Source organism: Cynocephalus volans, chromosome 16, assembly GCF_027409185.1.
Source record: "Cynocephalus volans isolate mCynVol1 chromosome 16, mCynVol1.pri, whole genome shotgun sequence".
Classification (NCBI taxonomy): Eukaryota; Metazoa; Chordata; class Mammalia; order Dermoptera; family Cynocephalidae; genus Cynocephalus; species Cynocephalus volans.
Genome location: NC_084475.1, coordinates 49576517 through 49648605, shown reverse-complemented (window position 1 = coordinate 49648605; position 72089 = coordinate 49576517).

Sequence of the window (72089 nt, the reverse complement as noted above, 5' to 3'; positions counted from 1 at the left end):
ACCTAAAGCAGTCATTTTCAAGCTAAAACCATCTACTTCATGTCCACAGCCCCTGATGATCTCTCACTCCCGGAGTACTTACTGTCTCTTCTCCTTATCCACATGTAATAAATGGTCACTTATTTGAAAGGAAGTATGAGACAGTAGAAAAAAATGTGTGATTTTGAATCAAATAGGTTTGGATACTGCTTCTACTGCTATGAGTTCTATGACCTTGAGAAAATTCCTTACCCTCTCCAAGTCTTAGTTTCTTCTGTAAAATGTATATATAAAATCACATAAAATGCCTAGCACAGTGCTCAGCACATAGTTAGTGGACATGGCTGACCCCATCCAGACAGGTAATCGAGGAGGCTTGAGGAATACCAACATGCATTCACTGATACAAGACACCCCTTATTGTCTGTTCATCATGTGCAGGGTTGTATATACACAAAGATAAAGAAAGCCCAGAACCTGACCTGTGGGAGCTTTAGATGATTAAACCATTGGCTAGAGTTTATAACAAATGGCAGTAGACAGGAGTAAAAACTTGAGGGCAGACACTTATTTCGTATGTATGTAGGACCAGCCTTGTTGTAGAAATACTGCTGTTGAAAATGACATTTCAGTGTCTGCAAATACACGCAGGGTTTGAAAAACTTGTGATATTTTGAAATCCATAGCATTTAACCTAAGCTAAGGCAAAATGACCATTCACTGAATTCACCTACCTACCCTAAAACCCACACGCCCAGGAAATCATCAATTCAACTTACTCCCTTTTTGAAAGGCTTGGTATCTACCAACCACATAGGGGCCTTGAAACTCTTATTCTAATCATCTCATCCTAAAAACAAAATTGTTCTCAATGATGTTTCATTTCATATAAAAGCTGTGTCTCTGACAAATGGTATAAAAATCAAATTAATGCTAAGAGAGACTGTTTTTAAAGGAAGATTGGTAATACTAACAATGAAGATGACTAACATTCTGATCGCCATATGCCAGTCATTAAGCAAACTGCTTTTTGTTGATTCACTCCTTTATGACCTTCTATAGAGCAAAGAAACCATTAATGATGTAAACAATTGTTACTTAAGTTTCTCTATAACTCTGAGGGTTTTTTAATTTTATTTTGGACTTTCCTAAAGCTATACTGTCATTGGCTCTGGCACATGTAGATTGACAGCATACAAGCCTTTGTGTATTTATGGCAGATACACTTGCACATTCCACTCTTCAACTAGCAAGAGCCAGGCCAAGTCCTAGGAAGCATTAATTTAAGGCATGACATGAAATAATACCCACATGAATGGATTATCTCATATTCAATCACATTTGTTTCAGTATTTATTTAATTAAAAACACAACTATATTTATAATGGCAGCTTGTGCCTTCCAAGATCCATAGCCTTATTTCCTTCTGGAAGCACTCATTGAAGAGGAACTTTAAGTACTTTTATTCATAGCCAAATATATCCTATTTTCATTAGAGGTGCCGGAGCACACAGACACTCACCATAGCTTTATTGATAATTGCATCTGATTAACCACAAACTCCAATAGAAGGAGGATTGAATGCTTTTTATTAATTAACATAGTCAAGTCAAGGAAAACAGCCTACATGAGGGATAGCGTGTGTAAAAATAATTGACTCATTAATCTTAACCATATGAACATGTTCACATTAGCAAGGTCAGTCGCTGGAAAGGATTCCAACCGGAATAGCACATTCACGCAAGTATGATTTTGTAGTTATTTCATCTGGACTAGTGTGGAATTCCTTAGGACAGTGAAGGTTTTTGGAAGGACATAGTCACAGGAAAGGCTAAAGTTTTATAATGGTAATCTTTGCTTTACTTTTTCAAGCTCTCAGGGTATTTGGAGGAAAAGCCAAACTCCAATTTTTATTCCAGCACATAGGGAGCATTTACACTGTAAAAGCAATCCCATGCTTCCTCATGCTGAGATATTGTCCATATGACCATCAAGTGCACCTCGCAGCAGCAGAGGTATGCGGGCCAGGGACGGTGAGCCCGACAGACATGGCATCCTGGGGACTATAACCGGTGGGGAAGGGGATCCGGGTAGGGGAGCACTTAGTCCTGGAAAGCAGTCATTTAAAATAATAACCAAAGGAAGTACTCCTTCACACAGCAGGTGGTATACATGTGGAACTTGTTACTCCCTGAGAGTTGAACAAGCCGAGAAGTGTAAATAGGTTCAAGAAGGGTTTGAAAAAATTGCAGATGCCCAATCTCTTACCAGTTACCAAAGGGAAGTTCGGGAACTTGGATGCATTCCCAACTTTTGATGTTAACAGAGGCAGCTGCCACCCTCCTTTATAAAACATCTCTGGCTCTGAACAGTTAGAATGAAATATTTGGTGGGATGAACCATTAGATTGACCCACTATGCCATATCTTTTGTTCTATTATTCTTAAAGGTAGACTTCAAAGGAGCCCATGGACAAAGGTATCAGAGAATCTGGGCTCTTGTGCTGGTGTGGCTTCCTAAATGCTGTGTGGTTGCACAAAAGTCTCTAAACCTCCGTGAATGTGTCTGTGAAATGAGATTGATTATATCTCTCCTCCCCATATCGTGGCATTATTGTGAGAATTAAGTGACATGAAGCTTTCTAAACTATTAAATGCTGTGCACATGTGAGCGTAGCCTTTTTTTTTTTTTTTTTGTCCTTTTTGTGACCGGTAAGGGGATCGCAACCCTTGGCTTGGTGTCACCCGCACCGCGCTCAGCCAGTGAGCGCACCGGCCATCCCTATGTAGGATCCAAACCTGCGCGATGGGAGCGCCACTGCGCTCCCAGCACTGCACTCTCCCGAGTGCGCCATGAAGTCAGCCCTGAGTGTAGCCTTTTTTAATAATCCAAATAATTCTGGATGCCTCATGGGCATATCCCAGGAATGCCACGTCCTAAAAAAAAATTCAGTTCTGAAAAATCTTAGATAATTATGACACAACTAATGTCTAAAAGAGTCTGTTTTTCTCTCCACATCTCCAGACTCGTCATTGCAGCTGCTCCAAATCTGCACTTTGTCCCCACCAAGCCCCAGGCTGCCTTTCCCTGTCCCTCTCCAAACTCCCTTCTCAGCTTTATTTGGGAAGCTGGTTTTGCTTCTCCTCATATTATCCATATCCCCTCTGGCAAAACAAAGTGAAGAATCTGACTGAATAAATTAGCAGAAGAGTGTCATACCTGGGAATGTTCATACGTTAATATTTTTGTTCCCTCACATTGTTTTCAGCCTTAGAATGCTGTGATATGTTACATCGTATATTTCCACAGTTTCATGTGAGAGGCCTGCAGTACTAGGAGAAGGTTTAGAAATCAAACATCTTGAATCAACAAGGACTCTCTCAATACCTGCTGTTCTGTAGACACTGTGACTGTGGCACAGGTCAGGGAAATCCATGTCACCTTACAAAGGCTGCAATCCCTGGGGGTCACCAAAGCTGACACTATTCCATCTCACTGTCATGTTGGTGTCCCCACAACCACTTGCTCATAAGAAGTTTCTTGTCCAGCAACTTATGACCTTCCTAGTATAATGAGTGCTCTAACTCAATGGCTTTGGAATAAAAAGAATCAGTGTTTGAGTATTAGTTCCATTATTTAAAAGCTGTGTAATCTTGGACATGTCACTTATCCTCTCTGGGATACTATTTCCTTATCTATAAAGTGGAGATTAAAAGTAATCATGCCTCCTGCTCTGGCTCGAATGTGTCCCCCAGAGTTCATCTGTTGGAAACTTAATCCCCATTGCAACGGTGTTGAGAGAAGGGACTTTTGAGAAGTGATTAGGTGGTGAGGGCTCTGCCCTCATGAATGGGCTAACGCTGTTATCACGAGAGTGGGATAGTTATTGCAGGAATGAGTTCCTGATAAAAGGATGAGTTCAGCCTCCTTCCTCTCTGTCTCTCATGCTCTCCTGCCCTTCCACCTTCTGCCATGGGATAACGCAGCAAGAAGGCACTCACCACATTCCAGCCCCTCCATCCTGGACTTTCCAGCCTCCAGAAATGTAAGAAATAAATCTCTTTTTTTATAAATTATCCACTTTTTGGTATTCTGTTATAGCAGCATGAAACAGACTAAGACACATCCCATTTGGATTATATGACATAGTGTCACTTAAAGTGACATAAAGCACTTGAGTACTGGGCCTGGCACAGAGTAAGTACACAATAAGTGACAAATATGACTCTCCCTGATCCCTCTGAGGTCCCACAGAGATCTATAAGGTGGCACAGAAACTGGGAGTAAACTTGGTGGCATGAAAACACCAGCTGCTGTAACTCGCACAATGTCATCCCCAGTGACATGGGAGATGACTACCCAGGGAACAACCAAATAGTTGACTCATTTTCCCAGTGTTCCACCTCAGCTGGCTGTTCAAGATACTGGAAAACTGTTTTTGCTCCAGAGGAGACCAGAGCCTGGATCTTCCCCTTGTGTCACTGTGGCAGGTGGCATTTGTCTTGGCTTCCACCAGCTGTTGTTCTCTTCAAGGACCATTGCTTGTCTAAGCCATGTATTAATTTCTTAATATTCTGGATGGTCTCCCACTAATTATTATAGGCTCACATGTAAGCAGATCGCTCTGAGCCTATTAAATACTGTATTTGCTTAACAGCCAAATAGTCACTGTATAAACATGCTGTGAAAGGAATATTCTCAACGAGCTGTATTAGAGGTCTGTGCACAGAGAGTCTCATCACTTCATGAGGAGCCCATGACTCTCTCACTCACATTCCTCACATTCGGAGAGGGTGAAAAGATGTCACAACAAATACCCACCATGGGATCTTTTTACCCAAACCACACAACCCTTATGTCTTCCAAAAACTAAGTTTTTGGCTTCATTATCTAAATAGCTCAGGAATTATTTACTTCTTGCCAACAATAACTTCCACTGTAGCTAGTATTATAAAACATTCCATGAAGCCAGACAGCCCCTGAAATATGTCAGGTATTTCACGAACAATCAGATGGCATGTAAGGAAACAGAAGGGGTGAGTGGAGATTAATTTCAGTATCTCACAGCCATTTATATTGATTTTTCCCAAGTTTGTACAGAAGAAGATTTCCCAGCTGAGCTGAGATCAAAAGTGGCACATTTAATGGAATCTTGAGCATCCAGAAGGCCATCTTGTTTAAATACCTTTAACAATCCACAGTACGATTCTTTAAACCTTGTGTCAAAAAGGTTAGCAAGGGAGGTGGCATCTAAGGGAAACTGTTTCCTAAAAGGCAAAACTAGCAAGCCCTGCAAAGCATTTCAGGGAATCAATGCACGATTGCTACAGCTTACCAGTCATACACTTTCTGCCTCACTTCTCAGCTTGCTATCAGCTTCACAACCATCAAGAAAGAAGTGAGAGACCTGTGTGATAGGTAGAAGCATGAACATGGCATCATGAGCAAAACCCCATAACCTGCACTCCACGGAAAGCAGTCCCAGTCTGAGAGTTTGGGTTAACAAAGAAGACGGCTTGAACGTGCTGCCAAGATAACAATGAGAACAACCTAAATTATTTTATCTTTTTTAATTTAATATTTTTATTGAGAAATAATAAGTATTTGTATTTATGAGGTACAATGTGGTGTTTTGATATATGTATAAATTGTAGAAAGATTAAATCAAGCTAATGAGCATTTATCACCTCACCAGTTATCATTTTTTTTGAGGTGAGAACATTAAAATTTTATTCTTTTAACAATTTTGGAATATGAAGTACATTATTATTTAATTGTAGTCACCATGCAGTGCAAAATTTTATTTATTGTAACACCTGCTTCTAGAATATCACAAGACCTGTAACCCCTTAATCAATAAATAGCATCAACATCAAAGGACATCAGAGGAAATGGAGACTAGGATATGAGAGATATAAGTTGTTGATTTTGTGAATCCATACTATATATAGCCACTGCATTAGGTAGTTGGAGGGCAAATGACTACAAAGGTGAAGAAGGCATTAAGACTTGCCCCAAAGGAGCTCAAATGGAGAAAGGCAGTGATTAGGGAGGGAGAAATTGAGACCTACATAGCAGACTTGTTAACAAATTTGTTAACAGTGGTATAAAAAAGCCTTGGTGCACTAGTGTAAAAGTTCATGGAAGGAGTTGTGAAATTAAAGCTGGATTTTGAAGGAAGTACTGAAAGAAAAGAGAAATGCGAGAGGTAATTCTGTAATTTCTATATTGGCTGCCTGGGTAGATAGTGATGTCATTAACTAGGATAAAAAAACATGAAAGTCTTAGTCCCATCAGGCTACTATAACAAAATACCATTAACTGGGTACCTTATAAATGACAGAAATTTATTTCCCACTGTTCTGGAGGCTGGGAAATACAAGATCAAGGTGTTGGCAGACTAGGTGTCTGGTGAGGTCACATTTCCTCATTGACGGTCATCTTCTCACTGTAACCTCATGTGATGGAATCATCAGGAAGCTCTCCAGGGCCTCCTTAATAAAGGCACTAATCCCATTCATGAGAGCTCCACCCTCATGACCTAATCATCTCCCCAAAATCTCACCTTCAAATACCTTCACAATCGGGATTAGGTTTCAACATTTGAATTTTGGAAGACTCAACATTCCTACCATAGGAATACAGGAGCAAGTTTGGGAGGAAAATAAGTTCAATTCAAGATGGATATGAGGTCCCTTACTTTATCCATATGACAATATCCAAAGGACATTTGGAAATTCAGGTCTAAATCTTAAGAAACCTGGTTTGCACTCTGTCTGCAGTGCTTTGTGTGTGTGAAGACCAATCTAGCATGCAGAATTGTCTGGGCCCCCCAAGTGCAGGTGCCTTGAATATTTTCACTTCTTGTAGCCCAGGTCTTGTAGAACCATAGCATGTGGTCATCATCCTCTGAAGTTACGGTTTAACTCAAGGGAATTTCACATTAATGACCACGTGTCCCTTTTCAGGGTTGTGGCAGGAAAGACTCTTGAGATCATCTTCATCTTGTATTGGCTTCTCTAAAACGCCTGAAAAAAAACTGAGAAGGGAATCCCTCCCTCTTTTCCTAAATGGTTAACCTGCTCTGAGTCTGTGTTCTGAGTCCTGGGAGGGCAGGGAGCTTTTGCCATGGTTTTAGTGGAAATGGTTGTGGTGAGGGTTTCTTAGAAGCCCATTCGGCAAAGAGAAATACCCAACAGAAGGGCAACGCTCAAGTTTTACAGCAGCTTTGTGGAACAAAAACAATGAAGTTCTCTTCCAGGGACTGAGGGACTTCCAGGAACCACAACAGCTCCTGGAGTGCTTCTATGAATCCGGCAACAGATAAGAGGAGCCTCCAAAGAGACCCAGTCTCAGCAGATAAGTAAGAAATGTGTACATAGTCTGTCAATTATAAAGTGTTGTTAAAATGGTAGGCATTGTCACTACTCAAATGCCCATCACCATCTCCCCAGTAGAAACTGCTCTCGGGAAAACTTCTTATTTCACACACTCACACGAGGTGGGCAGAAGTTCATGCATAGCTCCCTCTGACTTTGTGCCTTATTAAAGGAATTTCTGGCATGAATAAGCAGGTGGAAATGTAAGCCTGTGTGTGCACACATATGTGGGAATGTGTAAAGGATTGTTGGTAACTCCACCTCGACGAAGAGAGCAAATGGCTATTGGTGACGCCAATCATGGAGGCGCCCACAAGCAGAAAAACAGGCAGGACATGCAATGTTCAAGTTCAAGTCATTGTGCAGTCACCACTTTTTATTTCGCAATAATGCAACACATATAAATAGACCCTAACTTTAACAACAGCAACAACTATATATAATATACATGTGTGTTTGTATGTAAATATGTGTATGTATGTATACACATATATGCATACACATGCACACATGTCAAAGGTAAGCCTATAACTAGCCAAAGACCATCTTTTCCAGCTTCCCTCTGAAAGCATGACTAGCCGGAAATGAAGGACTTGAAAATGGAAGTACCAGTTACAAAGGACGTTGGAGAAGTACCCTAAAGGCAAAATGAAGAAGGTGAAACATAGCCACTAGGGAAGTACAGAACACAAATCTCTCTCTCTTTTACACACACGCACACACTCCTTCTCCACCCTCTCCCATGTACAATCAAATGGCAAGTGGGTTTAGGACAAGAACTTCAGGACCCTTATCAGAAGCCTAAAACAGAGAGGAAAAAATAGGTCACTTTGTCGCTTCCAGCATTCCCCAAAGAACTCTGTGCAAAGAACTCCGAGCCTTCCACCAGCGAGTGTGTCTGCTACTATTTCTGATTCTTCCTTTAGGAGGCCCCTCAGGGCTTGGCTGCTCTGTTCCAAGAGTACACAACCCAGAGCTCTCTGGAAACTTGCTCCACTTTCTATATGAGACTCAGCATTTGTGTATTGATATTCTTTTTCCCAAATCCATTTCCCATCATTAAGAGGCCTGTTACCGCAGCCAGAGAAATCTGCTGCCCTGGTTCCCCCTTCCTGCCAAGGTCCATCCATTCAGTATTTGCACCAAAAATATAGAACTAATTACAAAGTTTACAAACTTTAGAGTGAATTATATATCCTTATAAGAAAAAAAGCATTAACCTTTCACACTCACCTTGTCTTGAGCTAGAGAAGGCTCTCTCAGAGTTCAGGGGCTTACAATATAGCCAAACAGCTGTTCCCATCCATCTCAAGAAGGATGGACATTCCACTTTAAGAACAAAATAGGAGTGCTCAGCTGGCTGAAGAGGGATCATTTCCCTTCACACAAGGAAACACCTGATTTCATACATTAATCTGTTTTTCAGGCTTGGTTCAAGTCTAAATTGATACCAATCTCTCGGCCCGTGCATCAGCAAAAAGTGGGAGGGAGGGGGGATTGCTAAGCTTGGCTCAGAGTTGCTAGGCTGGTCAGGCTCAGGAAAAGGGTGACAGAAGAAGAGTTGATGGACAGAAGGGCTGGCTGAAGGAGAGGGGGTGGGGCAGAAGGAAAAGGCAAATGCTATGAATGAGACCCAAAGGCCATCTTCCAACAAACCGTCCAAGGAAATTTCCACACATGGAGTCAAAGGAAGCTTTCAAGGGGCCCATCTGCTGATTTCAAGCTTAAACATTCACTGAACAAACGTTGATGGAGAAAGGCTTCAGAAGCACACGGAGCCCAAAAGAATCAATCAATCAATCAATCAACGTACCTACCTGACTTCCTTCCTTCATTCCTTCCTTCCTTTCTTCCTTCTCTACTTTCCTACTTTTCCTTCCTTTCGTTCTTCATTTCCTTTGTTTCTTTCTTCTCTTTTTTCTTCTTTTTTTTTAATACAAGGGTACTTCAAAAATTCATGGGAAAATAGAATCAAAAGATAATAAGAATCTTTCCATGAATTTTTTTGAAGTACCCTCGTACTTGCATATCCTTGGCTCCAGAAAGGTCTGCATTAACTCCTAAGGAAAAAAACTAACCCACTTGGCATACACAAAGGATAAAAAGAACAAGAGATGTGGAATGAAATGAGAGTGTGAGGAAAAGAAATCACTGTAGCAGAAAATCTAGGCTAAGTGGATTTATGGCAACTAACTTATAATCTAGCTTTGAAGTACTCTGCAAACAAAATGATCTGCAAAACACTGATTAACTGATGAAAATCTAGCATAACCTGCATCAAGGAAAAGAAAAATTTAATACTGAGAAAAAAATTACGTGGAGATTTATCATGTTCAAATTGAAACTAGCAGTTATTGAACGTAACAACATGCCAGACATCTCATTTAATGCTCACAGTGAGCCTGTCTCACGGTCATTATCCTGCCCATTTTGCAGATGCAGAATCAGGCTCTGAGAGGTAGAGTGACCTGGACATTAAGCAACTTCATGGACAATTTATTCTATGACAAATTGACACAAGCCACAGAAATGTTCTTCATTTGACCAAAGGCCTAAAAGAGCAAAGTAAACAGTAGAACCACGTTTTTTGAGAGGCAGCTGATATCACAATAAGTAGAATCTCTTCCACTTGTGCAAGGAAGAAAGTCCAGGCAGTGCCAAGGGACGATTTTGGTTCTACTGGTGAGCACAATACATCATAAACAACTTTAGATCAGTGCCTTACTGTTTCCACTGCTGCTTAATCTTATATCCAGGAACAGAATCTATGAGGCTAGAGAAGGAAAAAAGACTGTAAACTCTCTGAGATCGTTCCTATATTTTGCCTTTCATAGGGTGGGGAGTAGCAGTCCAGTTTCAGTCTATCAGACGATGTGCCAGGCTCCCTGGGACTTCCAGCAATCATGGAACAGTAGCTGCCAAGCTGGCAATATTGTTGTCCTGTGTCTCTTTCATATGAGACTTTATTTGACCCTCATGGCAATCCTGGATGATATATAATGTGATGGTTTTCATCCCCATCTTGTGGATCAGAAAACTGAGGCCATGAGAAACTAAGATTTTGCCCAAGAAGAGTCATAATTACAACAAAACCTGGATCTCCTGGTACCGAGCCTGTGCTTTTTGCCCTCCACCCCATTCCTATTCCCATTAGGAAACACCCTGTCGGAAGATGAAAGCACTATATATTGTGCAGAAAATCCAATTTAGATTGATAACATGTCTGAAGAGCTATACACCTGCCTGATAATAATTTGCCTTCTCCTCTTCCATATTCTCCGTGCAATAATTTATGAGCTTCAAAAAGCTTACTTACAGAACTAAGCGACTAAAACTCCTGCAATTAATTTTACACTTTTGCCATGCCTCCTGCATTTCCACTATTGTCTGGTTCTGATTTTCTATATCCTGTTCCAAAATGGGGACTCATTCAAAACAGGCACCTTCTCCATTGATTCCACCCAGCTCCCCACTCGCAACCGCCTCCACCGGCCTGAGAAATCACTGTTCCATTATTGCTGGGAAGTCCCAGGGAGTCTGGCAAGTAGTCTGACAGATTGAAACTTGACAGCTGCCCCCCAACCCTCTGAAAGGCAAAATTTAGGATAGGATCCCAGAGAGTTTACAGACTTTGCTTCCTGCTCTAGCCTCATAGATTCTACTCCCGGATATAAGATTAAGCAATGTTAGAAATTCCAGAGTTCTGAAAATATACTGTCAGCTGGGATGACAGAAAACAGATGCTTAGAGCTGAGTTTCTTATGGTGTCTGGTGGAAGAGTTAAAGATTTTAGCAAGGGCTGGGACCGGGGAGGAGGAGTGGGAGAAATAGAGGTAAAAGCCATGAACTAGCCCCCCCACCCCCACCGCCGCCTTGATATCTTGGTTTGGAAGCAACGGTTAGAGAATCATGGTGATATGGTGACATCACGTTACTCTTTCCATATTAAAAAGCAGTAAAATTTCAAAGTCTAAGAAAAAGGGTACACAGAATGTCATTTTTTATCAGCATCAGGCAGACTGCCCTGTTGCACTGATGACTGACTTGGAATTGAGGAAAACTGAGGACCCTATTGTGACTATTCTAAACAGATATGAGGGAATCTGCATTCAAGTGCTGAAGTCTTCTGTCTAATAGGATAGCAGAAGTGTAATACGTACTTTTAAAACACAAACTCACATAGGCCTTATACACCTGAGAGTGTTATAACAGTTAAAGTGACAAGGACAACTCAATATCATAGACTCCAGCCTTCCCTTGCTAATAAAGGGCCACAGTCCCCCATGAAATAATCCCCTCTTATCTCATACATTCCTGGAGTCCCTATGGAAGTCTTACATATACTCACAAACCAGTCCACCCCTACCAGGCACCACAACCACCACAGTGGAGCCCTCAAGGTGCCAAACCTTGGTCCATGGTGACTGCAGAAGAAATGATACTCACCCCTCTGCTGTGTGAGACTCTCTCAGAGGAGCCAGGAAGCAGTATGGCTTTGCCCTTCTGCTTTCCAGAGTTTTTGGTGGGATAGCTCTATCATATTTTACCCACATCCCTTTATCTCCATAGAACCAGGAACAAATTCCTGAGACTGGGCTGGAAAGAGAGAGATTTGAGTGGCAGCCTTCAGCCTGTACTCAGAATGCCCCTTCCCTCTGACAACCAAGGCTTGATTACCGAAAAACCAAACTCATCATACCAGCACCTTTTCTCCAAGAGGTTTCTCAGTACCTCATAAAAACACACTTCTAGCAAATCCACTTCAAACTTAACAGATATTCATTTATTCAACAAATGCTGAGTGCCTATTATGCACCAAAAATAACTGAATCTTGACTTTCTAAGGCATTTGTTCTCTTTAGACCCCATACAAGTCTTAACTAGTTTTATTCCTTCCAAAATGTAAGCACCTGCCAGCAGTCACTAGTAACCACAGGGATGTATTTCCAACTATATCACCATCTGAATGCATGTAATATTAATCGTTCTGCACTCAAGTATCTCTTTTCTAAAGAAGTACGCAGAAGCCCATAGGCACGGCTATAGGTAGGAAGCTGCTATAGGCAGTTGGGGAAATAAAACATTCTGCCAACAGAAGACTCCTTCACACCAATTTGGAAGAGAGAATAGGCATTGTTATTAAACAGTAAGCATTATCAGATTTACATACATGTGAGATAGTACAAAGTGACTACAAATTCTGAATAGAATTTTACAAAATTTTTTATGGTAAAGTGAAAGAAAGAACAATGAAAATTTCTCATTTCCTTGAGAAATAAATAGATGCGCCTGGTAATTGTCCCCTGTGTACCTGGGAAGGGAGTAATTTAGGAGGTATGTTCTACAGTTTCAAGGATCAGAAGGCCCATGATCTTGCATTATAAAATCAGAAGTTCACAATGCTTTTTGAGCCTTCTGGGTTTTCAAGGAGACACCCTAAGAAGGGGAGGGTGGAGAGAGAGCTACCTCTCTCCTCAAAGAACATTTCATCATTTTACCCTTACAAGGCTTGAGGGCACAGACTGTAAAAAGGATCCATATTACCAAGTTGGAAATCACTAGATTGATATGGGCATCAGTGTGGTTCTGGGCAGGATGTTACACATGGGATATTCATAGACGTACTCACAGATTTGAAGTTTCCAAAGAAGAACACATTTTCAATCAACACTCATTTTATCTGGAGGTTGATCCCTGTTATCAAACAAAAAGCAAGCCTAAATGGGAAATGCCTGGAGAAGGAAACAAGAGAGATGGGGGCTTACCAAGCCTAGAAAGAAAAGGAATAACAAAAAACAAAACGGCTTAGAAGAATACCAAATACAAATTTTGCTGGTTTCGTACGTTTATCAAGAATCCACACTACACTGGGGTGGGGGCGGGCGGGCGCGCATGCACACACACACCCACACACTCAGACACATGCCACAGGCATATATCTCAAAGGAATAAATATTTATACTCTTTAAACTAACAATTTATGGTAGTATAATTTAGTGAATTGTAGTTAATGTTTTGGTTTTTCATTTTGTTTTAATTTTTCTGTTATGCAAGAATGAGAAAGAATGTGTTATATGTAATTTAGTCTCAGTATTCTCCTCTGGTCACCTTCTTCCCCACTTTAGTGCATTTGTAGGGCTCATGGCAGAATTTGCTTAAAGACAACTTCTTTTTCAGGCTGTCTGTATACCCAGAAAGGACCTCTACTTCCAAAGCTGCTTGAGTCAGGCAGGAAGTTCTCTGTACAATCATGAAGGTGGTGGGAAATAGCTTCTTAACTCCAAGCAACAGCTTGGATGCCGTCCTTTGAGGAAGAAGCTAAGCCCCTGCTAAAATTGGATTTTCTAGGATGCACCCTGAATTAGCACTGGAGTCAGAAGGCAATGCCAAGTTCATAACATTTGCAAAAATGCGTCAGTGGAGGTATTCAGTTTTGTTTTGATTTTTGTTTTGGGCTATTACTAGAAATAACACTTTGGTAGATTTTAACCCTCATTTTGACTCTTCTCTTACAATTTAGTTTAACAGAGTTCACTCTGGTCCTCACAGAAGTGAATAGGCACCTCAGCCCAAACACCCCACAAATTAGTCCATCTCGGCACCTTCTGACTCGTGCTTTCTTTGTTTTCAAAAAGCAAGGCTTTCAGCCCCAGCTGCAAGGATTATCAACTAAAGCCAAGCTGTGCTGGCTGATGAAGCTGTCTCTGCTGGGTCTCCTCTCACCCAGGTAACACTGGCTGAGCCGAGAAGAGTCACCTGGGGACATTCTCCCCCCTGCATTGAAAGGGAAGCCAGAGGGAGGGATTCTGCAATAAGAACATTTGTCAAAATCTTTTTTAAAAGCAAAACTTCTAGACATTGAATTATTGTTGATAAATAAATTATAATATTTAGCAAAGCATTCTCTTCACTTTTCTGTTAGCACAATTCTTTTACAGAAATCAGAGCAGAAGGGTTCGCAACAAGCAGGCCATACCAGGGTCATTTCTAAACATTAACTTTTGTCTACTGAGGCATACTATGTGTGGGAGCTCAAAATAGAGAACAAATTCTCTAACTAAAGAAAATTACGCAAACCCAATCTCATCCCTAAAAATAAAATAACTCTCTAAACAAATCATCTAAATCAGCCAATGATCATTTTAGTTTTTCTAGCATTTAATATTCTTTTCAAAGAGGACATGATTACCTGTGATTATAACTGGGTATTGGGATTACGGAAGGCAATATTTTTCACACTTTTCCATATTTGAATCAAAACAAAACAATACATGCATTTTTGTGGGGAGTGATTTATTTTGGATTTTTGGATATATTTTTTTATTTATTTTTATTTTTAGTAGGGCTAGCTTTCCCAAAGCTCACTGCCTGGAGCTGTCTTTCAGTCTGAGAGGGGGCTCTGGAGTCACCTGAGCCAGCTAGATTTTCAGGGCAACCAGTTGTGGTGCAAGACTAGCTTTATTGACTCATCTGGCTGTAATTTAAGAGAGACCTCAAATCTGTTGAATCAGAAACCCAGGGGAAACTCGGAAAGGAAGAGGCTCACTGGGTTTATTGCATTCACTGGAAAGAGAGCAGAATGACTGAGCACAGCCAGGATGCACCAAAGGCGACACTTTTATATTGGGTTCAGCAATTTAATTTGTCTTTGCATTTTATGAATTGCAGGCAGAGATGTATTTGTAGAGAAATACATGGGCATTTTTGAAAGTGATTAATTAAGCATGGAATTTATATGAAAACAATTTACTGCAGGACATTATCAGGGCACCCAAAATGCACATGCAATTTCCTTGCCTTCTAATTTGTGAACATAATTTATTTTGATTGTACAATTAGAAAGAAGACATTTGTTAATTTTGGTGCAAGTCTAAAGAACCAAGACCAATTTAGCAGTGAAAGAATCTGCCTTAATGTAAAAAAGAAAGGTGTGGCCTTGGGTCCTTGCCTAGTGGATTAGCCTTCTGAATCCAAGGCTATAGAATTATATCTATTTCTGTTTCTGACTTTATTCAACAGGCCTTTTAACCACTCTGAGTTTCAGCTTTTTCTTTCATAAAGTGGAGCTGGGAAAAAAAAAAAAAAACCTCCTCCTGGACTGGCATTTCATGGCAGGTTTAGAAGGTCTATCTTGGTTCAGTTTGCCCCTTAGTAATGGCGGGTTGACTTGTGACTGGCCTCTCTACACAGCCACATCCCTCCCCAGGCCTCCCTCTCAAGGCAAATTCAATGTCATCGCCTGCCGCTGGTGAGCCATAGTGCCCTTGCCAGCCAACTGCTTTACCCTAGGTTCACAGTTGCCCAGATGAAGAAGGTGGACAACAGCCTGGAACAGATTTTCATTTTATGAGAAGTAAATTGGTAGCGTGGAAATGGAGCTCATGACCTATTAGCCCAATCCTATAACAAAGCAAAAAAAAAAAAAAAAAAAATCAGTCCAATTAATCAAAATTCCACCAGTTATTTTCAAATCATGAAGCCCCAGAAAGGATAGCTGTTTTTTTCAAGAGTTGGGGAAAACTACCAAAGAAAAGACTTTTGGAGGCCAGCCAGCAGCACAAAGAAAGAGCTCACTGGCCTCTGGTCCTGCCCTTTCTCCCCACATCCATAGAACAAGAAAAGAGGGGAGGCAAATAAGGAAATCAGCATGAGCTTCTTGCAACTGACTACAGAGCCCAGCCTCTTTCCACCAGACAACTCGAGCCATGGGCTCCCCTTGCGGAGATGCCGTGTGGTCCTTTCCCTCTTGTGAGCCTTCCTTTCGGGTGGGTGGACCTTAAAAAGACATTTTAGCCACTTTCTGAATTCTAAGTGGCACTTAGCCTATGTCTGTTGAAAATCACCATTTTCACTGTTTCATATGTTAGTCTTTGATCCTTCCACCAAATTTGATAAATCACCAAATTGATAAACTACCAAATTTCCATATCAATATCATGTGATTTTTTTCCATAGTAGATACACAGTAATTATTTACATATGTAATCCAGACTTTACCAGTGTTGGCTCACAACATAAGGTTACATTCTTCTTTCATATTCAACTTACAATGCCACCAATTCAGAACCACTTACCCAGATTAGCAGAAACTCTGAGCATTCCACCTTCATATGAAGGAGTTCCCTCCTTGGTATGATCAAAACTCCCAAGTATGCTTACTCAGCCCTCAGACTCAGTCTGGATTCTCTTGCATTAAGGGTGAAGGTGGATGGTCCAACCAAGCTAAGGAACTGCCTCATTCACTGCTGATGTTGACACTATTACCAAATCAGGAAGGTGCCACCGGCAAACAAAAGTTTTTTTCTTTGGAACAGTCATTAGAAAAACCCAGGAATCAGAAGCAATGTCTATTTGCTGTCAGTATTGCTGTTGCTGTTGTTGCTGGGGCCACTATGTCACCCTCAAAACAAGAAGATCTCAAAGATGACACCACCAACACCATCTGCTATAGTGGCCCCCTTGCACCCCACTGCCAGGTTCAGCCAAGGATGTCCTTGCACAAACCCAACCTAGGTTACAAATGTTGCATTCTTAGCTCTTTCACCTCATCCGTTTTTTCCCCCAAGACAGATGACACCCTGAATCAGAGTTTCTAGCACCAGCCAGGGACTGTGCCCAGAAGCAGTTCAAGCACCAGCAGTCTTGGCCCTGGTGCAGTCTTGGGCTTACTCATCCACACTCCTCCCACCCTTTTCTTCTCAGAACTTCTGCTGACCTTCCCTGTGCTCTGACCTAGGTGGGCTTTATGCCAGCCCATCAGAACAACAAAAGGCTCCTTGTGCACCTTGTAAATGTGTTGAAACACACAAAAGTAAAGTGGGGTTTTGCCAGATATCTAAATACCTTAAAGGGGTCACTTGATAGTTCCTTCCCAGAACAAAGTGAGTCTGCCCAAAAGTAAATACATTTTGTCCTCTAAAGAAAGAAAATTGCTTATAACTTTAAAAAGATAGTTGACCTAGTAGTTATTAAGAAGTCTGTAATAGAGCTAAAGTCCCATCTGCCTGGGCACCCTGTAAATAAGCCTTTGTCTGTGTAGGGCTATTTAGAGCACATATTCATGAGAATATGAGATATGTGTTCCCAGCTCTCTTGAGGTGGTGTGGCTCGATGCAAATAGTGATTATCCAGAAAGCAGTGGTGGTGTCACACGTGATGCATTGACTGCCTACCGTGCTGGATGCTGCGTTTCTGTTGTCCTATTTAATCATCACAGTAACATACAAGGTAGGATACTACCGTCATTCTTGCAGTACAGGTAAGATAAGCCGAGCTCAAGGAGGTTAGTGGCAAACTGATAAATGGCAGAGCTAGACTCTGAACCCACATCTGTTGGACTCAAAAGTCTGTTTTCTTAACCATTTGTGGGTTTTGAGTTACAAACAACCACTTTGGATAAAACCTATATTGCATTCTTAGATCTGGTAAAATACATTTGACCTTTGGCAAAATACATTTTCTTTGATCATCAATTTTCTTTAAATAGAATTAATAATGACCACCTTCCAGTGCTTTGTGAGGAAAAACTAGTGCATTAGTGTGGAAAGACCTTTGTAAATCATAAAACGCACAGAACATGAGTTATATTTTCAATTTGTCTCTTGGTAACCAGGGCAGCCACATGATGAAAATAGACCCTAGAAATCTTGACAACAGTGGTCATCACTTTGATTACAAAGATTGCCTTCATATCTTGACAACTTGGTAAGATGGCAGTAAGATGCTTCTAACACACCTAAGACATTATAGTGGATATCTGTCATTTGCAGCTGCCAAAACCTTTTGATAATTCTCCACATTGTGAATCCTACCTTCTCAACACAGAACAAAAAAAAAAAAAAAAAAATTTTTTTAAACAATCTCCTAACCCCCTTTGCTATGTGGAGAACAGAGTTATGTTTTAGGTACCACCACTGAAACCCACCTGCATGAGACTGATTCTGAAGAGATATATGACAGGAAGGATGGAAAATGGAATGTCTACTTTGCTGGTGCTGGTGGTGAATTTCTAGAATTTTTGGTGGTGCTGGCAGCTTCTTGGTTATAACAGAAACAGCATGGTTTGGGAGGGCAGGGGTGACAAAGGCATCCTGATGGCAGCAGACAAGCCTGGTTCTGGCCCTCTCCGGGCCAGTTCTGCAGTGTAGTTCTGAAATGCAAGCTCAACCAACATACTGTCCTTTCAGCTTCCAAAGCTCCCCTGTGCTTTCTAATATTCCTGACTAAATTCATTTCTGCTTGAACTTGCTAAAGAGGACTGTGTTATCTGCAACTAAGAACTGAAGCAGCACTTAGACCTTCTCCTCTGTCAGTTATACAAGTGAAGAGAAATTGTCTGGAGAAGACTGGCATGTGTACTTCACGTGAGATGTCCAAGACAGCTGCTGTCCAAGGGAGTTCTCTGGCAGGTGATAAAGTTGCCAACAATGACAGTGAAGATGACAGAAGTTACCTACTGAGTGCCAGCCAATGCACAGATCAGCAACCTGGGCTGGTTTTTGTACACGCTTTCTCTAATCTAACATGATCATTTGGAAAGATAAGTGGTATTAGTAGCATTCCCCCACAGAGAAATCTGAAGTTCAGAAAGCATAAAGGAATTGTGTAAGAACATAGGGCCTGTTAGTACAGAAGCCGGTCCACAAAAAGCCCCTCTGTTTCCAGAGTCCGTCATTTTCTCCTTAAACACTGCAATAGAGTATGGACTTAGGCTCAAGAATTTCCAGGCTCCTGACGATCAGCTTTCCCATAAAAAGAAAGACAAAAATTACCTACTTTCAAAGATTTATCTGCTGTTGTCTAACAATCTCCCCCCAAATCAGCTCTAGACACATTTTAGTATCCATGTAAGATATGTTTTGTGAGCAGGTTTATTTAATCTGAAAGAATAAAGATTGATTTTCCTATTACTCATTCTAGTGGTTTTATGTATTTAAATTGCAAACTATCCAAAGAGGCAATTCTACGTAATGAAAGGTAAGTGGCATCTATTTAAGGACCAAAGTATTCAGATTTCGAAGAATGGTTCTTCTTGTTGTTAAACAATATTGCATTTGAGGTTTTCCTTTTTCTTTTTTTTTTTTTTTTTTTTTTTTTTAGTTTTGAGGAAAATGACACTGTGAAAAATTCAAAAATTTTTCTTGTTTCACCATCCAATGCCAGGCAAAAAATGAAAATACAGGTCTCTTATGTGAGAAGGGACTTGCTAAGTGGAAGACCCCAAAGGAGGTCTGGAAAACTCCATCCCAATGGCAATGGCTCCAGGACGGGTGCAGCTGTCCAAGCCTGGTGTCTCCATTTTTATTGCCTGTACTTTGAGAGAAGAAAATAATACAACAAGAAAACTTTGCCCAAGTCAAATAAGATGTCTTAGGGAAATAAAACCAGCCATTCCACAAGCACAGTCACTTTGACAGGAGTCCTCAAAGCAGGTCAGCCATTTCTTCCCAGTCTAAAAATCTGGAAAGCAGGAATATTAGTATAAAAGAGAGGGACATGAAGTGTGTTACATTAATATGCTGCATTTCCCTGATTCTGAGATGTCATAGATCATAAGATGCTCCATTATATTACTAACAGCTTCTCAGGGGAAAAAAATGGAAACATTATTTCAAATGAACATATTTCTTTTAAATTATGCCCCCATTTCCTGAAGATAAAACTTTTTTTTTAAGTCTCTCTTAGATTCAAGGAAATATAATCAGTATATAACCACATTAATCCTTCAATTTGGGGATTTATTTATTTGAAACTCTTATTGGGAATTTTAGTTATTCTCATGAGTTTTTAATAACACTGTGAAGATCTGTGGGTTGAACAACAAAAATGTAATGAATTCCTTAGAACCATCCACACAGACTAGAAATGATATTTACTGAGAAAGGCTAAAACATTGATAGTCTGTCATTTCCTGCTTATTTCTATCTATTAATTAAAAATCTTTGGGTTACAACTAACTAATTCAAGCATTAAACCAAAAGGAGGATTTTATTGTAAGGATATACAGAGGTGTCTCATTAAACCCAAAGGCAAAAACAAAACCAGATTTTTAAAAAGAGACAGAAGCTAGCAACTGGAAAATTGGAGAATCTTAAGAAGTACCCTGTCCATGTTTCTTGTCTCTGCCCTTTTCCGCATAGCATCTTTATTCTTGTCTTTCTTTGAAGACAGGATTCTTTCTTTCCCATCCATGTGGGAGGGTTTGGTCAGCACTCTAGAGTTTACTTCTCTAGGTTCAAATAACCCCAATACAAGGATAGAGATTCCGATTGACTAACTTCAGTCTAATGTCCTCTATGTCTTGGCGGGGAGGGGAGTAGGGGAAGTCTGGCCATGTGTAAAGATACGGTGCCTGGGACCCATCCTCCAGATCTCACCAAACTCTAAGTTCAGAGCTGCCTTCTGTGTCCAGCTGCTCATACATCCCAGGTAGACAGCTTGGAACACAAGCAAATGACGGCATGTTTAGGTGACCTCCTGAACAGGGGCAGCCACTCATAGTAGCAATACGTCTCGAACACCAAAGATGGAAGAGACGTATTGCTTTACTATCCCTCTAAGCACATATTCTTCGAATGAACAGTGACATTTGTAAGATCAACCTTAAAGCATTTTTGCTATTTCAATTACTTATAAACCAAGACACACAAGTTTCTGCTTTACTAATGAAAGATCCTGGGATTTTTCCAATGAAGACCGGGGTGCCTGAATATGATATGGATGTGAAATTATAGCCCCAAACCCAGTGGTCAGCAGTTTTCCCCAGAACCAGCACTGCGCCTGCACTTGAGAGTCATCACCTGGACCTGGTACCTATGTCATGTGATGGGGCACTCAGTTTGGGCTTTTCACTTTTGTGATCTTACCCATAAAGACCAAAAAAAAAAAAAAAAAAAATCTGTGACAGATACACAGGGTCTGTCAAGATTGGCCATTTTAAACATTCAAGGTAAAAATTATCTACTTTTAATGCTTGGCATAGTTTTGATATGTGATTTGTATTCTGTCATTATTTGGGGAAGGTTGTGTTTTCTGATATGTTTGATTGGTTATTTTTATCATCCTGGGAATTTTTTCTTTTCTGTTGCTCATAACAAAATACTTGGAACTGGGTAATTTATAAGAAAACAAAATTTATTGCTCACAGTTACAGAGGCTAGAAAGTCCAAAGTCCAGGGAATACATCTGGTGAGTCCTGGTGGAGGCAACAGTGACCCAGGTGTCTCACACTGTGAAAATGGCAGAGCAGAGAGAGAGAGACAAACATCTCACACAGTCTTCTTTTAAAGCCTTCATAACCTCACCCCTGACCACCATTATTAATCCATTCACTATGGCACAGTCCTACAATCTAATCACCTCTTCAAGGTCTCACTTTTCAATTATTGTAATGGGCTTTCCAACCCTCTTAACACTGTCACAGTGGGGATCAAGATTTTGAGGGACACTTAGTCCAAGGCAGATACTAATGATATTTGAATCAGGTTGTGAAGGAATCAGTAAGTATTCATTTGTCTTAAAAGAATCTTCCTCACTGGTCTGTGTCTACATGCATGGTTTTTTCCAAGAGGAATGGCTAGAATGAAGTAGTCATTGCTGTGGGCTGGCCAGGGTGTCACTGCCTCTTGCCTTCTTCCCTTTTGCACCAGAGAAGTCCCTCAGTTGAAGAACTTTGCCCTGTACTTGGACCTTCAAGATGTGTCTTAGAAAAGGAATCAGGGGCTTCCTTGAGTCACATTCAGTCCTAATTCCTGTGACAGAGAAACTGAAAATCCCTGGTGTTATCATTTACTCTTTGAGTACGGTCCTTCTATGGAAGAGGGTGGTTGCACTAACAACTGCTTGAGGGGAAGGAAAAGGAGATAAGATCAAAAGGACATGAAATATGGAAACTGTTTTTGATGGAAGAAACCAAACTGGGAGCAGGAAAAACACGGAAGATAAATGAATAGTGGAGATGTGACGGTGAAGCTAGGTTTATACAGCACATCCCGGCCCTGTGAAAAAGGTGCTAAAGCCAGATTGTTATAATCCCTCAAAGACAGTGTCCCTTGTTGTGTTATCTTCCCTAAGGGTTGAGGTCTTATGGTCAATAGGAGCCCTTGCTCAGCTAATACCTGAGCAGGGAGGGGGATATCACCAGTGACTTTTTCAAAAGTGGCCTCACAGAGTAGCACTGACTTAGTGAATTTTCTAGAATCTACTGTTCTGAGCTGGATTCATATAAACAGAACTCCAATTTTAACAACTGCAACCAGAATACCAATATGTTTATTTACAGTGAAATAAAATGCCCAGAGGTCCCTACACTCAGACTACTAGTCTAGGCATTCTCTTCCTATAGGTACCTTAACTACCCAGGGAACCAAGCTGTAATGATAAGTAACTTGGTGAACATAGAATCAAAACAAGAAGAGTTGGTTTTATAAATTGGATGTTTAAAAGCATCAGGCTGAAATTACAGAACGTATTCGTCTCTGCAGCAAAAGATCACTAGACCAGATGCATCAAATCTTTGGGCAGGTGCATGCTTGCTCTTGCACGTCTCCTCTCCCCTCTCCCTTCTCCTCTTCTCTTCCTGAATGGCTTTAGCTGTCTTTGCACCTGTGCCTTCCTTGTACTAGGTTTTCTTTGCTGATCAACACCCCTTCTGATTAACACAGACTTTCTTTTGATGTATTAACAAGTTCAGTAACTTTTCTCTCTCATCTTACAAACAAGAGAGACAATCTCTTCGTGATGGGAAAAAAAGCATCACATGCTTGATTTACATGATTAACTCTCAGACAGCAGTTTTATTTATTTTACTTCCAGGTTCTTAAAGAATGTCTTATTATACTCATAGGAACTTAAAATGCTGTCCATTTGGGGCATCTAGGACCCTCAGTGTTTCACCTTTCAAGCTCCCTATGCTTGATGCTCTGTACCCAAAAGTCAAAGAAAATTAACATCACATCATCAGCCTGTCCCAAGTCTTTGCAATGGCAATATGCTCTGATGATCTCACATGCTTATTTGTGAATCCCTTCAGTTTTTCCTGAAGTTCTTAAGAGGTTGGTGGGATGACACACATAGGATACTCAAATAGGCTTCTACGTAAATGGCATCTGCAATAGTAGAGATAAGAATAAATTCTGTCACAGAAATATAAGGGGTGGGAGTGCTATACCAATGATTGGAAAGGGAAAGACTCAGAGATTAAGAAGATTAAAAGGGAATAAAAAGAAAGAGAGTAGGAGTCCAGATGGCCTCAACATCCATGCATTCACCTTTCAAACAGCTCACATATTTGTCATACATTTATATACATATAATTCTAATATATTTCCATGACAAACCTGGACATTCATATCTCAGGTGACAAATGACTTCTCTGAGTTACTTCCCAACCAATGGCTTCATTTAAGCAGCCTCACTATATTTGTATGCACAAAATTATTTATGCAATTATTCAACTTTTTTTGCAATTTGCCTATTATTTTATAAATAAGGGCAAACACAAAATATTAAATGGCTATCACTAGCAATATGGTCTCATACACTTAATCCATCTGAGACAAAGAGGAAACTCATAAGGCATTCCAACAGCAGAAATCATTAACCTGAATTGAATCCTTGCTGGACATAAGCTAACTGAATGTGTGTTCACTTGCAAAAAGAAATAACAAACAGAAAAAACATCTAAATTATGCTGAAAATGTAATGTTGAAGATTATATACAGAAGGCAAAATATAATTAGGACACTTAAAACACTTTTTGTTCTTTATGACTGAAATTCTTTTATAAGTAAGGTTTGATCAACTTTCATATATTTCACTTTCATACATGTTTTCAAGTATATATTAAATTTGAAAGATATTTTTTAGTGTTCTCTGGAAAAGCAAAAACAAATTAGCAAAATACCCAGAGGCCTCGAGACTATATGTCTGTTTTGCAAGGAAAGAGCTGAAATATGGGTGAGCCATGTCAAAACTTTCTGCTACACTCTACTAGCAGAGCCCTACCTGAAATGAGAAAAGTAAAGGAAAATATCTGTGAGGGAAGATATCTCCCCTTTAGCAATTGTGAGCTGATTGTGTTAATAAAGGTTATACACAGCCTTTGCTATCATAGTAGCCAGATTGTGCTGTTTCTTTGGAGACGCGATCACACCAAGAACCGTACGTCAAACAGTAAGCCTCTGCTTAAGAGCTGGCCTCCTGGCCATGTTTCACTGATTAATGAGTACCTTGGCATCACATTGTGAAAGTTGAGAGATAATGAGAGAGAATAGAACTTCTAGAACCAGCATCACCATCTGTCTGAAGTCTACTTTTATACTTCACCTACATTATGTACCAAAATCCCAAAATTATCACGTCTCAAACTTTGTCCAATTAAGGAGAGGCATAGCATTATCATGAATAGCAGTAGTCACAATCAAATAGAATTCTAAGGAATTAAGATACAGAGAGGTTAAGCCAACTACTAGGAGACTTCAAAAAGTTGGTGGGGGGGGAAATTAAAAGATAAAATAAAAAATATAAACTTCATTTCTCAACATAAGTTCCATCAAGTTCAGGACACTTGTAAGCAATCATACCAGACATTCAGTCCATCTCTAAAGAACTAAGGGTCTTGGGAATTTAATCATGTTAATGCAGTCTTGTTTACATTATTAACTGGAGAAAATTGGGTGCTTTTTAAGATTTTTTCAGAATAGGAAACAAAAAGAAGAGAAACAAGTCAAGTCAGGACTAGAAGCTGGACGCCTAATCCATCAAAACTCGTACAAAATTGCCCTTGTTTGATGACAGGAATGAGCAGAAACATTGTCCTGGTGGAGAAAGACTTAGTAAAGCTTTCCTGGGTGTTTTTTGCTAAAGTTTTGGCTAACTTTCTCAAAACATTCTCATAATAAGAAGATGTTATCCTTTGGCCCTCCAGAAAGTCAATGAGCAAAACGCCTTGAGCATAACTGTTGCCATGATCTTTGCTCTTGACAGGTCTGCTTTTGCTTTGACTGGACCACTTCCACCTCTTGGTAGCCATGGCTTTGACTGTGCTTTATCTTCAGGATTGCACTGGTAAAGCCATGTTTCAACTCCTGTTATGATTCTTTGAAGAAATGCTTCAGGATCTTGATCCCACTGGTTTAAAATTTCTATTGAAAGCTCTGCCCTTGTCTGCAGCTGACCTGAGTACAACAGTTTTGGTGCCCATCGAAAGGAAAGTTTGCTCAACTGTAATTTTTCAGTCAGAATTGTGTAAGCTGAACCAATGGAGATGTCTATGGTGTTGGCTATTGTTTCTGCTGCTAATCCTTGGTCCTCTTCAATTAAGACATGAATGAGATGAATTATTTCCTCACAAATCGATGTGGATTGTCTGCGGCTGCAGGCTTCATCTTTCATATCATTTTGTTCCTTCTTAAAATGAGTTATCCATTTGTAAACTGCTGATTTCCTTGGGGCACTGTCCCATAAACTTTTTGTAAAGCATCAATGATTTCACCATTCTTCCACACAAACCTCACCATAAATTTGATGTTTGTTCTTTGCTTCAGTATTAGCAGAATTCATGCTGCTCTGATAGGGGCTCTTTTCAAACTGATGTCTCATCCTTTTTAGTACCTCAAACTCGATTCTGTTTAAACATGTTATAACAAGTTAGTACAAGTTTATTTTAGTGCAAAAGAAGTTTGCAATCCATGCATAATTTTTTGTTAATACGCATTTCCTGTGAACTTTTTGAAACCCCTCATAGAATTTAGGTGTTCCGAGACTCAATATTACTTTCTGCCTTAATCTGTGTGACCCTTGAAAAGACAGAGAGTTCTAATGTTATATTTTTTGCCACTTAGTGCACGGGTAACACAACTCATGTTATCACCATCCAATATTTGAAGAACATGTTAGAATACAAAGTACTGGAGGAGACATGAAGAAATGGGAGCTTCTATGCATGGCTAGTGTCGAATATAAATTAGTTAAAATACAGAAGAGAAATCTAACTGTATTTATCCAATGGAATATCCTTAAGCAGTGAAAATGAATGAACTAGAGCTAAATATATCACCATGCATGGATCTCAGATACTAAATGTTGCAGAAAGCTACATATAACACCGTTTACCTAAAGTTTAAGACATGTGGACATGCATTTCAATGAATACGTACATATAAAATAAAAGCGGACCACTACGGAAGGGAAGCACACAAACCAACTTCAAAATTGTAGTTACCTTGGTGGAGGAAGGGAGAGAAATGAGACTGAAAAGGGGTCAAAAAGGAGTTTCAACTGGTTACGTAATGTTTTATTTCTTAAAATATTAAAATCTTAAGCAAATATGGCAGAATGTTAAGGTTTGTTTAAACTGGGTGATGGCAGATTGAGAACACACATTTACTTTCACTTTCTCTGAAACCCCACTAAAATGATAATAAGGCATAAATCTAAAAGGAGAAAGAGAATGGACAAGGAGACAACAGAAACAAATATTGGAAGCTGGAAAGCAGATGGGATTTTCTGAAAGAACTGAGAAAAGGGAATTCTATATGACAGTGGGGAAGCAGAAAAACAGCTCTATTTTCTCTGTATGCCCCCTAAAAAGTTCAGAAACTGGCAATACAAAGTAAGCCAAGTACAGGTGACAGTGGAGCTAAAATAGAAGGGCGGGTTGAAAGTCTGCTTAAGAAGCAGTTAGATCTTAGATTCCTGTCCCTGTCTGAGCAGCTTGGTGGCTGCCCTGCTCACCTCCCTTGAGAACCATAAGTTGATTCCCTGAAGAAGGTAAAACAGAGGGTCTCTCAGCTAGGAGACATCCAACACAGGAGGAATTTTCTGTAGAGAATTTGACAATGCCAAGAGAAAGCAAAATCCTCACATTGGAGGATTTCCCAATAAAGTGACCTAGAGCCAGATACCCCAACAATAAACCACTCCTGAGAGGCCCCACCTGTGCACTCAGAGGCCTCCTATCAGGCTGCAGTAGTGCCCCATTCTAAAACATGCACAGGAAACTCAAAGACACCAGATATCTGAGGAAAAGCCCTAATTGGAAAGATAGAAATATAAGCAAACAGAAAAAAAAAATTGAAAGAAACAGTCATTCAAAAAAAAAGAGAAAACTTCAAAAAAACAAAAACAAAAAGTAAGCATATGCCGAGAAAGATAAAAAATAATGCATCCATTAAAAAAAGAACGAGATACCACAAAAAGACATTTCAGAGAACAACCAAGCTCTCTTGGAAATTAAAAATAGAAGAATAAAAAAAAAACATAATAGAAGGGTAGGAAATTGAAAATTGAAATAAAAGAGATAAGAGAATTAGAGTATCAATCCAGAAAGTTCAACATCCAAATAATAGGAATACCAGGGGAGAAAAATGAAAAAGAGATAATTATCAAATAAATAGTTTAGGAAATTGTCCAGTACAGAAGAATGTGAGTTTTCAGACTAGAAGAGACATACCAGATAGCTTAGCTATGGATAACATTTACATGGTCATAATATAAGCCATGGCCATCTGATCTCAAAAACTACAATGTATTAGGATAATAAAGGGAAGTGACAGAAGAGGAAAAGTGAAAGGGAGCTGAATCTTTGTCTAATAGGGTGGGAAGTCAATATGTAATGCCCCGCAAAATAAAATAATCATATTTTATATATTTCATATAATGATATGAAATACTAAGCTAGAATAATTAGTGAAAGGCATTGAAAATGGTTACCTCTAAATTGAACGAAATGGAAGTGGTTATTTAAAAATTAAAAACTAAATAATGAGTAAATGCTGTTCCATACACTGGTTTGTCTATGTTTAAATATTACCTCTGTTAAAACTTACTTTTAGAAAGTTTTTTATTTATATATTAATACAAAGTGTTGTCAAATACCATTTAACTACATCCTCAAGGTTTTACTATAAATAATACTGAAACAAAATATTTTGAGTTTTTTTCACATTAGTAGAAATATATACAGACATATTGTTAATGATTTTCTCATAAAACCAAAAGTCTCAGAATCTTGCTTCACTATGTTCCTCTAATGTGCTTTACTCATCTGTGATGTATGTGATCCAGCTGGTCTGGTTCTTTGGGGTGATAAGGAAAAGAAATGCACAGATTCCTCACCACAGGAAGTTGTTGCAAGAATACATAGAAACATAAGGAAGAAGAGGAAAGTGCTCCATCAACACAGTCACCCTGTGTATTAAACATTTGTCATTTTTGGCCACCAAGCATCTGAAACACATCCTTTATTTGGAAAACTTTTCTCCTTCTGAATCTCAATAGAACACAGAACCTGCCTTCACTGTAGTCTGAAAATACCACGTACATTAAGTCCCCCCTTATCCGCGGTTTTGCTTTCCAAGGTTTCATTTACCCACTGATCAACTGTGGTCTGAAAATATTAACTTTTAGATTGCACACAGTTCTGACTAGCATGATGAACTTTCGTGCCCTCCTGCTCCAGCCTGCCTGGGATGTGAATCCTTCCTTTGTCCAACGTCTCCATGCTGTATCTACTACCCACCCATTAGTCACTTAGTAGCTGCCTCAGTTATCAAATCACCTGTGGCAGAATCACAGTACTTGTGTTCAAGTGACACTTACACAACTTAAAAATGGCCTAAAATGCAAGAGCAGTGATACTGGCCATTCGGATATGCCAAAGAGAAGCCAGAAAGCGCTTCCTTTAAGTGAAAAAGTGAAAGTTATTCACTTAAGGAAAGAAAAAAAAAAATCACATGCTGAGGTTGCTACAGTAAGAATGAATCTGCTATCCACGACATTGTGAAGAAGGAAAAAGACATTCATGCTAGTTTTGCTATTGCACATCAGACTGAAAAAGTTATGGCCACAGTGCATGACAAGTGCTTAATTAAGATGAAAAAGGCATTAAATTTGTGGGTGAAAGACATAAACAGAAACGTGTTCTGATTGACAGTAGCATGTTGTGCCAGAAAGCATTGTGCCTATAAAAGACTTCAGCAAGGGATCCCCTGAAACGAGTGTCACCAAGCTGCTTACTGCAAGTAAGGGATGGTTACACAGATTCAGGAATAGGTTTGAACTGAAAAATATAAAAATTACTGCAGAGACTGCATCTGCTGATGAAAAAGCTGCTGTACATGAGTACAGTGCAAGATATATTACAATATATTGCTATAATTGTTTTTTTATTATTTGTTATTGATGTTAATCTCTTATTGTGCCTAATTTAGAAATTAAACTTTATCATAGATGTGTATGTATAGGGAAAAACATAGCACATACAGAATTCGGTACTATCCATGATTTCAGGCAACCACTAGGGGTCTTGGAACATATCCCCTGCGGATAAGCGGGTACCACTGTACTCACTTTCCTAGACTTTCTTGCACAGCTTCTAGCCATGGTATCTAATCCTCTAAGCAATTGTATAGGTTGCCCAATAACTTTTGAATGCAGTACTTTTGCATTCAAATAATGTGTAAATAACCCAGTTTCGTTTCCATTGTTTGCACTTCAGAACCCTTACTTATTCAGTTTCTAGAACTTGGAGTTGAGGTCAGTTTGCACTTAAATGTAGAATTGGCTGATGGAAGAATGGAGGATGTAGGGGAGGGGGTTGGAGGGAACCAAGGACTCTTTCTTTCCAGAGGGTAAGTTGATAAGTCTTGTTGCACATGCAAAACGCATGGTTAAATATTTGCCTGATACACCTGGGGACTTGAAAAATTTATTCACCAAAGCTAAGGAATTTTTTAAAATAAGAGAATTTCAGGATGTTTGGCATGTTTTGGTGATTTCTTGCAGCTTTTAGTAAGGTCTGTAAGAAAGAGATAAGTTTAGTGTTCAGATTAAAAGCACAGTGTAGAGAAAACATAGCTTTGCTAAAAAAAAGGGCTTTTTAGGTACCTGAAAATCCAATGATTCGGGATCTCTCAAATTTGAAGAAACAGGATTCTCTACCCCAAGGCCAGGGTAGCCCAGCATAGGCACCAAGGCTGAAACAACAGGAGCGAAGACGGGTCTATGAGGAAGCCTGACTGCTCAGGCCCCACCTCACCAGACCTCTACTTTCTCTATACCAAGCAGCCTGGGGCAAAGATGTTGGATTGGTGCCTCCTCACCTGAGGCCATGGTTCTGAGTTGCTCATTACGCTGAGAATCCCAGAAGTGAACAGATCAGAGTTCTGCAGAACTCAAGGCACAGCAGACTGCTAAAAAAAATTCTGTCACCTTCACCTTCTCCTGACTCTACTCCCCCAAAGTCTCGTCTTTGCTTCTCTCCATGTGTTGGTTTTATTCTTCCTCACTACAGATGAATTTCATTCACACACTAGAAAAATATCAGCTGAAATATCCCTTGTTTTCCTCTTACAACTTATCATTCTTTCATTAATATTCAAAAAATCCTGGGGAAAGGCTATGATTGGCCCTGGTTGTGCCAGACACAGATGCTCACATTCAGGCTGATTAATTTTATTATTTTTTTTAATCAAAACATAATTGATTGTACATATCTGTAAGGTACGGCATTAAATACCTGTGTGCAAAATGTGATGCTCAAGTCAGGATAATTAGTATATTCAACATTACACAATGTGATCTTTTTGTGGCCCTTTACCAATTTCTCTCTAGCTCCCCTTCCCCTCCCCCTTTCCCACCTCTGGTGGTTTCAGTTCTGTTCTCTCCTTTTGAAAGTTCAACAAATTATTGTGATTGTTGTAGCTTTCTTTCTTTTTTTAACTTATTTGTTTATTTTTTGAACTCCCACTCATGAGTGAGGACATGCAGTATTTCTCCTTCTGTGCCTGGCTTATTTTACTTAACATCATTTTCTCTAAGTTCATTCTTGTTGCTGTGAATGGCAGGATTTCATTCATTTTTGTGGAAAGTAGTATTCCATTGTGTATATATACCACATTTTCCTTATCCAGTCATCCGTTAATGGATATTTGGCTGGGTTCCAACTCTCAGCTACTGTAAATCAAGCTACAATAAACACGGGAATGTAGATATCCCTTCGACATCGTGATTTCCATTCTCTTGGGTATACATCGAGCAGTGGGACTGCTGGATCATATGGCAGTTCTATCTGTAGTTGTTTGAAGAACCTCCATACTGTTTTCCATAGTGGTTGTACTAATTTACAGTCCCACCAACAGTGTAGGAGGGTCCCCTTTCTCTGCATCCTTACCAGCACTTGTTATTCTGTCTTTTTGATACTGGCCGGTCTAACTGGAGTGAGATGATGCCTCACTGTGGTTTTAATTTGCATTTCCCTAATTATTAGTGGTTTTCAGCATTTTTTTTTCATGTGCTTATTGGCCATTTGTATGCCTTCTCCTGAGAAATGTCCATTCGGGTCCTTTACCCATTTTCTAATGGGATTTTTTTTTTTTTTTTTTTTTTTTTTACTGTTGAGGTTTTTGACTTCCTTATATATTTTGGATATTAGCCCCTTATCTGATGTGTAGTTGGCAAACAGTTTCTCCTATTCCATAGGTTGTCTCTTCAATTTGCTGAAAATGTCCCTTGTTGTGCAGAGGCTGTTAGTTTGATGTAGCCTCATTTGTTTTACTTGCTTGTGCCTTTGTGGTCTCACTCAAAAAAGTGCTGCCCACTCCCATTTCATGTAGCATTTCCCCTGTTTTCTTTTAGTAGTTTCATAGTTTGACGTCTTAAGTTTAAGTCTTTAATCCATTTTGAATTGATTTTGTCTATGGTAAGAGATAGGGGTCTACTTTCAGTCTTCTGCATGTGGATATCCAGTTTCCCCAGCACTGTTTATTGAAAAAGGTGTCCTTTCCCCATTGTGTATTCTTAGCACCTTTGTCAAAAATCAATTGGCTGTAAGTGCATGGGTTTGTTTCTGGGCTCTTCATTTTGTTCCATTGGCCAATTTGTCTATTTTTATACCAATACCAGGCTGTTCTGGTTACTATAGTTTTATAGTATATTTTGAGTCAGGAAGTGTGATGCCTCCAACTTTGTTCTTTTTGTTCAAGATTGCTTCAATTATACAGGGTCTTTTGTGATTTCATACAAATTTGAAGATCTTTTATTCTGTCTCTGTAAAGAACACCATTGGTATTTTGAGGGATTGCATTGAAAGTGTAGATTTCTTTGGGTAACATAGACATTTTGATGCTATTAATTCTTCCGAACCATGAGCACAGGATATCTTTCCATTTATATGTGTCCTCTTCATTGGTTTTCACCATTGTTCACCATTTCTCCGTTATTTTTATGATTTATAGTTTTCATTGCCAAGGTCTTTTACCTCCTTGGTTAAATTTACTCCTAAGTATTTCTTTTTTCTTTTTCTTTTTTGTAGCTATTGTGACTGGGATTACTTTCTTGATTTCTTCTTTAGCTATTTCATTATTGGTGTATAGGAAGGCTATTGATTTTTGTGTGTTGATTTTGTATGCTGCCTCTATACTGAATTCATTTATTAGTTCTAGTAATTTTGTGATGGGGTCTTTAGGGTTTTCTGTGTATGGGATCAGGTCATTTGCAATTAGGGATAGTTGGACTTCCTCCTTTCCAATTAGGATGCCCTTTTATTGCTTTCTCTTGCCTATTGCTCTGGCTAGAACTTCCAGTACTGTGTTGAATAAGAATGGAGAAAGTGGGCATCCTTGTCTTGTTCCAGATCTTGGAGGAAAAACCTCCAATTTTTGTCCATTTAGAATGATGTTAGCTGTGGATTTGTCATACATGACCTTTATTGTTTTGAGGTATGTTCCTTCAATACCCAGTTTGTTGAGGGTTTTTTCTTTTTATCATGAAGGGATGTTGGATATTATCATATGCTTTTCCTACATCTATTGAAATGACCATATGTATTTTTCCCTGCATTCTACTGATGTGATGTATCATGTTTATTGATTTGCATTTGTTGAAATGTCTTTGCACCTCTTGATGAATCACACTTGATCATGGTAAGTAATCTTTTTAATGTGTTGTTGGATTCTGTTTGCTAGTATTTTGTTGAGAATCTTCACATCTGTGTTCATTGGGGACGCTGGTCTGTAGTATTCTTTTTTTGTTGTTCTTTCTTTTTCTGGTTTTTGTATAAGGTTAATGTTGGCCTCATAGAATGTGTTTTTGAAGTAGTCTCTTCTCTTCAATTTTTGGAAGAGTTTGAGAAGAATTGGTATTAGTTCTTCTTTAAATGTTTGGTAGAATTCAGCAGTAGATCCACCTGATCCTGGGGTTTACATTGTTGGGTGACATTTTATTACTCCTTCAATCTCATTACTCGTTATTGGTCTGTTTAGGTTTTCTACTTCTTCATGACTCAACTTTGGTAAGTTGTATATGTCCAGGAATTTATCTATTTCTTCTAGGTTTTCCACCTTATTCACATATAGTTGTTTGTAGTAGTCTCTTCTGGTCCTTTGTATTTCTGTGGTACCTGTTGTAATGTCTCCTTTTTTATTTCTGATTTTTATTTATTAGAGTCTTCTCTCCTTTTTTCTCCATTAGTCTAGCTAAAGGTTTATCAATTTTGTTTATCTTTTTGAAAAAACAATCCTTTGTTTGGTCTTTTGTATTTTTTTAATGTTTAGTTTATTTATTTCTGCTCTGATCTTTGTTATTTCTCTCCTTCTGCTGATTTGGAGTTTGGATTGTTCTTGTTTTTTTAGTTCCTTGAGGTGTAATGTTAGGTTGTTTACTTGAAGTCCTTCTTTGATGTAGACATTTATTGCTATAAGCTTGCCTCTTAGAACTTGTTTTTCCTGTATTCTGTAGATTATAATATGTTGTGATTTAATTTTAATTTGTCTCCAGGAATTTTCTTAATTCCTTTTTGATTTCTTCTTTGACCCATTCATTGTTTAGGAGCATGCTGTTTGATTTCCATGTATTTGTATAATTTTTAGTGTTCCTTTTGTTGTTGATTTCTAGTTTTATTCCATTGTGGTCAGACAAGGTAGTTGACATGATTTCAACTTTTTAAATTTATTAAGGTTTGTTTTGTGACCTAACATATGGTCTATTCTTGAGAATGCTGTATGTGCTATTGAGAAGAATGTGTTGGATGAAATGTTCTATATATGTACAGTAGGTCCAATCGGCCTAGAGTAGAGGTTAATTAATTCTGATGTTTTCTCATTAATTTTCTGTCTGGAATATCTACCTTTTGCTGAAAGTAGGGTGTTAAAGTCCCCAACTATTATTGTGTTGGAGTCTATTTTTTCCATTAAGTCTAATAGCAATTGCTTTATGTAACTGGGTGCTCCAGAGCTGGGTGTGTATACATTTAGAATTATTATCTCCTCTTGTTGAATTGATCCCTTTATCATTATATAATGACCTTCCTTATCCTTTTTTACTTTCCTTGGCTTGAAGTCTATTTTATCTGATATAAGTATAGCCACTTCTACTCTTTTTTGGTTTCTGTTTACATGAGATATCTTTCTTCTATCCCTTCACTTTCGGTCAGTGTGTCTTTATAGGTGAAGTGAGTTTTTGTAGGCAGCAGATTGTTGGTTCTTGTTTTATAATCCATTAAGCCACTCTGTGTCTTTTACTTAGGGCATTTAACCCTCTTACATTTAGAGTTATTATTGATATTTAGGAACTTGCTACAGCCATTTTGGTACTTTATTTCTGGTGAGGTTTTTTTTTTTGGTTCTTTTTTCCTTTTTTTCTGATTTTACTGTCTGCCTTTGTGATTTAGTGGTTTTCTCTAGCAGTATATTTTGATTTCTTGCTATTTATTCTTAGTATGTCTCTTAAGGTTCTGTGTTATGGTTACCATGAGGCTTACAAAAAAACATGTTATGATCATAACAGATTATTTTAAACTAATAACAGCTTAACTTTGATATGTAAGGGGAGAAAAAGAACCAAAGCCAATTCTATGCTTTGGTGTCATCCCCCCGCCACACACACACACTTTTGGACATTTTGTTGTTTTGTTACATCTTTTAATATTGCCTTCTCTTATAAAGTTGTTGTATTTGTTGCCTTGTTAGGTTTGTCCTTTAGTCTTCATACTAAGGATGTAAGTGGTTTATTCACCATCCTTATGACATGGGAGTATTCTGAGGTTGTTTGTGGACTTACTTTACTAATGACTTATGTACCTCCAAATGTTTTCTTGCTGCTCCTTAGCATCATCTTCTTTCAGACTGAAGAACGCCCTTTAGCATTTCCTGTAAGGCAGGTCTAGTGCTGGTGAATTCCCTTAGCTTTTGTTTGTCTGGGAAAGACTTTATTTCTCCTTCATATTTGAAGGTTAGTTTTGATGGATAGAGAAATCTTAGGTGACAGTCTTTTTCCTTCAGCACTCTGAATATATCATCCCATTCTCTTCTGGCCTATAGGATTTCTACTGATAAAATCAATGAGAAACATATTGGGGTTCCATTGAATGTCATGTGTTTCTTTTCTCTTGCTGCTTTCAGAATACTTTCTTTGTCTTTGGTTTTTGATAATTCGATTATGATGACCTTGGGATGTTCCTCTTTGAATGGAATTTGATTAGTGACCTCTGAGCTTCCTGTATCAGGACCTGTCTTCTTTCTCCATACTTGGGAAATTTTCAGCCATTATATCCTTGAATATGCTTTCTGCATTTCTTTTTATTCTTCTCCTTTAGGTATGCCAATTTTGTAGATTATTTTGCTTGAAGGAGTCTCATATTTGCTGTATTTCTGTTTCATTTTTTCTTATTCCCTCTTCTTTTTGCTACTCTGATTGGATAATTTCATACATTTTATCTTTGAGCTCACTGATTCTTTCTTCAGTTTGATTAAGTCTGCTGTTGGAGCTTTTGATTGAGTTTTTCAGTTCAGATAATGTATTTTTTATTTCTAGAATATTTATTTGTCTTTTTTTAATTGATTCAATTCCTTTGTCTAGTTTTTCATTCTGCTCCAGGATTGTTTTCAAGATAGGATTTAATTTCTACCTGTATTTTCTTGTGACTCCCTGAACATCCTTAAGAGGGTTATTCTAAATTCTCTGTCAGACATTTCATAAATAGGCTGTTTCCCTAGATCCATTGCTGGTGCTTGGTTTGTTTCCTTTGATGGTATCATATTTTCTCTGTTCTTTCTTGATCTTTGTTTCTTTACCTTGATGTCTGGGCATTTGAGGAAACTGCCACCTGTTCTAGGTTTTAGAGGTGTTCTTTGATGGTATAAGACCTTTACTGGTAATATCAGTGCTGTGTCTCATCTATAGTTTTTTTAGTTGTTATTTTTTTCCAGATCTGTGTTGGATTTTTAGCTACCCCACCACTTAAACTCTGCACTAGAACTAATTTGTTGTCCTTTATTTAATTCCAAAATTGGGGAACTTCCTCTGGGGACCTGCAGTTGATCCCTGTCATTGAGCTAAATTGCTGTTTTGTTGCTGATTCTCTGGGGAAGCCTTTTGGTGTGGCTCAGATTTTAATTGTTGGCCTTTTCACCACTTCCAGATCTCGCGAGGTCAGAAAATTCTGGCCAGGGTCTAAGACTTTCCAGCAAATTGTGCCTCCTGCAGTTCTATCTTTCTGACCAGTCTCCACTGAGTGGGCCCGTGCCAATTAGAAGGCATATTAGCTGTCTACATTGTGCCACAATGTTCCCTCAGAGGGCCAGTCTCCCCCCATACTCCAAATACTTCCTGTGGGGCAGGTCATGTGTCAGTTCTTTGAGATGACTCACCAGCCTCTGAGTGGCTCCTTTCTTCAATTGGCTGCAGCCTGACACTCCTATGTGGATCCACAGGAACCCTATCAGTGGTCTCACTGGCCTGGGGGCTGGTATGGTGTGTTCCAAGGCCTTCTTCTCCCCTGCATATTCCAAGCTCCTTTATGCAAAGGCCACAGCTGTAACTTTTGTTGACTCTTGCTCTGTATGTTAGGACTTATTCCAGCCCCTCACTGGGGCCAGTCCTGAAGAAGCCAGGGCTCAATCAAAACAGTCAGTGTGGTCCCTTCTTTCTCTTGCCATGGCTTCTCCTGACTTCACTGACTCCACAGATCTCTCCTCCTCTTCCTCTGAGCTCCAGTGGTATTTTCTTTGGTAAGGTTGGCAGTCTTTTCTTTTTAACAGTTGAAAATTGATCAGTTGTGAGAGAGAGAGTGATGCTAGGGACTGTCTATTCTACCATTTTGATGATGTCACCTCCAGAGTTCCCCTATCTCTGCTCCATTCTCTTCCCTTTTTCCTTGTTTGATGGTTTGTCTCTTTATGTGCCACACTAGGAATTTCTGCTACTCTTCAGAATATCTATATTGTTCTTTTTTAAATTTTATTTTATTTTATTTTACTTCTCAAATACATTGTACTTAATTTTTATGTCTTTACCAATTCCTCTTCACCCCCACCCCCACCCCCATCATATCTGTTCACTTGACTTAAACAGTTCAAGGAATTTTTGTGGTTATTCTGTCTTCTTCCCCCCCACACCTTTGATTTGTTAGTGTATTTATTTATTTATTTATTTTAGCTCCCACAAATAATTGAGAACATGTGGTATTTCTGTTTCTGTGCTTGACTTGTTTCACTTAATATAATTTTCTCTAAGTCCATCCATGTTGTTGTGAATGGTAGTATTTCGTTCTTTTTTATAGCAGAGTAGTATTCCATTGTGGAGATGTATCACAGTTTCTTTATCCATTCATCAGATGATGGACATTTGGGCTGGTTCCAACTCTTGGCTATTGTATAGAGAGCTGCAATAAACATTGGAGTACAGGTATCCCTTCAGCATGATGATTTCCATTCCTCTGGGTATATTCCCAGCAGTGGACTCACTGGGTCATATGGCAGATCTATCTGTAATTTTTTGAGGAACCTCTACATCATTTTCCATAAAGGCTGCACAATTTTGCAGCCCCAGCAACAGCAGGTGAGAGTTCCTTTTTCTCCACAACCTTTCCAGCACTTATCATTCTCAGTATTTTAGATGTTAGCTATCCTAACTGGAGTGAGATGGTATCTCAGTGTGGTTTTGATTTGCATTTCCTCGATGTTGAGTGAAATTCAGCATTTTTTCATGTGTCTGTTAGCCATTCGTTTATCTTCCTTTGAGAAATGCCTGTTCAGCTCCTTGCCCATTTTTTAATTGGGTTATTTGGTTTTTTGCTGTAAAGTTGTTTGAGTTCCTTGTATATTCTGGATATTAATTCTTTGTCAGATGTGTATTTTGCAAATATTTTTTCCCACTCTGTTGGTTGTTTTTTTACTCTGTTGATTGTTTCTTTTACCTTTAGTTGCCTGTGATTTGGGAGTCCTATTCATGAATTTTGTACCTATTCCTACTTCCTGGAGTGTTTCCTCTATGTTTTCCTTAAGGAGTGTTATTGGTTCAGGATGTATATTTAATTCTTTAATCCATTTTGAGTTGGTTTTGTTATATGGTGGATTGTATGGGTCTAGTTTCACTCTCCTACGTATGAGTATCCAGTTTTCCCAGGACCACTTGTTGAAAAGGCAGTCTCTTCCCCAGCATGTTGATTTGTTGCCTTTGTCAAAGATCAGGTGGCTGTAGGCGTATGGATTGATTTCTAGGTTCTCTATTCTATTCCATTGATCTGTGTGTCTACTTCTAAGCCAGTAACATGCTGTTTTGGTTATTATAGCTTTGTAATACAGTTTAACATCAGGTAGTGTTATACCTCCAGCTTTATTTTTTATTTTTATTTTTTGCTCAGAATTGCTTTGGCTATGTGTGGTCTTTTGTTGTTCCATATAAATGTCTGCATAGCTTTTTCCATCTCAGAGAAAAATCTCATTGAAGTTTTAATGGGGATTGCATTGAATCTGTAGATCACTCTGGGTAATATGGACATTTTCACAATGTTAATTCTTCCAATCCAAGAGCAAGGGACATCTTTCCATCTTCTTGTGTCCTCTTTAATTTCTCTCAACAGTGGTTTGTAGTTCTCATTATAGAGATTTTACACATCCTTGGTCAGCTTTATTTCCTCAATATTTCATTTTTTTGATGGCTATTGTAAATGCACTAGCTTTCTTGATTTCTTTTTCTGCATGTTCACTGGTGGAGTATAGAAATGCTACTGATTTTTGTGCGTTGATTTTTTATCCTCCAACTTTGCTGAAATCATTTATCAACTCTAGGAGTTTTTTTATAGAAGCTTCAGGCTGTTCAATATATAGGATCATATCATCTGGAAAAAGGGACAGCCTGACTTCATCCTGTCCAATCTGGATGCCCTTTATTTCCTTCTCTTCTCTGATTGCTCTGGTTAGTACTTCCAACACTATGTTGAATAGGAATAGTGAGAGTGGGCATCCTTGTCTAGTTCCTGTTTTTAATAGAAAAGCTTCCAGCTTTTCCCCATTCAGGATGATATTGGCAGTGGGCTTATCATATATGGCTTTAACTATGTTGAGATACTTTCAGTCTTTGCCTAAATTGTAGAGAGTCTTTATCATGAAAGGATGCTGAATTTTGTCAAATGCTTTTTCAGCATCAATAGAGATGATCATGTGGTTTTTGTCTTTGCTTTTACTAATGTGGTGTATCACATTTATTAATTTGCTTATGTTGAACCAACTTTGCATCCCTGGAATGAATCCCACTTGATCATGGTGTACAATTTTGTGTATGTGTTGCTGTATTCTGTTAGCCAGTATTTTATTGAGGATTTTTGCATCTATATTCATCAATGATATTGGCTTGTAGTTTTCTATTTTTGATGCATCTCTGTGTGGTTTTGGTATCAGGGTGATGTTTGTCTCATAGAATGAGTTTGGGAGAATGGCCTCTGTTTCAATCTTTTGGAACAGTTTGTAGAGAATTGGTATCAGTTCCTCTTTGAAGGTTTAGTAGAACTCTGCAGTGCACCCATCCGGTCCTGGGCTTTTCTTTGTTGGGAGCCTTCTGATAACAGCTTCAATCTGTTTTATTGTTATTGGTCTGTTCAGATACTCTATATCTTCTTGGCTCAGTTTTGGTAGTTTGTATGCATCCAGAAATTTATCCATTTCCTCCAGATTTTCAAATTTGTTGGCATATATATGTTTATAGTAGTCTCTAATGATTGCTTGTAATTCTGAGGTGTCAGTTGTAATATCACCTTTTTCATTTCTAGCTTTTGTTATTTGGGTCTTCTCTCTTCCTAGTTAGTCTTGCTAAAGGTTTGTTGATTTCATTAATCTTTTCAAAAAAAACAACTTTTTGTTTCATTGATCTTTTGTATTTTTTTTTTTTCATGTTTCTATTTCATTAATTTCTGCTCTGATCTTAATTATTTCTTTGCATCTACTAACTTTAGGTTTGGATTATTCTTGTTTTTCTAGATCTTTAACGTAAAGTGGTATTTATTTGCCATCTTTCCATTCTTCAGAAGTAAGCATTTAATGCAATAAATTTCCCCCTTAATACTGCTTTTTCAGTATCCCACAGGTTTCAGTATGATGTGTCATTATTTTCATTAATTTCAAGACATTTTTTGATTTCCTGTTTAATTTCTTCTTGGACCCACATATCATTAAGTAGAATGTTGTTTAATTTCCTTGAGTTTGTATAGTTTTCAGAGTTTCATTTGTTACTGATTTCTAATTTTAATCCATTGTGATCAGAAAAAATACATGGAATAATTCCATTTTTTTTTTTAATTTGTTAAGACTTGCTTTGTGACCTAACATGTGTTCTACCCTGGAGAATGTTCCATGTGCTGATGAGAAGAATGAATATTCTGAGGTTGTTGGGTGGAATGTTCTGTAGATATCTGCCAAATCCAACTAGTCTAAAGTATTCTTTAGATCTTGTGTTTCTCTGTTGATTTTTTGCCTACATGATCTGTCCAATGATGAGAGTGGGGTTCTCAGGTCCCCTGCTATTATGGTGTTAGTGTCTATCTCTTTCTTTAGATCTAATAGTGTTTGCTTTGTAAATCTGGCTGCTCGAACATTAGATGCATATATATTTATGATTGTTATGTCTTCTTTATGGATAGATCCTTTTATCATTATATATTGGCCATCTTTTTCTCTTTTAATGGTTTTTGCTTTAAAGTCTATTTTACCTGATATAAGAATAGCTACTCCAGCTCATTTTTCATTTCTATTTGCATGATATATTTTTTCCATCCTTTCCCTCTTGGTCTATGTGTGTCTTTACAGGTCAAGTGAGTCTCATGGAGACAGCATATTGTTGGGTCTATCTTTTTAATCCAGTCAGTCAGTCTAGGTCTTTTGAATGGGGAATTTAGTCCCTTTACATTCAGAGTTATTATTGAAAGGTGTTTATTTACTCCTAGCATTATACTGATTTTCGTTTAGATGTCTTCAGTATCTTTTGTTCCTTTCTTTCAAATTTTCTGTTTGTCTTCTGTATTTGTTGGTTTCTTGGGGTGAAAAATAAACTATTTTTTTCTCTTTTGTTAGCATTTTTGTTTTGCTGGTAGGTATTGTTCTTTCTTGTGTATTCATGGCATTGATAGTTGTTTTTGTGGTATCAAACCCAGTACTTCCTTAGGAATTTCTTGTTAGGCTGGTCATGTGGTAGTGAACTCCAACAGTTTTTGTTTGTTTGAGAAATATACTATTTGTCCTTCTTTTCAGAAGGATAGCCTTGCTGGGTAAAGTATTCTTGACTGGCAATTTTTGTCCTTTAGTATTTTGAATATATCATCCCATTCTTTTCTGGCTTTTAGAGTTTCTGATGAAAAGTCTCATGTAATTCTGATTGGGGATCCCTTATTTGTGACTTGCTGCTTCTCTTAAAGCTTTTAAGATTCTCTCTTTTCTTTGAATTTTTTTCAGTTTGATTATCAGATGTCTTAGGACCTTTTTGAGTTGAATGTGTTTTATGATCTTTGGGTGTCCTGAGTCTGGGAATCTGTGATTTTCCCTATACCTGGGAAGTTTTCTGCTATTATCTCACTGAATATGTTTTCAATGCCATTTCCTTTTCCTCCCTTTCTGAAATATCCATGATTTAGATATTTGAGCACTTAAGATTGTCAGTTGTCTCTCTTAAATTTTCTTCAATTTTTTTGATTCTTTTTTCTTTTTTCTGGTATGATGTGGTAATTCAAACAGCCTGTCTTCAAAGTCAGAAATTCTCTCTTCTGCTTGTTCAAGTCTGCTGGTTAAACTCTCTGTTGTGTTTTTTATTTCACCGAATGAATCCTTCAGCTCCACAAGCTTAGCTACATTCTTTTTCAAGGCAATTGATTTCTTTGTACATTTCTTCTTTCAGATCCTGTATATTTTTTCTCATTTCATTGTGTTGTTTCACTGAGTTTTCTTGTGTCTCATTTAGTTTCCTTAGAATAGTTATTCTAAATTCCTTATCTGTCATTTCAAAGACTTCCTATGCTATAGTATCTAGTGCTTGAAAATTATTAATTTCCTTTGGTGGCGATGTACTTTCTTGATTTTTCATATTTCTGGTTTCTTTCCTTTGGTGTTTTGTCATTGTGTCCGGGGGTATCACAGTCCACTCATTTCACCCTGATGTCTGATTTGGATCCTGAAGGGACTGCTGCTTCTGGACAGCAGAAACGAGCCTGGACCAGAAGTCCTACCCCACCTGCCTTCACCAGCTGGTCAGGCTCGGGGCATGGGAGCCCGGAGCCTCTCAAGTCACTCTCGGAGATGGGTGGCCTAGGCCGGAATTCCTGTCCTGCCTGCCTTCACCAGCAGGGCTGGCTCGAAGTGTGGGAGCCCTAAGGCTGTTACTTGTCTCAGGGCGGCTGGACCAGCCTGCACCTGAAGTCCTACCCCGGCCCCACCTGCCTTCTCTGGCCCGGTAGGCTCAGAGCATGTGGGCCCAGAAGCTCTAAGTCTCTCTACAGAATGAGGAGCAACCTGAACTGGGATCCCATGGTGGGTGGCTCCTGTCCACTCCGGCACAGATTTTGGGTCCTCCCTCGCTGCTCCTCAAAAGCTGCAAATTGGTTGCTCTGTGGGAGAGAGTGACACCAGGAACTGACTACTCTGCCATCTTGACTGGAACCTCTCTCTGTTTTGTTCTTTAAAGCTGATGAGAATACCCCTCATCCTGAAAACTTCCTTGCTATCCTTTTATAAAATGTCTCATCATGTGGATAGCTAGAAACAGGATCAGGGCAACTCCTCCAAACTCTGTAATATCTTAGTTTTTCATTTCTTCCTTTTTAGACAAGTAGTTGTTCTGTTTGTGTATTTTTGTTAGATCTCCCAATTTCTGAGAAATTGATTTTAGCAATTAGTGTCATTGAAAATTATATATTTCACTTTCCATTTCACTACTGTTCTTTCAAAAATGCAAATTCTCATAATTCTAATTTTTGTAATTCTGACACAAAATGTTAATGTAAATTTTTAAAGAAAATTATTTTACCCTACATTCTTACATTTTATTCTAAATGTGTAAACACTTAGGCAACTTTCTGTTATTGTCAAGTCTATTATCTTTCCCAAATGCCAGCAGAAAGACCACTTTGTAATGTCACTTTTTTCTACATATTTTTTTTCATATTTCTTCTGTGGAAATATAAACTCCCAAACCAATATTTTCTTCTCCATAATTGATTTCCATGATCATATACCTTCCAACTCAGCAATATTATGACCTATCGATTATTGACCCATACAAAAAGGCTTATCCCCAATCAATTGTAAGAAATAAATTTCCTTTTCAAACATTTAGCTTATTTCTTATATGAAAATTGAATCTAATGATGGATGCTGCATTTTCTATTTGTTGCATTTGGATGTGAACTGAGCTCACCTTACAATGAGTTTTTCTTAGGTGTGTGAGGAGTGGCAGAGTCCTTCAAGCTACTCTCAGAAGCTCCTCTATGTGAAAGAGGAGAATTTAGAACTGGGGGCAAGGATTATGGCAGTATTTGCTGACTGTTATTTACACTTCTGTTATAAACACTACCTCACTTCCCCTATGTTACATTCCTGGAATTTGAATTCCATATATAACAGCCTAGAGGTTTCATTCTCTTTAGTATTACCCTTCATTAATTTGACTGAAAGTCATAGTGCAATTAGTCAAGGACCCATGCCCCTACATCTTTTTGCATCTACAATTTATATGAGATACAAAGTGGTAAAGTGAGAACCAGAACCCCTTCCTTCTTGAGGTTCAAATTATTAGAATATGACCGATGGCCTAGGGTGTCCCAGACATAAGCCATCTGTCAGGAGAGGTCAACAGAGCACCCCCAAATAGAAATTCCTCATTAGGGAGGAAAGGAGGAGTCTTGGTTCATGACATTTGTCTGGGAGAAGGCTGGTTCTCACATGTGAACAGGTCTCCATGGTGCTTCTTGTAGCAGAGGGCCTTAACCACAATGGCCAGAAATTCAGGAGACAAGACAGAGACAGGAGCAAAAAAATGAAATAGGGACTTCAGGTAATCTGTACAGATTTTCTGGTTTTATGGCCCCACTGGACTAAAGAAACATATAGAAGTTCTGGGACTTAACAAAAGAATCATGGACTTCTCACAAACAAACGGATGAGATTCAGTGACGTTCTATTTTGGGGGGTTTTTTTATCGTACATGTTTATAGGTTACCATTCATTGTTACAATACATGTATATATTGTATAATGATCCAATTGCAATAGTTAGCACATCTATCACACAAACATTCATTATTTCTTTGTGGTTACAACATTCAAGATACCATTTTCTGGCTATTTTGAAATATACAATACAATATTATTAGCTATTGTCATCCTAGAGCATCAAAACTTATTCTTCCTGTAAAGGTCAGTAGACCGGTACAAAGTAAATTTGATTATTTTTTTAAAGAGACTTACTATTCTACTCTATACTCTTTCTTTGTGACTGAGTCAGAAACATATGTACATACAACAATTGAGTATTTTACAGTCCCACTCTAGGCCATTCATGGTGGCAATTTGAGTGTTTTATCCATCAGAGGCCCTACACAGCCATTCCAGTTCACTTTGCAGAAGAGTTGCCTTTAGCCCATGCACAGAAAGTCACATATGGGTGAAGTGTTTTGGTTGTCCCCTTCACTAGTTAAAACTCTGTGCTATGCATAAATGAAAGGCTCTTAGCAGATGATAAACCTCATCTGTTCAGTACCACAGTCCTCTTTCACGCCTTTTAAAGAGAATAATAAAATTAGGCACAACATTATGAACAGTAATCAAGTCACATCTCCTACACCTACTCTCCATTCTTAAAGAGAGTAAACAGGTTGTTTAGACATTCCTCTAAAAAGTATTCAAGTTATTTATGTCATTAGTCCAAGTAACTTTTTCATAGTATTTATATTCCTTGGGCTCAGCATAGCCTCTTCCTGAAAAACTGTAGAACAACTTCTCCATTTCAACAAATATCTCATTTTCTACCTCTAGCTCCCTCTTTTGGACCCAAAAGGCCATAAAGCTTCTCTTTCCTCTCTGCTCACCTGTTTTCGTTATTCTCTCCCTCTTTCTCTTCATTTTGTCCTTCCTTTCCTTCATTCTGACCCAGTTCTTCAGTTTGTTCCTCTATTTCCTCTCTTTCAAAGTTCCCTTCCCATGAACCGGCCCAGGGGTCAAAGTGTAGAGCCACCATAATCTGCTCTTCCTGGGCTGTCCTTAGTGCTTTTCTCTCTACTAAATTCTGTAAGGCTTAGGAGTTTCTTCATTGCCTTGCTCTGTTCCTCATCTGCCCACTCCTTTCCTCTTTCCCTTCGTTCACTAAATACTCAGCTGTAATTGATCCTATGGCGACTAATTCTCCTCCTCCATGAATCAATTTAGTAGAGATCACATACTCACTCATGGGTAATGTTTCTTGGCTATCACAACAAGACAATGAGGTTGTTCTTATTATTATCACCCAGTTTTAGAGATTAAAAACATTAAAGCACAGAGAGGCTAAATAACTTTTCCAAGCTCACAAAGCTAGTGAGTTGCAGAGCCAGAATGCAAACCATCTATCTAACTCCAAAACCCATGATCTTTCAACTGCACTGTGTCACATTTGTGTGCAACTATGCCATGGCCTCTGCAGTTTGGTAAATATCACTTATTACTAATCTTCATGAAGATTTTGGTTTAAGGGCCGAGCCCGTGGTGCACTCGGGAGAGTGCAGCGCTGGGAGTGCGGCGACGCTCCCGCCACAGGTTCGGATCCTATATGAGGATGGCCGGTGCACTCACTGGCTGGGTGCTGGTCACAAAAAGGACAAAAAAAAAAAAAAAAAAAAAAAAAAGATTTTGGTTTAAGATGTACTTAAATTCAAAAGCACCGATGTTGCCCCAGAATGAGAACAAGGGTTTGGGGAGGATATTAACATATGTGTGGGGGTATAATGTTGTATTTTTAAGGGTAAAGAACATAATTATAATTACAAATACACCCCCTCCCAAAAATTAGTTGTTCACCTGTTGACTTGCACATGCCCATACAGAAACATACTAAAGTTCCTATAAATCACTGTAGGGAAATAAACCAATAAAGATACTAAGAAAGGGACACGTTTGGTTTTCTTTTTAAATAAAAGAGATTCAATTTATAAATCAAAAATCTCTCATTGATGAAGAAAACTTGGAGACACTCATCCAGTAAGGGCAAAAGAAGGAATAAATCCAAGAACAGAAACTTAACCATAGCCCAGCCATGCACAGTGAGGCCAGGAGGCACAGATAAAATAAACAAGAAAAATGTCGATATGGCTCCAGGTGACGCTCACTAATACAGCCCAGAGCACAGGAAAGGCTGTCCACCCTCAGAAGGATGAGTCATGTGAGGAAGAGGGAAGCACACACCGCAGTAAACACGGGCAGGCAGGAACCTGGGGGCAGAGGGAGCACACCCGCAGAGAGGGGAGCACGTGTGGACACGGTAAAATGCTCACCTGCCCAAAAAGTGGGCTCTCCCAATGACAGTTTTATCCAGGATTCAGGCGGAATCACAATAGAAATCACTGAGAGTATCCAGCTTGAATAGAACACTGTATGAAAAGCTATAATAAAATCACAAAATTTTAAATCAGAAAAAGAACGCAGAGATTACCTCATTCAACGCTCCCATGTTGTAGTATTATACATGCTATATTGTAAAGAATGCTGGATTTGATATCAGAAGACACAGAGAAAATAAAAATGTTAAATAATTTAATAAGCAGTGAATCATTATACAAAAGTATTTTAATTATCATTGATATCTTGTGTACTCATTATATTTGACCATGAAGTAGAAAGGGCAAATGTCAGCGTCCCAATTTTACCAATGATATAAATAAGGCAAAAAGAGATTTAATAAATTATATTCACCAGCAAGTGATAGACAAATAAGACTGTTACTCATAGACGCTTCCTTATTTCTAGCTGTAACATATTTTGCTATTTTCTTTTAGATTAATTTATGAGTACAATGGAAAGAGAGTTTGGTGAGGAAGGAAGTAAAAATTAAAAGGTTTTTAGCTAAAACAGAGAAAGCAAGACCAGCATTCTTTTAAAAAGGGGATCAAATAAAATAGTCAGATACTATCTTTAAGTTTGTAAGCCTAATTTTAAAAGGATTAAACTACTTTCCTAGGAAATTACCTTCTTCTGAGAAACTTCTTTCTCTCAAACTGCTTTTTATTTATTTATTGCCTGAAGAGCTTAAATAAAGATAATAAATTGCATGATCAATACAAACAGCAAAGTTGCTTTGCTTAAAGCTGATAACAGACTATATAGATCTTCCATGAATAATTGAAAAGGCTCAATAAAGATGTTTGAACTCTTGTGTCTCTGCCCCTCTCTTTCTCTATATTTTTTACAGAGCCAATTCCTCTGTCTCCGCATGGACGGAAACCAAACCCATCCAATTCAATCCCCCCACCCCACCCCTGCCATCCAGGAGTGCCTATTTATTTCCTGCAGAGGGGGAGCCACTGCCAGTCATATGGCAGTAAGTACTCAGGAAGACCAGTAACTAACTCATGGCTGCCTGAAATAATCCACCAGCCTAGGGGGTGGTTACTCCACTGGCGGTTACTCCTTAGCCAAGATACAGGGCCCAACAAATAAATATGGAAACCCAGGCAATTTTTTTGTTGCAAATAACAATAACCCCGTCACCCTCAACCCTGCTATTCTTCATGGGGCATCAGACAGCTCTCTTTAAGATAAACTTTTATTTACTTGTAATTTAGGGATACCTTTCATATTCTTACACTACCAACAATGAGCCTAGAGAAAGGTTTGCATATACATGGTTCAAATCCTCAAAATTCTAGCAGAAAATATTTATAAGAACTTGAGGGTGCTATAGCTCAGTACCTGGTTTAAACTGTCAAAATTTGGTCATTTTTGTGCCCACATCTTAGGCCCTAGGGCCTTTGTCTCCCCTTCTCCCTCTCTTATTCTCCCCAGCAATAGCAGAAAAAAAACAATGAACTAGACAGTGGAAGACATAAATCCCAGTCCCAGTTCTGCCAATGGCTGGGTGCCACTGGGGAAGTTGTCTCTATTGTCCCATACCCAACAAGATGTATGGCACACAATAAGTGCTAAAAAAGTGTTTGCTGAGTGAATGAATAAATGAATTTAATATCAAGGTATTTCTATTTCTTCATTAGTAAATAGGAAAGTTGCACTAGATCCCTTCAAAAATCTCTAACTCTGAGATTTTAAAATATCAATAACATAGTTTTTAAAGCAGCTTTTTAGCATAGTATAACTATATTAAGTAAAATAAGGCAGTTTTTCTTCTGACATGATGGAGTTAACTAATAAACAAACTCACATAAATAACAGCTACTTAAAGTCTCTGCAGAGTGAACAAAAGCAGGGAAATTTTAGATAGGAGTCCAAACGTGGAAGAAGAGGCTAGGATGACGTGACATTTTTATTTTTTAGGTTTATCCTGAAGGCATACCACAGTATAACACATGGAAAACCAAACTCCAACAAGAAACCTTCCATCCTTCTGTACTGAAGAATGAAAAGACAAAAACTGGGGCACCACAGCCACCAGAAAATGAGAGGGAATCCCAGAAAAAAAGGAGTAATAAAAAGGAAATCAGGAAACCACAAAATGTGAGTGAAAACTCTTCCTAAGTCCCTGGGTGACCCCTAAACCATGTATGCTGGGGTAGCTTGCAGTTTAGGATAAAAGAACTGAACAAGAGATTTGAGCTGTCAAAAATGCAAGAGAGAAAAAGTTTGCAGTTTATTTCTAGCCAGGTTTTGTTTTGCCTGCTATAACCAAACCATCAACATTTGTTGGAGGAACATACAGAATCCAGAATCTTTACAATATTCCAAAATTCCCAGTATACAATTCAAAACTACTCAAAAGAAACGAAGAGAGGAAAAAAGTTCTTCGGGCTGAATAAAAATTGTACCAGAAAGAAAATCAAATCTTCAAAAGCAAATAAAGAGCATCAGATGTGGGGAGTATCTGGGAAACAAGACAACATAATATTTTCCTCTTAATTTATTTAAAATACATACTTACATGATTAAAGCAAAAAAAAACTTCTTGTGAGTTGAAAATACATTTAGATATAATATGTATGTCAATTAGAGCTTTAAAAATGGTGGAAGAGATAAACAGTTCTATTGGGTTCAAGTTTTCTGCATGTTATGTGAAGTGGCACTATTAATTCTAAGCAGATTGAAATTTGAAATTTTAATTTGTAGGACAACCACTAAAAAATAATATAAAAAGTTATGGCTAAAAACTAACAAATAAATTACAATGTAATTCTAAAAATATTCAAATAATCCAAAAGAATGCATAAAAGGGAAAACAGAGGAAGAAGCAACATAGGAGACAAAAAGAACACCAACAATAAAATGATAGCTCTAATCCAACAATATCAATCATTCTATCAGATGCTAATGAACTATAAACACTGCTAAAAGGCAGAGATTATCTGAATGAATTTTTTTAAGAAAGGAAAAAAAACCAATTTTCTGTGGTTACTAGAGGATAGGAAGAGAAGGGGAAAGGAGGGGAAAAGAGAGGTTGGTTAATGGATACAAAATTACAGCCAGATAGGAAAAATAACTTCCAGTGGTGTGCAGTAGTGCTAAGCATATATAATTAACAATAATTCATTGTTTACACCTAAATGGCAAGAAGGAGCTCCAGTATTTTTATCATAAAGAAATGATAAATTTTTGCAATGATGAATATCCTAATTACCCTAATTTGATCATTACACATTGTATATGCATTGAAATATAACTCTGTACCCCATAAATATGCATAATCCATATGTGGCAATTAAAAAATAAAAATAGAAAAAAAAAACCCAACTATAAAACTGTAATACAAGTAGTACAAATATAAAGACACAAACATGTGAAAGTAAATTAATGTAAATTATACTTTATGAACAATAAGCAATAGTTAGAGTAAATATGTTAATATCAAATAAATTCAAGATATAGTATTAACAGAGATAAAACAGAACATTTAATAATAATAAAAGGGTAATCTTATCAAAAAATATAAAAATAATTATTAATATATATACTTCATAGGACAGCCTCAAAATATATAAAGCAAAAATTGATTTAAAGGAAGACTTAAAGAAATAGACAATTCCACAATGATATAAGAGCTTTTAAAGCCCCTCTCTCTGTAATTGCTAGGACAGCCAAAAAAACAGAAAAAAAGCAAAGACATAGAAAATCTGAAAACCTCTACCAGCCAACCAGACCTAATTAATATTATATAGATCCATACACCGATGCACCAGAATTCATATGCTTTTCAAGTACACATAGTATGTTCACCAAGACAGACCACACACTGGATCTTAAATCAAGTCTCAATAAATTTAAGAGGTCTGAGATTTTACAGAGCATATTCCTTGAACATGATAGAACTAAATTAGAAATCAATAACAGTAAGATATCTAAGAAAAGCCCAAATATTTCAAAATTAAACAACACACTTTTAAATAATCCACGGATCAAAGAAAAAAGCATAGAGTTAGAATTATTTCAAAATCCTTGGTAATGAAACTATAACATAAAAATGTGAAATGCAGCTAAAGCAGTGTTTGATGGAAAGTTATTTGTTTAAATACTAAGATTAGAAAATAGAGACACTTCCAAGTTTTTGCACCAAAAATTTTTTTAAACGAAAGAGAAAAATAATAAAGAAGTCCTAAAATCAACAACCTAAGCCTCCAACTCAAGAAGCTAGAAAACGAAGAGCAAAATAAACCCAAAGGAAGTATAAGAAACAAAATAAAATAACTATAGAAATCGTGAAATAAAAAGCATGTAGACAATAGAGAAAATTGGCAAAGCCCCAAAACTTTTTTAAAAAGATCAATAAAATTAGTAAAGCCATAGCTACACTGACCAAGAAAACAGGAGAGAACACAAATCATGAATATCAGGAATGAAATAAGAGTTATCAGTACAAATCTTACATATATTAAAAGGGTATAAGAAAGTATTATAATCAACTTTATGACAACTAATTCAACAACTTAGTTGAACAAAATCCTTGAAAAATACAACCTTACAAAATGACACAAAATGAGGCAGAAACTTTGCAAGCATCATATCTATTAAAGGAATTCAATTCTTTACATAAAAAAATCTTCCCACCCAGAAAATTCAGATAATTTCACGGGTAAATTTTATCCAACATTCAAAGAACAACTAACGTCACTCTTACATCACTCTTATAAATCACTCTTATAAACTCTTTCATAACATAGAGAAGGAGAAAGAATTTCCAAACTCACTTTTTGAGGCCAGTATACCCCTAAGACCAAAACCTGATAAAGACATTATGAAAAAAGAAAACTACAAAACAATATTCTTCATATGCAAAATCCTTTAAATAATTAACAGGCGAAAAACAGGATAGAATTTATGTAGCTGGGGTGTGATATTGTGATATATGTACAGTCATGCATCACATAAAGATGTTTCCATCAACAACAGACTAGAGCAAAAGACTTTTCCACATTGGTGTGTAGTAGGCTATACCAGCTAGGTTTGCATAAGTACATTCTACGATATTGCAAAATCATATAACGATGCATTTTTCAGGACATATCCCCATCATTAAGAAATACATAACTGTAAAAATTTGCAAAAATAAAAGCTAGTGTTGCTATACTAATATCAGACAAAGTAATCTTTAAGATAAGAAACATTAGTAGACAAATAATATTTCAAATGATTCTATGCACTACTTTGCTAGAGAGGTCTGAAACTTGATCAGGATATTGAAAATATATATATTTCAATAACTTAAAAGATCAATTACAGATCCTTCTCTACCTGGATAAGAAGGCTGGATGTCCTCTCAAGTCCCATTCTGCTTCTCTACGTGTAAAATCTAGAGCCTGCACTGAAGTTTACCTGAACTGCCTGGAAGAACAGCTTGTTATTCTGGACACGTCCAAAAGACAAAGAGAACTGCAATGAAGTCTTGAATTGTATTTAGTAGGACTGTTCTGGGAGTGGAATGGTGCTGTAATTCTGAAACCATTTTGCATTTTGTAGGATGGAGAAAATTAGAAAATATATTAACGTTGTTGGGAATCAGGGTTTTCACTGGAAGGAAAGGGAAGGAAAACAAACACAAAATAGGGGCTGGTGAAGGTCAACTTGGTATTAAATTTGAACTATTGACAAGTCATTTCCTAACTGTACACTGAAAAGGCCCTAGAAGACATGAACGGTAATAGCCATGAGGCACAATGAGTGCTTAGTTCTTGTACTAACCTCTAATAAAAGATACCAGAGCTTCTAGGAGAAATGGCTGATTCTGGGTCTCAGACAAGGAAGGTACAAGATGATCCTGGAACATCTTGTGCCAAAAAGCAAGGAAGTACTTAAAGATTAATGAATCCATAAGCTGGCCCAAGGAGACAGCCACTCATCATATTTGAGCATCAGAAAGAAAAATGATGGTAATGAATTAAAACACAAGTCCATCATGATAGTCAAAACAAAGTGGAGAGAGAAGAAGGAAGAAAAAGTCTTTTCTACAGAAGAATGTCAGCTAAAAAATGTAGAAGGAAAGATAGAATAGAAAATCACCACTTCGGAACCCAACATATGAGTTGATTCAGGCAAACTCATCAATAAATGCTAAAACAAATGTAATAAAAGGTTACTGGAGAACAAAATATTTGCATGGACTCAAAGTAACTTCCTACCCACAGATCACTTATTATTACAAAGCGGAAAAAAGTGGGCCTTTAAAATGGAGAGATATGATGGTCAGAACCTCAACTAAGTGGACGAGGTTGGGATCTCCCTAAGTGGAACGCAGCCTGCCACTGAGGGCCTCCTGATGTAAGTCAGTGGGAGCTACACAACATCACCCAGGTGGTGCCACTGCCACAAACACTGGCCTGAGTCTATTCATGAGGAAATAGCCTGAAGAAACAAAAATGTTGTATCCCTTGCAGGACCATGACTATGACTCTTCAAAAGGAATCAGTGTCATTAAAAGCAAAGAAACCAAGCAACTGAAACTCAAACATTGTTAGTAAAAATGCAAAATGGTATCACTACTTTAGAAAACAGTTTGGCAGCTTCGTATAGAGAATATTTATCTCTATCTATTTACTATACCATGCAGCAAATCTACTCCTATGTATTTACCCAAGAAAAATAAAACACGTGAAAACTTAAAAACTTATTCTGGATGCTTCTTGCGGCTTTATGTTTAATCATCTAGAACTGAAAACAACCTACGTGCCTTTCAACTGGTGAATACGTAAAGAGATTGTGCTATATCCATACAGCATTCAGCTACATAAGGGAACGAATAACTGATACATGCTACAGAGTGGATGAATCTCAAATGCTTTATGCTAAGTGAAGCAAGCCAGACTCAAAGGCTACATACTGTAGGATTCCATTTACAAGATATTCTGGAAAAGGCAAAATTACAGGGATAGAAAACAGATCAATGGCCATCAGAGACTGAGGTTAGGGGAGGAATTGATGGCAAGGACACATGAGGAATTTTGGAGAGTGATGAAACTGTTCTACATCTGAATTGTGACAGCACTAACACACTTGTATGCATTTGTCAAAACTCAGAACTGTACATTAAAAAGCGTAAACTTTTCTAATTATGTAAATTATACCTCAATAAGCCTGACCTTTAAAAAAAAACAAAACAGAGGAAGATAATGGGCCACTTCTAGATTGGGGAAGACTAAAATTGCTAAATGCTATGCATAAACCTTGATTAAATCCTGCATAGGAAGAGGGGTTGGGGGGAACCTAGCCACAAAGACATTTTAGAGATAACTGGGAAAGCTTGAGTTTGGACTCTATTGATAATGTATTGAATTAGTAATTTTTTCTCAGGTAAAGTGATGGTCTTTGGTTGCAGAGAAACTGTCACTGTTCTTGAGAGGAACATGTTGATATATTCAGGGATAACTTGTGATGTCTGCAACCTTATTGTGGATTCTTTGGTAAAAGAGAAGTAAGTGTGTATATACAGAAAGGAAGATGGAGTAGGGCTCTTTGCTGTGGGTTTGAAAGATTTCAAAATCAAAATGAGTTACTTTTGTTAAACCCCTGAAGTATACACCTGCAACCACATTTCTTGACTTCTTGCTGGGTGCTGTGGTTTTGCTGACCTTTCCATCTCCATTTTCCTCCTGTTCTTCTCTTTCAGAAGTTTCTACACTTCACAGCTCTCTACTTCATTTCTTATTCTCTGATCATGCTTTTCCGCCTCCTGGAAAGCACCTGGTTCCCAGGCTGTTGATCTCAGGCTTTTCTTTCCTCTCCCCTGAGCCAAAGCCTGACCTGTACTTAGAAATACCTTGCTATTTTTAAGTATAATCTATATTCTCTGAGTATCTTTAACAGAGTCAAATGGTAGCTAGGTCTCTCTGAGATCATTTGCCTTCTCTTTAAAAAGCTCCTTATTTAGGCTTCCACCCTCGCTGTGGAACTAGAAGCCACTCACCATCTTTTCCTTTGTTAAGCTCACAGTCTCTGCTGCCTAGCCAGCTGGGTCAGGGAAGGTTTTGCTTCTAACAGCTCATAAATTTTCCATCCTTGGATTCCCTCCTTCATCGCTCCATCTCACTTAAAATTTAGTTGTGAGTCATCCTCCTTTCCTCTCCTCCATTCTCACTCTCAGGCTCCCAGATGAACCAGATGTGATCCTTTCTCATCATAGCATCCCTGTAGGTAAGATCGAGGTGAAAAGGAAACGCAGGTAGGGAAATCCGAGAGAGCTACAGGAATATTCTGCAGCCTGATATGGGCACAGATATCTTGGGTGGGATGGCATAGTACAGGAATCAGCAAACCTTTTCTTTAATGGACCAGAGAGTAAATATTTTAGGCTTTGCAGGACAAAAGGCAATATCAAGCAATTGTTATTACTGAAAGGCTAATCGTTTTTTACATTTAAAAATGTAAGAACTAGTATCAGTGCTCAGGCCATTTTTGTTAAAATATACTGGTTCAACTCTTGATTTAACTTTAGAAGAGGTAGAAATTGCCTTCTTTGAGAAGATGGCATGTTAGAGGTGCCCAGGGCAGAGAAAAGGACCAGAACATGTAACAGACAGATGAATACTGATGGGGCATCAGTGGGAGAGTGTAGGAGCACAACAGGAGACTGGTGAGATCACTGTGGAGAATGAAAACCCAGGAGGGTAATATGGAGAATAGAGAGAGGCACACAGCCTCGGCCACCACGTCTCCGACACTGGGATTGGCACAAGAAGCATTTCTGTGGCATCGAAAAGGTAGGCAAAGGAGACCCACACAAACCTCCATCCTCACTACATAGACCCACATATCCTTTGGCAAGACAAGTCTGGAGCCAAGTAGGCCCTACAAAAGTAGTGCCCTAGAACACTGGCACAGATATTGCACTCCCACACTCCACCCTCAGGACCAAAGCAGATACAATCAGTGCCATATTGAAACCAGAGCTGTTATAGGAGTGCACATCCTGCCCCAGGGCCACTAGCGACAGTGCTTCCCCAGCCTTATGGCTCTGCCCTTCACCTGCACCCATGGGAGAGGCTGCAATGCCCTGATCCCAGCAGCTAGAAGCCTGGACTCACAGCAGCTATGACTCTGTCCTGCAGCCTGGCAAGCCAACCCTAGTCCTGCTGAATTAATGCACCCCCACATCCCCAGCCAGAGATACAATAGTCAGACCCTCCTCAGGTGGACCACACACCATTCCCTCCCATACAACTAGCCCTGCCTGCTGACTAAGTTGTATACACCTGAGCCCCCAAGTCAGAAAAACAGCTCAACAGTCTCTACCATAATGAATACATCCTCAGGCTGATGGGAAAAAAGTGCATCCACCCCTTTCAGAGAAGTGGCCTGGCAGCTCCACCCTGAACAGTTCCACCTAATGACTTTGCCAACAGACACAGAAGTAAATGCACCAACCCCTTCACTGCTGGACTGCCTAGTGGCCCTCTGCACCACCCACAAGCAGCCTGATGGGCCTAGTGGTCCCACCCAGCACCCATAGGGGGCTAGACCAGGTACTCTGCCAAGGATTTGCCCAGTGGCCACACCCACTTCCTAAGAAGTGGCTCAGCAGCCCTGCCATTGGCAGGCACATGAACCACAAACAAAAGCATGACCTCACAGTCACCACTACCACCACCCCAAACCCCAGAGCACTACCATCACAGAAACCCTTCTCCCCACACAGCAGTCAGTCCTGCTCCCTGCCAACACCCAGTTCAGGTACCACCAGCTCTACCTCACCCAGATCCAGGTGTTTCCACGTTTTTCAAGGAAAGAGGAAAGAGAAAGAAGCAAGGACCAGGAGAAGCCTCTTCCCACGGGAAAGAAGAAAGAGAAAACTTACCCAGGGCCATCCTTTCAAGCTGATTACTATCGGCACACACCAGTGCACCTATCAGGGGCATGGGACACTAGCCAGGGTGCCAGTAAGTCTGCCAAGGGCCAACAGTCAGTATAAAACACATCTATAAGACAGAGTCTCTCTCCTAAAAAGCCATTCCAGAGTGATAGAAGAAGCAACTACTCTACCAGATGACCAGACATCAATACAGGGATAATAGCAATATGAAAAAATAAGAAAAAATGACACCACCAGAGGAATACAATCACTCTCAAATACCAGACCCCAAACAGCAGGAAATTTTTGAAATGAGTGAAAGGGAATTCCAAACAACAGTCTTAAGGAAACTCAATGGGATACAAGAAGACTTAGATAGACAACACAGTAAAATGAGAAAGCAATTCAAGATATGAAAGAGGAACATTATAAAGAGATAAATACCTAAAAAAGAACACAGCAGAACTCATATGTAGTGGATTGAATTATGTTCCCCCAAAACTCCCTGAAGCTTGAATTGTGTCCCCCGAGTTTTATGTATTAGAAACTTAGCCCCCACTGTGATTGTTAAGAGGGAGGGAAATCCTATTATAGTAACTGAAAGGTGGAGCCTTGAAGAGGTGATAGAATTATATGACCATGCAGTAGTGAATGGATTAAAAATGGTGGTGAAGGTCATGGTTCTGAGGCTTTAAAAGAAGAGGAGAGTCTGTCTTTCACTCTCCCTGCTCTCTCTGCTTCCACCATCTTACAATGTGAGACCCCTGGGTCACTGTTGCCACCACCAGATGGACTTTGGACTTCCCAGCCTCAGAAACTGTAAGCAATAAATTTATTTTTTCTTTATAATTACTCAGTTCTCTGTATTTTGTTATAAGCAATTACAAAATGGACTAACACATCATAGAACTTAAGGATTCATTCAGTGAAATAAAAAATACAACAGAGTTTAAACAGTAGGCTAGAGCAAGCAGAAGAAAGAATTTTTGATCTCAGAGACAGTCTTTCTGAAATAACCCCAGGTGGACAAAAAAAGAAAACAAGTATTTAATAAAATGAAGAAAATCTATGAGAGCTATCAAACAACCTTAAGAGCACAAACATCAAATCATGGATGTTCCAGAAGAGGAGGAAAAAGGAAAAGGCATTGAAATAACAGCAGAAAACTTTCTAAGTATTAGGAGAGATATGGACTTCCTGATCCAAGAGGCTCAAAGATCCCCAAACAGTTCAATTCAAAAAGGTCCTCTCTAAGGTATATTGTAGTCAAAGTGTCAAAAGTCAAAGACAAAGAGAAAAATCCTAAAAGAAGGAAGAGAAAAGCGTCAAGTCATCTATAAGGGAGCCCTCATCAGATTAACATCAGACCTATCAGCAGAAACCTTACAGGCCAGAAGAGGATGAGATGATATGTTCAAAGTACAAAAAGAAAAAAAATTTCCAGCCAAGAATACTATACCTAGCAAGGCTATCCTTCAGAGATAAAGGAGAAATAGTGTATTTCACAAACAAACAAACAAAAAAAAACTTCAGGAGTTCACCACCACACAACCAGCCCTACAAGAAATCCTCAAGGGAGTCCTGCATTTGGAATCAAAAAATTGATAATCACCACCATGAATACATGAGATAGAACAAAACCCACTGGTAGACCAAATATGCAGTTGAAAAAGAGAAAGAAACTATATCTTACTACTTCAAAAAAACACAAACACTAAAGGCAAACAATAAAAGAGAAAGAAAGGAAAAAAAGGCCTTTAATACAATTATACAAAAATCAGTAAAATGCAAGGAGAAAGACAATACCTCTCAATAACAACCCTAAATGTCTAAATATAAATGGATTAAATTCACCACTAAAAAGACATAGACTGGCCTAATGATTAAAAAACAAGACCCAACTATATGCTGTCTACAAGAAACTCACTTCACTTATAATGACTCACACAGGCTAATAGTGAAGAGATGGAAAAAGACATACCATGCAAATAGAAAAAAAAAACTGAGCAGGAATAACCATTCTGATATAAGATAAAATAGACCTTAAACCAAAACTATAAAAAGAGACAAAGAAGGTCATAATGTAATGGTAAATGGAACTATCCAGCAAGAGGATATAACAGTCATAAATATATATGCACCCAATATCAGAGCACCCAGATATACAGAGCAAACACTATTAGACCTAAAGAGAGATAAGACCCCAATACAGTAATAGTTGGAGACCTCAGCATTCCTTTCTCAGCACTGGACAGATCATCTAAGCAACAAATCAGCAGAGAAATGCAAGATTTAAACTACACTTTAGACCAATTGGTCTTGTCAGACATCTACAGAACATTTCATCCAACAACTACAGAATACACATTCTTCTCATCAACACATGGAACATCCTCCAGGATAGACCACATGTTAGACCAGAAATCAAATCTCAGAAATTTTTTAAAAATTGAATTCAAGTATCTTTTCAGGCCACAACAGATTAAAACTAAAAATCAATAACAAGTGAAACTTCCAAAACTATACAAATGCATGGAAATTAAATAACATTCTCCTGAATGACCTATGGGTTAAAGAAGAAATTAAACAGAATATCAAAATATTTCTTGAAACTAATGAAAATAAAGAAACATCATACCAAAACCTATGGGACACTCAATATTAAACACACAAAATCATTCATACTTTTCAGAAAATGGTTCTTGAATACAAAATTATTCAAATCTGTTCAAATTCTATTTACTGAGTACCTTCATTTTCCAATATCAGGTAGTTTCTGAAACTATAAAGTAACAAACAATAATTGTGTCTATCATTTATTAGTAAAATAGTTTTAATAATGGCTCCTGTGTTATTTAGTTTCTGTCACTTATAACATTATACCTGAAACTGAGGAATTTATAAAGACACAGAATTTATTTCTTACGGTTTTGGAGGCTGGAAGTCCAGGGGATGCATCTGGTAAAGGTCTCCTTCATGGTGCAGACTCTCTTCAGAATCCCAAGTCAGTGAAAGGTATCACATGGCTATAGGGCAAGAGTACAGCATGTTAATACGCTAAATTTCTGTCCTTATAAAGCCACCAGTGCTACTCCCATGGTAATCCATTTATCCATCAACCCATTAATCCATTCATGAGGTAGAGCCCTCATGGTCTAATCACCTTCCAAAGGCCCCACCTTTCAACATTGCCAGATTGGAGATCAAGCTTCCACATGAGCTTTGGAGGGGACAAACATTCACACCATAGCAGCTTCCATTATATGTATCATATATACAATAATACATGTGTGTGTATATATATATATATATATATATGTGTGTGTATATAAAACAATGATATCTACAATACATATCATATATACTATCATACAATTTTAAAGCCTTCAAATAAGCAGATGCTAATTTAAGTTATCAGGATCCCTGCTTCTAAACTGTCATTTGGTGTCTCCTACCAGTGATACACAGAGAGGAGAATGAAGGCTCACTGGTCATAGTTCCCTCCAAGGGAGGACAGTCTATTCCCTCAATGCTAAGCTAGGCTAAAAGAAGCCCTTGGCTGGCCACCCAAGTCTCCGCTTTGATGCTCGTCTCCTACAGCCCCAAGCTCACTAGGCTCTATCTCCAGCTGACCACATGAAATCAGGCCACTTTTCTTTCAATCTGTAAACACAAAGAGCTCCTTTAGACCCATCTCATATTATGGGACATAAAATGTAGAAAGCATACTTATTCTCCCTGTGAAGAAATGCCTGGCACTAGTATGTTTCACTGGAGAGTCACTTCCTACACATGTAGCAAGTTGGTTGTTGCTTCTTTCTTGATAGATTCCTCAAAAACAAAAGATGAGTTAAATCCTCACTGAGGTACTTTTATGCATTGAGTACCTTAATTAACCAAGATCCCTTTAATGCTTTACCAGTAGTATGTTTTACTTCTAGCTTATGTTTATAATAACCACTGATATATTTTGACCCCATTACACTTGCTGGCCCCAGCTGTACTCATGTTCTCAGAAAACATCATGACATCACCTAATACCCAGTCCCTAAGAGTCCTGTGATTTCCTCAAGATTCTGAAGATAAACAAGTCACCTAATGGTTCTCCTCACCCTTGATATCTTTTGTCAGCTGTCAGGAGTGACACTTGATTTTCAAAGCACTCAGAAAATATATCTTACTTCCTTTAAAGAGTAAAAGTAGGGAGCGTAACCTATTATTTTCAATAAACTCCTTCCTTCTCCCACTCAAAAATTCATCAATTATAATTGTTATGCTTATTTTGTTAATGAAATGATCTGCTGAGAAGTAGCCATTATGACTGGGTATAAGCTGTTTTCCATGGTTTCCATGCATATCCCAGTTATCTTGGCCAGATTGTCTGGTAAGTTGGGTATCTGGCACCTCCTGTGCTTTTCTAATCATTATCATGAAGTTGACGATCTGTTATTCTAAATCACACCTAGTAAGATCCCAACATGTTTCTTCTGGCAATTTGAAGTTCACTGGTCTTCTGCTTTTCTGCCAGTAAGTATTTCTCTGCCTTATCCTTGATTAGATTTTTCATCTGGATATTTTCAGATGGGTTTGATCACACTGGTAGGTAACTTTGGAATATTTGCCTTCAAAGAAGAAGGTGTGTAATTTATTTGCTTATGCAAATGAAACGATATTACTTCCTTAAGGCATATCTGCTTTCTCTGTGATGACTGATAACTTTCCTTTTTCAACAGAGCAACATGGACACATGTGCATTCAAATAATTAATATTTTATTCCTAAAAAACGGATTTTAGAAGAATGAATTGGCAAAATGCTAATGGCAGATGAAGTGGAGTTTAAACTCACTCACTAATCATCAAAGAAACATATACCTAAAACAATTATGAACAACTTTTAGCCAATGAACCTGCAAATGCTTTTATAAAGGATAATATTGTACTAGATCAGAGACAGTGATACAGGAATACCTGTGCAAGCAATATAGCTGACATAGTGAAGGCAGAGTGTCTGACTTCACAATCCAAGTACTTACACAATGCTATACTATATCCTCTAAGATATGTTTAAATAAGTCATTGTATAGATGGACTATTAATTAAAATTTATGCTATCTAAGAATAATTAATGATAGAAGGAAATATTTATGGCATTGTATTAAGTGAAGAAATCAGAATACAAAACTGGGTATACAGTATGATCCCAATTATTTCAAAATATGGATACAGATATGCAGAAGTATGTTTGTGTGTGTTGAATGGCATGTCGAGTGAAGATTCTCTGGATTTACATGTTGAACTAAATACCCTTAAACCACTAATTCCACACCTTATGAAAAAGCAAAACCCTTTCTTTTTTTTCTTTTTTTTTTTTGTCTTTTTGTGAATGGTAAGGGGATCGCAACCCTTGGTGTGGTGTCGCCCCCACCGGCTGTTCCTATATAGGATCTGAACCCGCGGTGGCAGCGCCGCTGCACTCCCAAGCGCTGCACTCTCCAGAGTGCGCCACGGGCCAGCCCAAAACAAAACCCTTTCTAAGATTTCCTAAAGGGTGGTATATTCATGGTCGCCTTGCCTCCACAATCCTCCTTTCTTTCCGGCATCAACCCATATTTGAGAGTTTTAGCTCAGCTCCTTTCTCAATTTCTATCAAGAAAAAAAAATCATACAGCATTCAACAGTATAATAGAATCAAGCTTTTGGAAGAAAGATGGATGAGAAGTTCATATAACAATGTGCAAACCATTACAAATTGAACAGTGTTGCCATTTTTTAAAATGATTTTTAGTCACAACAGGAAAACTTCCACTACTTCACCTGCACGTTAGGTCCCCAGCCTCATATTTCATGGTCACATCTTTCCTCGTTCTCCCTTTTTTCTCTACCTCCCCTCCTTATTTTCTCATTTTCCCATGCAAAGCCACTTAACTTTCTCTTCTGTAACCAAGGTTCCTGGACAACCATTCTCTCTGCATCCTACCTTCTATCCCAGGCTGCTTATCAAGGTATTTCCCAAAGTTAATCACCATCCTAAGCATAATCCCAGTATACTAATTATTAAAATGGTGCTTCTCAAAGCAGGCTACTCATGGGAATTTAAGAATTTTTTGTTTCTTTTTTTGTGCAAATATTAGTTCCTGAGCCCCTCTGGAAGGTCTGAGGGTGCAGCTCTGGCACAGATTTATTTTTAATACCCATGTAATTCTAATGGGCAGTGGCATTGAAAACCACCATGCTGAAATGAAAAGGCATTCACATTGTTATACATATGCTATATATCTTTGATTTTATGGTACATTTTTTTTTCTTACAGCTTGATTTTTTTTAATTAGGATGCACTTAATAATTTATATCAAAAAGAATTTACAAGCTGCCAAATAGATTAAGTTGTGTCATACTTGTCATTTCTTGCAATTCATATGAGAACAATGCCCAGTTTCTCCAAATATATCATGCAATCTTTAAAGCTGGGAGAGTGTGGTGTGACTGATTCATGCATTATAAAGGACTATTATTTGGGCACTGAAAATCTATGAGTAAAAGCTCCTGGCTGAATTTCAAGAGAAACTTGTAATATGTAATTCAATAAAAGAAAAAATTATGAGTTTAACTAAATAGGAAATGCAGATAAAATCCCATTACTTTTTAATATACTTTGACATCAGATGGTAGATAAAGATGTTAAAGGGGTCAAGATTTGAAGCTCATGTTATGGGAAGTAGCACAGAACAGGAATAATCTGTACAACTATAGTTGGCCAAAAGTGATTTAAAATAAACTTTAGACTCAAATTTTGTGTGAAGAAAATGGATGCAATTACCATTTTTTTAGCACAAAAGAAATGGATCTCTAACTTTGTTTTTCTTGAAATACAGTAAATAAACCAATATTGTATTTTATAATACATAATATTAAAATTAAAGAACTATACTACATATAGATAGTCAAAATCATAGAAAAACAATTGAAATGAAACATGCAAAACTGTTATCAGTCCTTGTTAAGAATAGATTTCTGGAAAATTTTTACTTTTTTCTTCACATTTGCTTTACTTTCCAAATTTTCTAATGAATATAGATAAATTTCATTATCAGGAAAAGTAAGGAAAGTTATTAAAACAAATATATGAGCACAGACACATCTCTTTCTATCTCTCACTTCCCCTAAAACAATCATTGAGCAAAAATACAAATATCAAAATAAAAGACAGGAGAAAGCCAACACACTAGATTTCAGAAGATTTAAACTGCAGGCCTTTTCACCACAATAATGTCTTTTTTGTTTTTTAACTAAAGTCCAAAATGTAAATGATTGTTAAGACTTTCTCCATACCCCAAACAATCTTTAATTAAACCCAGAGCCCAGTTTACTGGAATGATGTTAAGTGTGCCAGAAAAAAGAAGCAAAGAAGCTGCCACTTTCCCCCTCTGCAGCATCTCTCATCTGAATGGCATGCTGCAAAACACACACTTAAGCTGATTGGTGCTAATGCATGCACACAGATGCCAGAATGTCAGCACAGGGCATTTGCTCTCAAGTCATATTAATTCTGCTGATTACAAAGAGTGGGGTAAATAAATCTTGGTTATACACAAAATATGTTTTAAGGTCTTATCAGATACATGCCTGGAATTTCCCTTCTCTACTGCCTCCCATTTACGTACGTATTCATTTGAGAAAAACTGTGTATCAAACACTGTTCTAAGCCCTGGAAAAACAGTTCCTGCCCTTGATCGGTTTACATGCTACTGGGGTTAGGAAATAAGCTAGAAACAAATAAGTGCACTGAATATAATAAAAAAGAAAAACTGGATAGAGCATGGCTGGGTCAAGGCAGGGCAGGGGTTGCAGATACTTTGGCTAGGATGGCCTGGAACTTTCCTTCTGAGGAAATCACATTTGCACTGAGACTGGAAGTAGCCCTGCAAAGATCTGAGGAGCATTCCAGGCAGAGAAAACAGCAAGGACAAAGATCATGAGGTTAGAGGGGTGTGGGCATGCATGAAACACAAAGAAGGTTAGTCTGACTAGAGCAGAGGGAGGAGGCAAGTGGTTCTAGGTGAGAACAGATATTTAATAAGCAGGAGCCAGATCACGTAGGACCTTGCAGACCACAGCATGGAGTTGAAATTTTATTCTACTTGTTATATGAAACCTCTGGAGTAATATGTGATTTATGCATCTTTTAAAAATGTATAACACAACAAGGAAATCAACATTATTCCTCCCCTGTTTACACCTTCAAAAATAAGCCGGAACAAGAAAATTTTAGAGCAAAGTCAGAAAACCTGGGATCAAGTTGTATCTCTTCCATCTAGAAAGTGCATCACCTCAATCAAGATATTTAATCCTCTGGCCTCAGTTTCCTTATCTGTAGAATGAAAACACTACATCAAAGCATTGAAATGAGACATAAATGGGCTGAAGGATTTGAAATCAGCCTGTAGAGGATTGTTAGAATGTCGAGTCCCCTCTTTCTTTCCCTCCTTCTCATGAAGGCCAAGAGATAGATACAGAGAAGAGGAATTCTGAGCACCTATAATTGCTGGTGGAAGAAGTGAGGCAATCTGAGTGGATCCTCTGTTTTAGGTTGAGTGCCTCCAAAGCAAACTCTGGGGTAAGAGTGTGCACTGGAGTAGTTTGTTTGGGAGATACCCCAGGAAGCATTGTTAGGGAGTAAAGAAGTGAGAGAGGAGAAGGAAAAAAGCCAGTAAAGAGAATATTATCAAGAATGGTACCACTAGTGGCAGGTGGGGCTCAATCACAGTGGGGAACTCTGAAAGACAACGTAGAAGGCACCTTGGTGTTTTCCCACCTAAAGAGCAAGGCAGCTTGGCATTTACCCATCAAGTTCTTCAGTCCCAAGGGCTAACTGCTCTGCACTTCCGAGCTGCCCAGACATGGGCTGAGAGGTCTCCCATGGCCAGAGAAAGCCCTAAGCAATGAGTCACAGGTCCTTGCAGATGGAAGTCATAGGATAGGCAGGCACAGGAATGGTGGGTGCCGAGGAGATGTAGCTGGGGCTCTGACAGCATCTGCTACAACCTCAGTCCCTTCCCTCGCACACTGGGAGGCCCCTTCAATATGAAAGTCCTTCTCACTGCCTGACCTGCAAGATGATTTTCTACAGTCTGTGACAACCCCTGGGGACACTGCTTGAGATGTTGCCTGCTGGCTACACCAACAGAGGTCCCATAAAAAGATCCTACCAGAAGGGCAAAGATTCTGGGCATTACATTCCTAGTCACACCTGCAGATGAACTCACAGTCCTGACCTCCTCTTGGACCAGGTCTGTAGTCTTTAGACACAAAACAGGTTGCACCTGTTAGGAATTTCAGCCTCCAGGGAAATTTTCCATAAACAGCCTTCCGGTTTAAGAGAAAAATTGAAATCCTTTAAAAAATACTTTAAGAGTAGCCAGGGTTTGCTAAGTTTGGTTAGAGTTAAGTATTATAGTTATTATTTAAATAGAGGTAAAGAAACAAAGAGAGAAATTAAAAAGCTCTTATTTAATCTGCTTTTAAATCCCCAAATTATGATCAAGGTTATAAGTTGTCCTGGCTGCCTTTATAGAGAGATCTGCCAGCAAGTCTTGATAATCAGCTATGCAATTACATATTGGAAAACTAATAAAGCATCCCTGAGCCCAGTTCAATCAATGGAGACCAGCTGAGTGAAGCCTGGAGAAATGTGCTGTATTGAGCATTATAGGTCCTCTTTTTCTTAAGGGCCAGTGGAAGTACATCCACACTTTTGGTTTTGTTTTTTAACTCTCAACTGTAGTCATTCTGTGTTTCTAAAAAGGACTCCATGTAGGGAAGGCTGTTTAGTATTCCTGAAACTAAATGAAGCAGAAGACTAAATATCATTTCAAATTAAGATGATTCTCGGAGGCTTCTGGTCAAGATGGTGGAAGAGACAGTCCCCAGCATCACTCTCTCCCACAAATCAACCAATTTACAACTATAAAAAAGCAACAACAGCCAAGCTGGGGCCACTAGAGCTCAGGAGAAGAGGAGAAGAGACCAATGGAGTGCAGGAAGGTGGGAGAAGCCATGATGAGAGAAAGAAAAAACTGCTCCAACCATTTCGTGCCGCAGCTGCTTTAAGGCTGGAGCTGCTGAGCGCATGGAGCAGGAGCTGGCAAAAGCTGCAGCTGTGTCCTTCAAATGGAGTTGCTTGGAGGCAGCAGGAGAGAAGAGGGCCTTAGTGGCCCCCAGGACAGCAAGACCACTAATAGGGTCCCGTGGACCTACGCAGGAGCAAGGAGCCAGAACAACTAAAAACAAGGAGCCACTCAGAGGCCAGTGAGTCATCACAAGGGACCAGTGTACAGCTTGTCCCATGAGAAGTGTTTACAGCACAGGTGGTGGGGGAGATAGGCCAACTGGGGGAACACTGGGGCACAGCAAGAACAGCTGATCTGACCCCCAATCAGCACAGAACGACTCAGAGGAGACTGGTCAGGAATATAGAATTGCAAGGGGTGGAGTTGGATGAAAGGACTCAGGCCCAGATCAGAGTTTCTACACAACCCACGTGCACTGGGTCTCTGGAGAGCCGGAAGTACCTATAAAATCAACTATTACAACCTGAGCTGCACAAAAAGCCTTCCCTAGGGAAGCAGCAGCAAAGCAGCAATTTAGCTCAACCACACAGCTCAAGTACTGGTTGCCACAGGAAGTTCTGCCATTTTAGAAGTAAGCAAAGGACGAAAACTTAGTTCTGGCCTAGGCACACTGCCAGTGCCTCAGGGCCTTCCCAGGGCCCTAAGGCATGAAGCTGGGGACCGGATCTACCTCCCACAACCAGGCACACCATCAGCACCTCAGGGGCTGCCTGGGGTTCTGAGGTATGGAGTGGAGACCAGATCCCCCTCCCACAACCAGGCACACTGCCAGTACCAAAGAGCATGCCAAAAACATCACCTCGATGTGGGTGACCCACCACAGCCACCATAATAATCACAGCTGCCACAAAAGTGGCTAGACGCCACAGCCACCATGCACATGGTCTGCCAGCCACTGGAGTGCATTGACACAAGGACGGTCACCAGCAGAGACCAAAGAAAAGAAGAGGATGTCTCTCTCCACAAAGCCCATTCCAGAGTGACAGAAGAATCTGCTCTACAGTAATATCAGGAGACCTGAACATACCTCTCAGCATTGGACAGATAATCTAGGCAACAAATCAACAGAGTAACCGTTACTCTTTCAGAAGGAGAGAAGATATCTAAGGTAATTATAGGGGGCACAGGGGAAAGAGAGGGGTATGGGGAGAGATTGGACAAGGGGCATAAAGAATAAGTATGATTTATAACTAAATATATGCTAGTAATATTGATTTGATCAACATATCTCAATATTGAACCAAAAAATATGTATAATCAATTATGATTCAATAAAAAAATTTTTTTTAAAAAGATCGTTCTTAATTCTTTTTCCCCTCAATTGATGTCATGAGGAGAAGGGAAGATATTGCCTAATGGCAGAAAACCCAAAATGTCTTTTATGTGATCCCTCATTTTCACAGATAAAGCAAATAAACAAAAAGAATATTTTAAGTACTTTCTTTCATGTGCCTTTCAAAGAGAATTCTTTAAGTTTGGTTCTCTATGGACTGGTTCAAAATTAACAGCACCTCATTTTCCTTCACTAGCAGGAAAAAGTGTGAAAAAGAACCACTAGCAACACCCCCACACTGCAAAAAGGCAGTTTACTAGTGAAGATGAAAAGAGATTTTTAAACAGAGCAAGATGCTAAGTAGTAAATTCTTTTTATACAAATCTAACTATTCTCTAGGTAAAACCTTTGGTTCCAGAGGAAGCAAAACACGTCAATTCCAGGTAATTTTACCTGTTGGCCCTTCCTTCTGTTTCTTTTTCCCCTTCTTCTCTTTATCACCCTCCAAGTTCTGAGGACCTACTTGTCCCTTCACCTGCTCCTCAAGTCAAAGACCCTTGCACTCATCCTCTGTCAGTAGACCCAACTCTACTATGCATGCTCTCAGCACAGTGACTTCAATGGGGGGCATGGACACGCCACCCTCATTGGGTTAGTTATCTATTGCTGCACAGAAGTTTATTGTCAAACTCAGTGGCTATTGGCAGGCGAGTCTCCAATGGACGTCTTGTGTTTCTTGCAAGCAGAGGTACTGACAGTTTTGGGTCCAGGTAATATTCTCCAGGATATTTATACAGCAAACAATATTGGAAGATAGTGTATCCCTTTGGGGCAGAGGCCAGATTTATTTGCCATCCAGTATAATAAAGATAATGTCAGTTTTCAAGATGGCGGTGGCTGCAGCGGTTGGTGCGGAGTAGCTGAGGTGGAAAAGGCGGCCACTGGGCCTCAGGCAGCCGGGAAACTTGTGGACCTTCCTCTTGCCATCTCTTAAGGGAGGACCGCTGCTGGTGGCCGGTTGTGGGGGCTGACCGCCACTTTGCCCTCAGCAGGAGAGGCTGCCTCATTTACAGGCAACAGATTTGAAGTATGGAACAGGAAAAGAACTGTTCCGTAGCTGCAAAAGCAAGTCTCTAAACAGGGAACACGGCGCCAGGGCTGCTGTGGATCACGACAGGATCCCGGAGGCCCGGGCCGCGCTGAAGGCGGCCAGCTGCCCTATTCATGATTCGAGGTTTCAGGCCGGCATAAAAGAAGATTCCTGGGAGCGCCCGAGCCATGCCGCAGGACCGAGCGAGCAGCCCGAGGCGGGGGCGGCCGAGAACGGGGAAGGCGACAAATCAGAGGCAGAGAGTGAGCGCCCGACCTGGCACAGCACTGTGAGTGACCCCTAGCCTGGCCCTGCTCAGGGGGCTGACGCCCACCCGGCTTCCACCTGCATCACCGGGCCACTCACCACCCCGGGGCTGCCTCCATTTTCCCAGGTGGTGGCAGATCCGGCCCAGCTCGGCTCCTCACTGAGCCTTCCCACTTGCTTGCCCCGGCGCGGGGCTTCCCGGGGCCTGCGGGCTGGCCTCCCCTCCCACTCCTTCTGCGGTTCTCTGGTGGGGCTGGTGGCGTGGGGCGTCCCCGGCCAGTGTCGGGAGGGCAAGGAAGTATGGGCGGGGCCGACTGTCACTCCACCACACCCTGGACTCCGGCCCCCGGTAAACTTCCTGTTACTGGGAGGCAGATACCATCTCTGTAGCCACCAGTTCGGAAAAACGCCTAACCAATTTCTGGTTGGGAACAGTGTGGTAGGAGAGTTCCCAAGTCCGCTTGAACCTGCTGTAGAGCTGACTGCTGGCGGGCACTGGACTTGGTCTGTGCCGGGGGGATACAAAAGTGAACCGTGTGCTGCGGGCTCCTCCCCTGAGGAGCTCACACTCTGGTGTGGGAGATAAGACAAGTACACAAATAACCACGATACCAGGAGGAAGGTGATAAGTCCCGAGAAAGATCTACACAGTGCTACAAAGGCACCCAGAGCGACCGGTCGTCTGTGCCTAGCAGAAACCTGGCAGACTTCCTGGGCGAGGCGGTGCCGAGCAGGGTCTTGAAGGCCCAGCTGATAGACGAGGGTTGCAGAAGACATGCCCCAGCCCAGCACAGTGCGCACAGAGCGGGGAAACGTGCGGCCAGGGAGGCGGAGACTCGACAGAAACCACACACCCTGTGGGGTCGCCACTGCGTGATCCAACAGCCCGGGCCAGAGCACACAGATCAGGGAGAAGTCCTGCACAGGAAGTGAAAGCTCAACAGAGATCACACACCCTGTGGTATGTGATCCAGCAGCCCAGCAGAGTCCAAGCTGACCAGAAAGGAGGCTCTCCAGAGAGGCCCAAGACCCGAGGCAACCATACACACAAGGCACTAGAGGCCAACTGAGCAGTCACGGAGGTAGCCATACCAAATTGGCAACCACAGCAACATCTTAGTTAGTCAATAGTCTCAAACCGGTGGACTGTGAAACCCCCTGCCACAATGAATAAACATCAAAAAAAAGATACCAGAAATACAAAAAATCAAGAAAGTACACCACCAAAAGTTAATAAATCTCAAACTCTAGATCCTATAGAACAAGAACCCCTTGAAATGACTGACAAGGAATTTCGAGTGATAATTCTAAGGAAACTGAATGAGATACAAGAAAACTCAGCTAGACATCATGATGAAACGAGGAAAAGTATACAGGACCTGAAAGAGGAAATGTACAAGGAATTCAATGTCCTGAAAAAAAATGTAGCAGAACTTGCTGAACTGAAGAAGCTATTCAGCGAAATAAAAAACACAACGGAGAGTTTAACCAGCAGGCTTGTCGAAGTTGAAGAGAGAACCTCTGAACTTGAAGATGGGCTGTTTGAAATAACACAAGCAGACAAAAAGAAAGAAAAAAGAATCAAAGACATTGAAGAAAATCTGAGAAAGATATCAGACAACCTTAAGCGCTCAAATATCCAAGTCATGGGTATTCCAGAAGGGGAGGAAAACAGAGATTGCATTGAAAACATATTCAACAAAATAGTGACAAAAAATTTCCCAGGTATAGGAAAAATCACAGATCTTCAGATCCAGGAAGCTCAACGATCTCCAAACGTATTCAATCCAAAAAGGCCTTCTCCAAGACATGTTATAGTCAAATTGGCAAAACTCAGAGACAAAGAGAGAATCTTAAAAGCTGCAAGAGAGAAGAATCAAATCACCTATAAGGGAGCCCCAATCAGGCTAACATCAGACTTTTCATCACAAACCCTAAAAGCTAGAAAGGAATGGGATGATATATTCAAAATACTAAAAGACAAAGATTGCCAGCCAAGAATACTCTACCCTGCAAGGCTATCCTTCCGAAATGAAAGGCAAATAGTATATTTCTCAGACAAACAAAAACTGCGGGAGTTCACTACCACACGACCACCCTTACAAGAAATCCTCAAGGGAGTACTGGGTTTGGTTCCTGAAAAATAACTACCACTGCCATAAGATAATGTCTTCCTCCAGGGCAAAGTTTGAGCAAATTTTCTTGAAGCTCTCATAAAAGACCGGGGTTTCCTAAGCTGAGGGCTCCTCAGCTGT